General features: G+C 32.0%; 1 protein-coding gene across 1 annotated transcript; it reads left to right on the top strand.

Moving 5' to 3' along the window:
* The first annotated feature begins 14263 nt into the window (after positions 1-14263).
* On the top strand, positions 14264-44463 carry LOC134727686 (E3 ubiquitin-protein ligase CHFR-like). The gene is made up of 21 exons (XM_063592068.1): positions 14264-14363; positions 21536-21632; positions 22645-22693; positions 23329-23392; positions 24760-24873; positions 25395-25453; positions 26753-27018; positions 27468-27543; positions 29698-29776; positions 30380-30444; positions 30849-30940; positions 32172-32264; positions 33480-33559; positions 34823-34960; positions 35533-35712; positions 36522-36605; positions 37105-37175; positions 38528-38666; positions 40144-40260; positions 41956-42031; positions 43173-44463. Exons 1-21 carry the CDS (start codon positions 14264-14266, stop codon positions 43210-43212), a joined length of 2079 nt encoding a protein of 692 aa, XP_063448138.1. The 3' UTR covers positions 43213-44463.
* The last annotated feature ends 27626 nt before the right edge of the window (positions 44464-72089 follow it).

Genomic DNA, 72089 nt, shown 5'->3' with positions numbered 1-72089 from the left:
CCCAGGCATAGATTACATTAGCCGTGTTTGATACAACTTTTTGGAAATTTGCATCCCCAATGCTCTTCAACTTTGCACTTGTTTGGCTTTATAAATATTTTGATATGAGCGTCACTGATGAGTATTATGTAGACAAAACGTGCGTCTGGCATACTAAATTATAATCCTGGTATTTTTGATAACTATTTCATTAAATTTGCAAGAGACAAAACCAAGTAAGAGTACAACGAAAATGGACAGATGGAAAAACGGAATGTCAAGGGTGAAACGAAGTGCCCCTTTTGATAACGGTGGCGGCATTAAAATATGTTAATCCTTTTTATCGTCTGTGTGAGAATATTTTTGTGGATCAAATCAATCAACTTTAACATTGTGTCCCTTAAATTGTTTACATACGTTTTTCTTTAAAAAGCTGAACATGTCTTTTACATGATTTAACCATCTCTTACGTCGGGTTAAAATTGAAGGTCATATTAATACGGATAAAGTGAGGTAAAATTAGTCATGTTGTTGCCTTAAATTTGTTTTCAAATATTACATCCAAGCATAATCTAAAATTTAATTTTCTATTTTTAAAATCATTTCCAAAATATAACTTACGCCCCAGCTGTCGATTTCAAATAGTTATCGATCGACATCAGATGTTTATAATGTTGCTTGTACTCGCTATCGCGCAGATCTATTGGTAACTCTGTATCGTTTACTTTTTTCAGGACACCACGATTAGATTTTTTGATTTTCTCAATGAAATCGAATACTTTAATACGATATTCTTCCATTCCAATACTCCTGTGTAAAAAAAGATATTGAATTACTTATTATTCACAGAACGAAACATCATGAACATAAACAAATGGTTTATATGTATGCTCTGTTACATGTGTCATTTATGAGTCATTTGAAGACGAAAAGCTCGTCTGGTGTACAAAATAATTCGCATGCATATCTCTGGGGCTTTTTTAAACTGTAAGATTAAAATTAATGAAGTATCAATTTGATTATAACGCGCTATACAAATTTCCCTTTTCGTTCAGACTTTCAGAGGTCTTACCTATCAACGAAAATACCTGTTTATTGTTCACATGTGACTACTATACTTCACATAATATCTACTGGAAATGCAACAAACAGAAGTAAACGTTGATATATATGGCGGATGTATAATTGCCATCACGTTTCCTAAGAATTTACCTCGTAATTCCGGTGTTGTGCGACAATCATGTAATAAACAAAAGAAATGGTCAAAACAATATAAAGGATGGAACTCTATGAGTTAGTTTAGTCCGAATTGCATGTGATCACTTTATCCGAACTATATGGCCATTTTTTTCTAGACATTATGTTAACCTCTGATTAAAGTACGCAAAACTGGAAACTAATGAGTATGCATCTCCTACTCATCACATGCATTTATGTTTCATTAATGGCACCCGTAAAATTGTTCTTAATAAGACGACATTAACTGGCAATTCCAATTTGTAAACATACTTTGTTTCACTACCGTCTGTTTCAGAGGAACTCTGTGATGTTTTACTGACACTCCTAAAACAAGTTAAATATTGATAGCAATCGGCGTATTTATTCAATATCATGGGTTGTATCATGACATCTTTCTCAGACTTGGCGTATACATCCTTCTGTTGATATATTGCATATTCATATAATAGCAATTATACAATTTTACTCGCATTGCTCCTGGAAATGGCTAATTGCAATGTAGGAAATATGAACTAGTTTTCATTTCAATGTTATATTTAACTGTGCCATTAAAGTGCGAGGTTTGGCATGCTATAAAACCAGGTTCAACCCACCACTTTTATTCCCCTTTAAAAGTGTCCTGTACCAAGTCAGGAAGATGGCCATTGTTATAATATTGTTCGTTTCTGTGTGTGTGTTGCATTTTAACGTTGAGTCGTTTGTGTTTTCTCTTATTTTTGAGATAAGACGTGGCACGGTACTTGTCTATCCCTAATTTATATATTTAGTTTTGATGTTATATTTGTTTTGTCTGTTGCTTGGTCCGTTTCGGTGTTGTGTCGTTGTTCTCCTCTTATATTTAATGAGTTTCCCTCGGTTTTAGTTTGTTACCCCGATTTTGTTATTTGTCCATGGATTTATGAGTTTTGAACAGCGGTATACTACTGTTGCCTTTATTTATTTTTATAAATTGTTATTTGGATGGAGAATTTTCTCATTGGCACTCATACCGCATCTTCCTATATCTAGCAATAACATGAATGTGTCCATAGTACCAGGATGCCTCACTTGCACCATCATTTTCTATGTTCAGTGGACTGTGAAATTGGATCAGCATTCTACTTTAATATAAAAATAAGAAAGATCATAGCATTGGAAACATGTGTACTAGGTTTCAAGTTGATCCAACGTCATCACAAACTTCCTTGACCAGAAAATTTAGTCTGTAGCGGGACGGACAGACGAACGAATGGATCACGGAACGAACAAACGAACGGACAGACACAAAGACCAAACAAATAATGCCTCTAGGTTGTTCATAAAAATGTATGCTACATGAATTCATCCCGGAATAAAATATGATAAAATATATTGAGCATATGATAATATAATACTACTATGGAGGCGAACCGTGTTTCACATTTTATTCAGTTAAGTTGTGTAGAATTTGGTCATCAGCTATATATATTATTGAATAAAGAACGTCCTTTATTCTTCAGAAATTTCTTAGCCCAAAATACTATAATATTTTACAATTCAAAAATAACTTAACAGTTAAAATATTGTATTGGACATTGTAATACATAAAAGTTTTACTTACTCAACACTGCCAGTTAGTTTGCTTCTTGTTTCGTCTTCCTTTCGTTTTACAGTATCTTCCTTGACGTCTGATCTTAAACCAAAATACATTCAGATAGCATGCATGGGTTACATAGGGACAGACATCATAGAACATGTACATTTTCGAACGGAAACAAGTCAAATGTAGAAAGAAGTGAGTTTTCTAATCTTATATGCATTAATCACAATACCATTTTTAACATCCTAGTGGTAACGATAATTTTGCACAAAACGTGTTTTTTTAAACTTAAGTTTGCAGTAAGATTACAATTAAGTTTTTCTTTAGTTTTATATATGACGATAAATGTTTTATTGTAACTTTCTACAACTTAAATCTAATTTAAAGATTGATGAAAAATAATGATGTATATATATATATGTTAATGTAAATTTTAAAAACTTACGATTGGTTTGACGATTTCATGTGTTTATCGATGGACATAAGAACTTTATATTGTTCTTTGTATTCAGAGGTTCTCATTTCTGCAGGCAATTCAGAATCTTCTATCTTTGGCAGGATCTTACGGTTAGTCTTCTGAATATCCCAGATAAGTTCCAGTATTTTACCACAGCATTCTCCTTTTTTAATACTTCTGAACAAAGAAAAAAATATTTGCATTACTCATTTTTTATCACTATAGTAATGAATTTTAAAAATAAATACTCTGCAATGGGTAAAACATTTCAGAAGATAGAAATGTTGAGTAATCTTTTGTTGTTTTTATTTTTTCCTCCTTTTAATTAGGGGGTCAAATTGCTGGGATACATATGGGGCAATACAACTACTGAAATACTGACTACTGATCTGATGATACCCTAAGGGCCTGATATTGCAACAACAGATCGAGATATCGACCAAGTGATGTAGAAAGTGGGCAAAAAGGCGTTAATATATAAATGTCATGCCTCCTACGCGCTTTCTTGTGTTTTTCCTCATCTGAAATGCTCCAAGCCAAAGATTTATAAGAACCGAAACAATTGAAGAGCTAGAATTGACAAACAATGACTTAGAAAAAGAAATACACATCTAAGACCGATTCTCCCTGAGTAAGCTGAAACCTTCCTTTTTTTTTTTATAATTTCAAGATTTATGAACAGACAAAATATAATTAATGTGCAGGCCAGCTTCAAGACCGGTAATCGATGTACCGGTAAAAGAAATCTACCTGACAGCTTAGAAAGTAAAACACACTATGACAGGTTAAATTGATTTTTTTTTTAATTATTCATTGATTTTTTTAAGATATAAAATTGAGAATGGAAATAAGGAATGTGTCAAAAAGACAACAACCCGACAATAGAAAAAAACAACAGCAGAAGGTCACCAACAGGTCTTCATTGTAACGAGAAATTCCCGCAACCGGAGGCGTCCTTCAGCTGGCCCCTAAACAAATATATACTAGTTCAGTGATAATGAACGCCATACTAATATCCAAATTGTACACAAGAAACTTATATCAAAATAATACAAGACTAACAAAGACCAGAGGCTCCTGACTTGGGACAGGCGCAAAAATGCAGCGGGGTTTAACGTGTTTGTGAGATCTCAACCCTCTCCTATACCTCTCGCCAATGTAGAAAAGTACCCGCATAACAATACGCATATTAAAATTCAGTTCAAGAGAAGTCCGAGTCTGATGTAAGAAGATGTAACCAAAGAAAATAAACAAATGACAATAATACATAAATAACAACAAACACAATTGAGAAAGGAAATTGTGAATATGTCAAAACGACAACCACCCGACCATATTAAAAGCAGACAACAGCCCGATGGCAACCAATGGGTCTTCCATGTAGCGAGAATTCCCGCACCCGTAGGTGTCCTTCAGCTGGCCTCTAAAAATATGCATACTAGTACAGTGATAATGGACGTCATACTTAACTCCAAATTATACACAAGAAATTAAAATTAAAAATCATACAAGACTTACAAAGGCCAGAGGCTCCTGACTTGGGACAGGCGTAAAATTGCGGCGGGGTTAAACATGTTTATGAGATCTCAACCCCCCCTATACCTCTAGCCAATGTAGAAAAGTAAACGCATAACAATACGCACATTAAAATTCAGTTCAAGAGTACAATGTCAATGATAGTAACAAAAGAAAACAAATAAAATGACAATAATACATAAATAACAACGGACTACTAGCAGTTGACTGACAGGCCAGCTCCAGACCTCAATTAAACTTATTGAAAGATTATGTCTTCATCATATGAATATCAGGCACATTCCCTCCCGTTAGGGGTTTAGTATCATACTATCATACCTTATATATGAGAAGAACATAACCCGTGACATGCCAACAACTGTTTTTTTTTTAGAAATAAATGTGTTTAGTTCCGATGCAAAGACCCTATAAGTGAATCAATATTAAAGCCAAAATATGCAATCTTTAATGACCTGACAACAGTATCGTAACTATATCCCTTCTTAATAAGTCTATTCAAAGGATTTGTTAGTTTCTGAGGTGAATACTGACACCTTTGTGCTTCATTAAGAATATTTCCATAAACAATTGAATGTGAAATACCTGAACGTACATGTATAAGATGTCTGCATGTTGAGCTATATTTACACATGATGTCCTTTTACCGATGATAAAAGGAGTAGGTCCGGTAAGACTACTTTTTGGCCCCAAAATATAGTAGTTTTACAAAATTGTTCAAATGTAAATTTTTAGTTATTTATTAAACAGTTGAATGCTTCTGCTTCATAAATATGGGCTGTTGTTTGACAATAAAATGCACATATATCGGGTTGTAGCACAATTAAGTCATGCTAAATTACTGAAATCTTCAAAATTCTATCATTTTAGTTAAATTTTAGACAGTTTCCGTGTAAAACGAAAGTGGCCGCATTCGTGTTCATCCTTAATATTGAAATGTAAGTTGTATTTTATGATAATACATAACATATATAAAGATTGTGGATGAACACGGATGCAGTCATTTTTGACAAAAAAACATCTCAAAAGTGACGTTTTTTGGAATATTTGAGAGATTTTTTATATTTGAGCTTGAATCGGATCGTTTTTAATGACTAAATCAGTTAAAATCTTTCACATAAACTAATTGAATAAGTGAAATAGACACTTAAGTGTTTAAAAAGTGGTCAAAATCTTTCGTCAGATGAAACTGAAATTTGAGATGGTGACAAGGGAATAGAATGAGATCAAAATGAGTCCTTACCGGACCTTCTCCTTTAGTAAATGTTTTGACTAATTTGTGATATCGAAAACACTGGTGTAATAATTTTTCAGTAAAACATAAATTTCTCTCGTTAAATTCTAAAACATTGTTACATACACGAGCGAATCGTACAAGTTGAGATATATTATAAACACCGTAAGATGGTGACAAGGGAATAGAATGAGACCAGTTGTATTAATGCAAATGAGACATGGACCCGAAAAGCAAACACACTTACTATGATTAATGACATCAAACGCTACAAAAATGTAAAATAACAAAAATACCGAACTCCTAGGAAAATTGTAAACAGAAAGTCCTTAAGCAAAACGTTGTTTAGTAATGAGTCCAGCAAAACAATAATGTTGATCACTTACTTCAAATGTGCATTCCATTTATCTTCAATGGCTTTCGTATATTTCATTAAACGTTTGTAAGAAGCTTTGTCTTTACACGCTTCAAGTTGGTCCACGGGTATACCTGGAAACTCCTTAATTGGTTGGAGGTCTTCTAAACATTGCAAAAAGTATTTAAGTGCATGGCCGTGCAATTTCAGTAGAATAGTTTCCATGTTGTTGCTGTGAACTGACTAAGATACACAAACCATTATGAATAAAGATCAAATATCTGCAAGTATAAGTATTAAAAAGAGAGTAGAAACATATAAAGCTAATATTTATAAAAGAAACAAAATATGTTAGAACAAAACAAAATGGAGAAAGAACTTAAAGTCATTCAATGTAATGACAAACGGCGAATTAAAACGAAATTTAAAAAAAAGAGAAACGGAAGAAAAAAAAATAGCTCAACTTAATTCATTTCAAGAAACGCCACGTAATGTGTTTGAACATGTTGAAATCGAACAAATTTATTATATATTGTCCGGGGCTTTGATTTTTGTTTAAACACATTTAAGTTGTCGATTCTGTGATTTTAAGGGATGCTAAAAGAGACTGCGTGTGGATTTATACTTTGATCTACTTTCACTTATATAGATCTAACCACTGAGTAAATATGACAACAAAAAATACGCGCTCAATAAAATATCAATGTCAAATTGTTTACTTACGGACAAAGGTTGCCAAAACTATGTGCGAAAGATGTAATATGTAAGTCGCAGTTCAGTATCCTGCAATTCTGAAGTCTTTGTTTCCATATAGTAATGACAAAACATAATAAGGAGCAAAATGGAACTACTGACCGAATCATTCAATATAAAGAATGTTTATGTTGGTATATAAAAAAGAAGATGTGGTATGATTGCCAATGAGACAACTGTCCACAAGAGCCAAAAAATGACACAGACATTAACAACTATAGATCACTGTACGGCCTTCAACAATGAGCAAAGCCCATACCGCATAGTCAGCTGTAAAAGGCCCTGATAAGACAATGTAAAACAATTCAAACGAGAAAACTAACGACCTTATTTATATATAAAAAAAAAAGTGAACGTAAATGAATGTATGTATATTTAGTTTGCTTAGATATTTCCTTTACAAAGAAAGGTAACCGTTATAAAAGTGTTTGGTGTACGATGTAAATTTAAAAGACAAATGTTTGAGGATTTAGAACTACCATTCAGAAGATGATCCTGAAGATTTATGATTTGTCGCATTAGACCCTTTGGTCAACAAAATGACATAAACAAAAATTTGCAAATGTTGTTATAATTTCATTTGTGATAGAGCTAATTATATAAGTGGATTTGGAATGATTGTCAATGAGATGACTATCCATTAAAGTTCAAATGAAGTGGATGTAATTATATGACGTCTACGTATTCATCAATTTTATAGATCGGTAAAAAAGAAAAAAAAGAATATATAACGTTATGGAAATCTAGGCGATAGCAATTAACCAGAATGACATCACGGTCATCCACTGTAATAAGTACACAATTCTTTACTTTTTTTTAAATTGCAAGCGTTGAACCATTGGACCGGTCAATAGTTTCCAACAATTGGATCTCGCTGTCACTATTTGACCGCAAGCGAAATTCCGATCCCCATTGATGGCCTTCTGCCGTTGCCTGCTCTATATATGGTCAAGTTGTTGTCTCCTTGACACATTCCCTATTTCCATTCTAAATTTTACTGGACAGGAATTTTAAACCTCTATATATATTATATACAATTTGTTCTATCTAGAACCACCCATCCAGTCTGTGGTGGTGGTTTCCGGCTTTCGTTTTTGATGTACAAATTCTAGAATATATTATTGTCAATTTCTTTAATATGTACAGATGAGTGTATTTGAATTAAATATAATTTACAAACCCTGAAACATATCTTGTTTGTCAACACTGCACATTTCTTGTTAAGTTCAAAACCTGTACTTACCTACATATTCAACACTGAAATAAACTTCCGGGTTTATTGACATTGACAAATCAATAAATACATTTATCTTTGATTGATAAAATTTGAACAGACATGTCGAAGCATTTAAATACTGTTCTATGTATATATGTATGTCATGTATATAAAATGGTTTTATTTTGAGACGACACATCCACGTGGACACATCCTACATACATGTATATATATAAATACTATTAAAAGAAACATATTCCCAAGCTCATTGTTGTTGACTCTACCGTCGCGAGATTACGATTACTGACACTAGGGGAAGGGAAACTGTGATTTATCCTATCCACCCACCCCACCACTGTTTGGCCAAAACATTTATTGAAAAATATCAATAAACGAAACTAAACACTGACTAACCCTTTACTATAACATTTATAAGACTTAAAAAACACTGTTCTCTTTACATTTTTTTACTTTCCACTTTCAAGAACTGAATTGCTGTGGATGTTTCTTTTTGCATGCTGATACATATGATAGATGTTATTGTTTGACCGAAGCACATTTCATATTGAGATACCATAAGAAAAGAAGTGCCTACAATTCTTATAGTAATATGTGTATGCTAAGATCACACATTTAATACATGAACGAGTTGAATCAATCTTTTGGGTTTTTTTTTCTATATATTAGCATACATTTTTTTGTAAGTTAAACGTTGTCATTAAAGTTGAATTTATTGGAAAATAAATTGCAATAGTGTATATTTTTCATTCACAATTGTAACTTTTCTTAACATTTCCTGTACTAAGACAGGAATACGGTAGGTGTATTTAAATAGTTTGTTTCTATGCATGCTGGCGTCTGTTTTTGTGGTACTTCAGTGTTCCTGTTGTTCCTTTTAACGTGTTTAATTGTTTTCTTTTCAAACATATAAAAGTTGATGTGTTTCCCTCCATTTTAGTTTTTATCCGCCGATTTTTTTCTCTCTCAATCAATTGATAACATTTGAACAGCGGTATACTACTGTGGCTTTATTTATTTTTTTGCTTTGGAAATATTAATTGTCATCTACTGTGGATTCATTTATTTTCGTGGATAACAATTTTTGTGGTTTGAGGAAAACCTGTATATTCGTGGATATTTAATTTCGTGGTTTTGACAAAGTCTGCAAACATTCCTTCAATCTAATTAAAATATTGATCTCTGATTACGTTATACTGCATATGAGGATGCAGTATAACGTAATCAGAGATCAATATTTTAATTAGATTGACATTCCTTTAGAATATTTGTAATTCGTTGAACATTTAAATTCGTGGTTCTCTTGTACCCACGAAATCCACTAAAATTTGTATCCAACGAATATTAATGAATCCACAGTATATGTTTGTCCCATTTGAGGTCTGACTGTAGTGTGATGCAAAGGTATTTAGCAAATGTAACAGTTTATAGAACAAGATTGTGAAGAGTTAAGTTTTGTTGTAAAGGTTGAACTTCAGTTGTGACAAAGAGAACCGTTACCGTACACTTGTCTAGGTAAAATGTTATAGAATTGAGAATGAGAATGGGGAATGTGTAAAAGAGACAACCAGAATAAAGAGTAGATAACAGCCGATATGGCCACCGATTGGTCTTCAATGCAGCAAGACAATCACACACCCGGAGATGGGCCAAAGCTGGCCTCTAAATGAAAATGTGTGTGGACGTCATACAAAACCATATAAACGAACTAGAAATGAAACATACACTTTTTGTCAACCATAGGCCAGAGGCTCCTGACTTGGGACAGGCGTATAAATGTGGTTAGAAATTAAATATGTTTTGTTATTTCTTTTTATTTACTAAATATATTTTAAATGTAACAAAGCTGTCCTTTTATGTATGTATAAGCTGTTTGTTTTAATGATAGTGTCTCATAAGTCGTTTTCGGCTGGCATCCTTTTACTTAAATGTTAGGTTCTTATGACTTTATGTGTATATATATATATATATATATTGATATTGTAATGGATGGTGACACTTAAATAAAATAAAATAAATCTTAAAATCTAAATCTTGAATCGAGATCTAGCCAATGTAGAAAAAACCCCACAGAAAACGCACAGGGAAAACTCAGTTCAAATGAAGTCCGAGTCCGATGTTAGAATAAAAAAAACACAAAAAAAGAAAGAACCATAATAACAATGATATATAAAAAAGAAGATGTGGTACCGATGATGATTGCCAATGAGACACCTATCCACAAAAGGCCAAAATAATTATGTCTTCGTCATCAAATCATCAATGAAACACAATACCTCCCTTTAGGGGTTTACAGTATTATACAGTGTACCAAGGATAGTAAAATATTAGAAAAACATACACCATTTTTTTTGTCACTTTTGGTATTAGATCCTGTTTAACATATCAAGATCCAGGAAATGACAGTGTTCTTTGTTAGTATTAGATAATTCTAAAGTAAATTCGACGGAATACATCACTGAGTGAACTCGTCATTAATCATTGAGAGCCAAAATGACCATTTCAGTACAGACTGTACCAAAACTATAGACAAAATTATATCAAAATATGACAACTATATTTTTATTGGTGATTTTAATTATAACATGCTTAACTGTGATAAGAGTGGAATGATAAGAGAAATCTGTGATATTTTTAATTTAAAGAACATTATTAAGAAAGCTACATGTTTTTACAAAAATTGCTAAAGCAACCCTTTTAGATTTGATTTTAATGAATCATGACTGTGATTTTAAAAAGATATGTAATTTTGGCACTGGAATTAGCGATGTGCACAACTTTATATCTGTGCAGTTAAATTGTGATTTACCTAAAATTTTACCAAAAAAGAAGATATGCAGAAGCTTTAAGAATTTTGATGCTTCAAAAAAAATCAGCATTTTGATATATCTGAATTTGATAATGTAAATACAGCATATGATAATTTTAACAAAAGTTTCATTGAGGTAGCTGACAAACGCGCACCTTTTAAGGAAAGGAAAAATTTTCCTAATCAAGTACCATATATGAATGCAGAGCTTAAAAGTGCCATTTATAAGAAAAAAATGTTGTATAATAAATTTCAAACGTTCAGTGGTAGTAAGAACTGGGAGACATATAGGCGGCAACGCAACTATATTACAAAACTAAAAAATAAATCCATTAACCAATATTTTGTAGAGAGGTGTGCTGGAGGCCCGAAGTCGAAAGATTTCTGGCCAACAGTGAAACCTTTTCTTACAAATAAGGGAAACGTACACCAAAAGGAAACTGTCCTCTCTGAAAATAATGTTTTAATTACAAAACAGGAGGAGGTGTGTGAGATATTTATAATTAATGATTATTTTGTAAATGTTGCAAAGAATATATGAAGCAGTCAAATAAAGGTTAATGATGATCACCCGAGTATTTTGGCCATTAAAGATAATATTCCTGATCTTGATCAAAACAATTTTACCTTTTCCCCTATAGATCAAGACTTTGTTGAGAAACGTATACGTAAAATTAATGTTAAAAAAGCCACTGGTATAGATGGCATCTCACCTAAATTACTGCATTTTGCTAAACCTGCTATTGCAAAACCCGATACTGATATTGTTAATTTGTCATTATCATCATCGACCTTCCCTGACCGTCTTAAGGAAGCTCAAGTTGCACCTATTCACAAAAAGAATAGTGTTTTAGAAAAAGGAAATTATAGACCGGTAAGTGTATTACCGGCTATTTCTAAAATTTTGAAAATGCCATAGAAGTACAATTAGAACAGTACTTTGATAAAATCTTCAGTCCATTTTTGGCAGCTTTTAGATCTGGTTTTGGATGTCAGTCAACTTTAGTCAGAGTGATTGAAGATTGGAAATTAGCCTTAGATCAAAATAAATACCTTGCAGCTATCCTTATGGACTTATCCAAAGCATTTGACTGTCTACCCCATGACTTACTGCTACTGAAACTAAAAGCTTATGGTCTATCCAAATCCTCACTTGATATGTTATATAGTTATTTAACAAAAAGAAAACAATGTGTGAAAGTAAACCAAAATTTAAGTGGTATGCTTGACATATTTAAAGGGGTACCACAAGGCTCTATCCTTGGACCCATCCTATTTAATATTTTTATTAACGATTTGTTCTTTTTTGTAAAAAAATGTTCTTTATATAACTATGCTGATGACAATACTTTGTCAAAGTCTGGAAATTCCTTACAAGATGTAATTTTTGCTCTTGAGAAAGACAGCAATCATTTAATACAGTGGTTTCAATAAAATGCAGGCCAACCCAGAGAAATTTCAAGCTATCTCTCTTGGCAAAAAAACACATGATAAAAAGATTGTGTTTGACTTGAATGGTATTTCTATATCATGTGAGGATGAGGTGAAACTTCTTGGAGTTACAATTGATTTTAAATTAAACTTTAATTTACACATTTCAAATATTTGTAAAAAGGCTGCAAGGCAATTAAATGTTTTGAAAAGAATTGGGAAACATCTAAACAAACTGAGTAAGCTTACAATTTACTACTCTTTTATTATGTCTAATTTCAGTTACTGCCCTTTGACTTGGCATTTCTGTGGGGAACAAAATACCAGAAAAATAGAAAAAATACAAGAACGAGCGCTTCGATTTATTTATGAAGACCATCTGAGCTCATACGAAACACTCCTACAGATTTCGAACCTTCCATCATTAAAAACTCGCAGAATGCGCTCAATTGCCTTGAAGACCTTTGAAATAATTAATAAAAAATGTCTTTTATTTATGCAAGATTTAGTTGTAATAAAAAACAATTCCTATAATTTCAGGTATGTAAACACTGCTGAGGTACCTAGACCTAGAACCTCCAGTTATGGTAAAAGATCTTTTTGATTTGAGGCAGCACAAGTATGGAACTTACTTCCTAATGAGGCTAGACTCATGACTTCTTTTGACCAGTTTAGGAATTACATAAATTCCTGGTGTGGGGTCAAAAATGCTTCTGCAGTTCATGTCGTTTCCATCCAGTGCTGTCTCAAAGCTGAAATTTCTTTCTTTCTTTTTATAATGGCCTTTTGGTCTGCTTTTTATGCATTTTTTAAATATATATCTGCCATTAAATGCTAGTGCTTATTTTTATTTATTTATTGTTTGTATGCTTTTAGTTTGTTATATTCTATGATCGTCAAGTGATTTGTTGATTTCCCCGCTTCAATGCACATAGAGGCGCTTGCCACATGAGCTTTGACTCTGGAGGCTCACAAATCAAATTGAAGTTTGCTTTCATTATATTACATGTTTTATTTGGTTACTAAGTATTTGCATGCATGATGCTGCATGATTTTCATTGTGATAGTCGGTTAAAGAGCTCACCAGAGCTCATGTTTTCTCTGTTATAATGTATATATATGCCGACTCTAAATAAAATTTACTTACTTACTTACTTACTTACTTACTAAAATATCATCCAATATTTTAACGTGTTATAAAGTTTTTTGAATCCGAGATGTTGTTTTGATATTGCTGATTTTAGTCATATAAAATTGTAATTCATAACAAATACAGACATGCACATGTCACAAATAAGTGGTGCGGTAGCTGAGTTAATATTATATATATAATTATATATAGGACTATGTATGCCAATTGGCTGGTTTATTAATATTAATATTATTAATATTATGAGAGACATGTATTATATGTCTCTGATATTATGTTGTTTTAACATTCTGCAGATTTATTCCCTTGTCGGCTTGTTTCTTATTGCACCCTTTGTCCCCACCAAAATTAGAATAAACGCAAGGACCAATGCTAGATCACTCGTTAACACATTTTTATTTCATTTTTCATGTTTTTATTGTTTCCGGATTCCTAATCATCGTATTTCCGAACTTGATAAAGTTTACAAATAATTTGGAAACTTCCGGTTTCAGAATTGCAATTTTGTGATCATAAATAATTATTTTAGAAATGGATGCAGAAGCATGGGGACAGCTTGTCAGCTTAACGGATATCGACACGGAACCAATATTTTTAACGTCAGACTCATTTACCATCGGAAGGGCAAAAGGTTAATGTCAAATTGTTACTCTGTTGAAATTTGAAATACTCACTTCTTAAGGTTCATGTGGACCCTATGGCTAAAATGGCCGTATTTTCACCTCAACATTTTCTCTGAGTACAGGCAAACCTGTGCATCTGGAAAAGTTTTAAGGCATAGCATGCCCTAGATAAATAGAATTCAAATGCATTGTATGATTTAGAAAATTCATAACGTAACTGGATTTTGCCGTACACTTTTTTCGTCTCTGCAGAAGATGATAAAATTAACGAACAGTTGAGTTTATCTTGATATGGTCCACTCAGGTACACAGTTTAAATAACCAATTATTGTACGGTATCTATTGTCCATCTAATGTCCATGTTAATTAGAAATGCTCACTTTAATTTTTACCTGTGGGGAAGTTCTCAAACCTGTTTCCCAAGTTAGTTTATTTTGGCGCCTTCTGGAGGAATGAAAAAAAGTGCACAGCAAAATCCTGATAAGTTTTTATTTTTCTAAAACATAAAACATACTTAAAATTCATTTATCTAGGGCATGCTATACCTGATTTTTTTTACAGATGCGCAGGTTTGTCTGTACTCAGAGTAAATTTTGAGGTGAAAATACAGCCATTTTTGCCATAGGGTCCACATGAACCTTAATTACTCTTATTTTTTTGTCAACTTTCTAGGGGTTTGTATTTCATTTTTGTGTTGAATAATTTTTAATCATCATCATCATGTTTTGGTTAGTGTATTGTTATAAATTTGTTTTGCATTGTTTCTTGCAAATAACAGTGATTTCCCTAGTGTTTAAGGAATCCGGGTCTGTTCGCGCCCATTCATGTTCGCACCCACTCATGTTCGTCCCCTTTCACTTTCGCACCCTACATGTTCGCACCCAAAGTCCGTTTGCTCCCTACATTCATACATGTTCGCGCCCAATTTTAATTGGTTTTGGGTTTGATAACTTTAATTTGTATTCAAGCTTTGGCAAGTAGTACTCTTGTAAGTATAATTGTTTTCATTGTCTCAAAATAAAGTGAGACAGCATTTTTTATTGTGTTGGATAAATTGATAGACTATAGTGTATTGTTAAAACAAATACTATTCCTTTCTAATAAAGTGGGATTCTGTCAACATTTTATTTTGTGTTGAATAACTCTTCTTCATCACGGTTTTGGTTAGTGTACGTGTAATTGCTATAAATTTGTTTTATTGACTTGTTTCAAAATGAAGTGAGATTCTGGCTACATATTTTTTTTGTGTGTTGAATACATTTTATCATGTTTTGGTTATAATAGTGTATTGCTATATTTTATTGTTTTATTGTTTTAGATCAAAGGGACCAAGCTCATGAAGCTGTTAAAAAACAAATATCTTGTGTGCTTTCCATTTAAAATCTTCAATCTTTTACTCATACCAAGCTACATGTGTAAATAAATTTGGTATTAACATGAAAGCAATTAAAAACAACAATCCTGATTTTCCAATTATTAAACTGGAATTTAAACTTAAATTGGCCGCGAACCTGTAGAGTGCGAACGGACCTTGGGTGCGAACGTGTAGGGTGCGAAAGTATAGTGGGCGCGAACAGACCTGATACCGTGTTTAAGGGAAGGGACCAAGGGCCAAAGAAGTCCTATAAAATGACTTCACATTCTTACATGTATTCAATTGTAAACGTTTTTAAACTGATATTTTCATTTTTTATTTTTTGACACATTGATAGTAAAAGAAATATCTGAACAGTAAATAGAAATAGTAAATGATGCCCCCGAGGTCATATGTTATAGGACTAAGGGTCAAAGCAATAGGGAATATAAGTTCTTGAAATGTTGGATTTGCAGAAAATATATACATTGTAAGTTCACACCAGCCGCATGCAATTTGGTCCCAAAGAAAATTTGGAAAATTAAGAGAGAAAATCTGCATTCTGCATGTTCTGAGAAGGAATAAGTTATAATTGTTAAATCATGAACATTTTCAAGAGATTTTTAAACAAAATACCACATTATGACACCAACAAAACCTAACAATGATATCTATATACAATTGGGAATTTTAGAGCTGAAAATTGGGGAAAAAGAGCATCGTTTGGATAGGGGCCCATATTGGGACCCAAATGAGAGGGTTGGAAAATTCCTGAATAAAGTGTGAATCTGACAACTGAGCCAAGCTGTAAAAAACAACTATCTTTCAATTTCATGTTTTTTTTTCATTTAAAATTTTCAAAGTTTTACTCATACCAAGTTAAATACATGCAGTATTTACATCAAAGCAAATAAAAAACAACATGATTTTTAAACACTCAACAATAACTCCAAATTAGGCTGTGTAACAATGTGTAAAAATACCCAATTTGCAGTAATTTTAAACAAAATTAACATTTAATCATGTTTGTTATCAATTATCATGATCAATAGAAAAAAATATATAATAATTCCTTCAATTTTATTCAAGAAAATAGAATTAATTGGTCTATACATATAGAAAAGATTAAATATTTCAACTTAATAAAATAAGGCGCAAACGTGTAGGGTTCAAATTAAAATCAAACGGAATTCAGGGGTGAACATGCCAGGTGTGAAAGTGTATTGGGTATGAACGGACGTAATACCCTATCCCTGCTCTATTAAAAGTTTTCAGCACTTTCATAATGGTCATTCTGTAGAGTAGTATAGAAATGATATATTTTCTGTAAGTACATAATCTTGAAAACGTATCCTGCATGTATTCAAGAATTTTTTTTTTTTATGCACAGAAATCATACATTTCTATTTGTACATGGGCATGATGGAGATAACTAATCATGCAGATGATAAAGATGACCTAAAGTTTTTGAAGCAAACTCTGTTTTTATGCCCCTGCCGTTATTGGAGGGGGGCACTAAGTTTTACCCTTGTCCGTCAGTTAGTATGTATGTCCTGAAAATTGGTTTCTAATGTCTCTAACTTGAGTTTGTCTTAACCAAATGTTATGAAACTTATACACCATGCTTATTACCACAAAATACAGATTCAGTTTGAAATTTGATGGCGACGCTTTTTAAGTTCTAGAGTTTGCCCCTTTTTGTACGACCGCAAATTTTGAAAAAATTTTCGTCGTATATTGCTATCACGTTGGCGTCGTCGTCGTCGTCGGCGTCGTCGTCGTCCGAATACTTTTAGTTTTCGCACTCTAACTTTAGTAAAAGTGAATAGAAATCTATGAAATTTTAACACAAGGTTTATGACCATAAAAGGAAGGCTGGTATTGATTTTGGGAGTTTTGGTCCCAACATTTTAGGAATTAGGGGCCAAAAAGGGCCCAAATAAGCATTTTCTTGGTTTTCGCACTATAACTTTAGTTTAAGTTAATAGAAATCTATGAAATTTTGACACAAGGTTTATGACCACAAAAGAAAGGTTGGGATTGATTTTGGGAGTTTTGGTTTCAACAGTTTAGGAATTAGGGGCCAAAAAAGGGCCCAAATAAGCATTATTCTTGGTTTTCGCACAATAACTTTAGTTAAAGTAAATAGAAATCAATGAAATTTAAACACAATGTTTATGACCACAAAAGGAAGGTTGGTATTGATTTTGGGAGTTTCGATCCCAACAGTTTAGGAATTAGGGGCCAAAAAGGGACCCAAATAAGCATTTTTCTTGGTTTTTGCACCATAGCGTTAGTATAAGTAAATAGAAATCTATGAAATTTAAACACAAGGTTTATGACTATAAAAGGAAGGTTGGTATTGATTTTGGGAGTTTTGGTCCCAACAGTTAAGGAAAAAGGGGCCCAAAGGGTCCAAAATTAAACTTTGTTTGATTTCATCAAAATTGAATAATTGGGGTTCTTTAATATGCCGAATCTAACTGTGTATGTAGATTCTTAATTTTTGGTCCCGTTTTCAAATTGGTCTACATTAAGGTCCAAAGGGTCCAAAATTAAACTTAGTTTGATTTTAACAAAAATTGAAACCTTGGGGTTCTTTGATATGCTGAATCTAAAAATGTACTTAGATTTTTGATTATTGGCCCAGTTTTCAAGTTGGCCCAAATCAAGGTCCAAAATTAAACATTGTTTGATTTCATCAAAAATTGAATAATTGGGGTTCTTTGATATGCCAAATCTTACTGTGTATGTAGATTCTTAATTTTTGGTCCAGTTTTAAAATTGGTCTAAATTAAAGTGCAAAGGGTCCAAATTTAAACTAAGTTTGATTTTAACAAAAATTAAATTCTTGGGCCTCTTTGATATGCTGAATCTAAACATGTACTTAGATTTTTGATTATGGGCCCAGTTTTCAAGTTGGTCCAAATCAGGATCTAAAATTATTATATTAAGTATTGTGCAATAGCAAGTCTTTTCAATTGCACAGTATTGTGCAATGGCAAGAAATATCTAATTTCACAATATTGTGAAATAGCAAATTTTTTTTTAATTAAGAGTTATCTTTCTTTGTCCAGTATAGTAAGCAAGAAATATCTGCAAGAATTTTTTTTAATTGGAGTTATCTTTCTTTGTCCAGAATCAACTTAAATCTTTGTTATATACAATATACAATGTAAATTCACTTTTTACTACCAACTGATAAATTTAAATAATCTTTACCATTCAGTGATAACAAGCAGTTTTTTTACATCTTAATATTTTATGATGTATTTAAATGAGTAGTAATTGTTGCAAACTCCATTAGAATATTTTAATTGAAATTAGTTTTGGAATAAGGGAAAGGGGATGTGATTAAAAAATTGGGTTCAATTTTTCTCATTTGAAATTTCATAAATAAAAAGAAAATTTCTTCAAACATTTTTTTGAGAGGATTAATATTCGACAGCATAGTGAATTGCTCTAAGAGAAAACAAAAAAATTAAGTTCATTTGAATACATTCATTCTGTGTCAGAAACCTATGCTGTATCAACTATTTAATCACAATCCAAATTTAGAGCGGAATCCAGCTTGAATGTTGTGTCCAAACTTGCCCCATCCGTTCAGGATTCAGCGGTTAATCAATTAATTAACATTTCGAATGATTTTGGGAAGGCTTTAGATAGCGGTAAAGAAATAAGGGTAGTATTCTGTGATATAAGTAAAGCATTTGATCGAGTCTGGCATAAGGGACTGCTATTTAAACTTCAACAAGCGGGTATATCGGGTTCTTTACTAAGGTGGTTTGAAAATTATCTTACAAATAGAGTCCAGCGGGTGGTTATTAACGGTTCAAGTTCTGGATGGTTACCTGTAAATGCAGGCGTCCCACAAGGGTCCATTCTAGGCCCTCTCCTATTTTTGATATTTATAAACGATATTGTAGAAGATATCCAAGCTCAAATTAAGCTATTCGCAGATGACACATCATTATATATTATGGTTGACAATCCAACAGAAACAGCTAAAATTTTAAATGATGATCTAGATAAGATTTATAATTGGTCCAAAAAATGGCTTGTGAATTTTAATGCCCAAAAAACTGAAAGTATGATAATTTCAAAAAAAATAAATAGACCCTTTCATCCTCCATTAAATATGAACACCCAAGAGTTACAAACAGTAGGTAAACACAAACATCTAGGTGTCCTCTTTTCTAATAACGGATCCTGGAACGATCATATTGAATATATAGTTTCTAAATCTTACAAAAGAATAAATATTATGAGAAAAATGAAAAATGTCCTTGATAGATTTACACTTGAAAAAATTTATATATCATTTGTTCGCCCAATTCTTGAATATGCCGATGTCGTTTGGGACCCTCAAAATCAGAATTTGATTGCTAAACTTGAAAGTATTCAGCTTGACGCAGCGCGTATCGTCACGGGGGGTACTAAACTTACCAGTATAAACAATTTATATGTTGAAACTCGATGGGAAAAATTATCTGAAAGACGACGCAATCACAGACTAACTCAGTATCACAAAATTTTGAATAATAAAACTCCAGAGTATTTAAGAGACTTATTACCTGATTCAGTAGGCAGTAGGCATGATCATAATACAAGACAGAGAAATAATATTTCACAAGTCAACACACGGACCCGTTTATATTCTGAATATTTCATCCCTGCAACAACAAAACTATGGAACACTCTTAACTTAAACATAAGAAAATGTGAATCTCTATCATTATTCAAAAAACAAATTAGTACCCAAAATAGTAAGATCCCAGCGTATTATTATATAGGACATCGTTTTGGTCAAATTCTTCATGCTCGCTTAAGAATGGATTCAAGTTCATTGAATTCTCACCTTTTCCTTCGTAACTTAGTAGACTCTCCAAATTGTCGTTGTGGTGATGTAGAAACAAATTCTCACTTCCTGTTATCTTGCCCTTTATATACTAATTTAAGACAAGAACTATTAGATTCTGTTTCAGTTCTTCCTGTCCAAGTTAACACAACAACTTTGCTTTTTGGATCAACGGTACTCTCAGATGAGCAAAATAGTCTTTTATTTAGTTTGGTGCAGAAATATATTATTAAAAGTAAACGTTTTAACCCTTGATGTTAATGCTTCGTCACTCATTAGAAACCAAAGCATTTCACACTGTATACAGTACAATAATTCATGTATATTTTTATTTATTTTTTATTTTTTTCTCAATAATTTTTTTTTCTTCTTATTCTTCTTTCACCTTTTTCATATTCATATATTTATTACAGAGCATGCCAGTTATTTATTTTATGTATTGTTCAATAAGTGTATTATTTTTGTAAAGGAGACAGATTTGTAAAAGCAAATTGCTTGTTTCTGAATCCTGAATATATTTGTATTATATCGTATCATGATGAATTTATCTGAATAAATATTGTTTAAACTAACCTCTGCGGTCGTATAAAGCTACGCCCTGCGAAGCATCTGGTTCATGTTTTTAAACAATGTTAAAGGGAAAATTACAAAAATTTTAGTTTCCGTTCTCTTAATCAAGTTTTCTTTTTCTATGGTTGCATTATTAAAGTTGATAGTTAAGCAAGAATTTTTGATGAACACATACAAGTAAATCATTGTTGTCATGGTTGTTACATGCATTAAATTTGGAAATAAACACTGTGTGACAATTTTATTTTTACAATTTTTTTTAAATTTCAGCTTATTTCATGTATTTATTTGCAATTGTCTGATGCAAAACAATATCATTGTTTGATTTCATGTAAACATGGTTAACAGTAACATCAATTCTAATAATTTGACATGTAATGATGTATGTTTATATTTAGACTGTGATTTACCATACACTGACAACAAGCTAGTATCCAGTAGACATTGTTGTATACAGAGAGATGAAATTGGAACGGTCTGGCTCTGTGATTCAAGGTGCGTAAGAAACTTTGAATAAATAATTGAGTTCCAAAAAAAACCCAAACATTAGTCTTCCTCTTAGTAAGATTGTTGCTATAATGAATTTCATGTACTATGGTGGTGTAGCTCAATGTTCATTTGTAAATATTTTATGCATATATATTCACAAAGATCTTTCAAAATAATTTAAACAGATGTTCTACATGTTCTTGTTATATATAGGCAGGGTAAATAACCAACACTAGGCCTCTAGTTTTATTACCAATATATAGCTATAAATTCCATCTACTAGTACTGTTTAATTGTCAACCTTTGAAATAAAAGATTTTATGTTTGTAATACAAACTTTGGATATTCATTGAAACACCATGTGTACAGTACTTTATTTGGGTCTTTTTTCATTTTCCAACTAAACTACATGTAACAAAGGATTTGATAATGACCTTCGAAAAATATTGCAAAATCAGAACTTTGTTAAACATTATAGATTTGAGTTCAGATTTCAAAGCAGCAATTCCTAGGTAAAACACATGTAAAATATATAGAAGTATATATTTCTAAATGATTTTTTATAGAATAAAGGATGTATTGAATTGACACACATCAGACATCATAATTCAAAGATGATACCAAAGGGACACCCAAACTCATAAGTCTGATAGTGCCATGGGAAATACAAAGGAACAACAAACTAGCTATATTAAACATGTTAAACAAAACACTGAAAACTAAAGACTGAGCTATAAACAGGAAAAGAACCGCATCAAAAACCGAGGTGCTATGAAAGTGCAAGCAGATCTTGCTCCGCATGTCACATCCATCATCTTATCCTATAAATTATTGATCATGAGTAATATCGTTATGTATTGGAAAAAATGTACAGCATTTTATTAATTTGCATAAATAAATCTTGTGCTTTATTCATTTGTTTAACAGTTCAATTATGAAATACATGTACAAGCTTTTGAAAGACCTAATTATTAGATTATATTATTTTTTAACTATTTAATTTTGTGTCTATTTTTAGCACAAATGGAACTCTGCTTAATCTGAAAGTGAAAATTTCAAAAGGAAATGTAAGTATTAACATATAATATACCAATGATAATATAATGGAATGTAAAACAAATAATCTCTATTAAACAATGACAATATAAACTATCACAATAAACATGTGTGTACCAGATATTGCTGTTTACCATCTTGGCAACAAGGGAAATGTTTACTGCAACTAGAATTGCAAGACTGGAACCCAGTAAAATGTATTGTATACCATGTATACTGTGGTGGTGTGGGTTAAATAACAACTGATTGCCATGTATGTTATTATGTTGTAAGAATAATTTATGAATTGGTGCAAACTAAAAGGAATGTACACTGCATAGAAATACACAGTGACCTAGGCCTGTTTCATTAGACTATTGTCATTAGGTTTTCTTTTTGTAGCTTATCTGCATTTGTACAAGACTCTTTGTTCAAAAGTTCAAAAATGTTTAAACTTAGCCATATCAAAGTCTTAATCAATAAACTAATATTTTTGGCATGTTAGAAGTGTTAAATATTAAAGTTGAATTATGCTATTTTCTTGTTTTACTATGATTACCTTTAATTCATTGGTTGTCATGTGCTTGCAGGACTAGTGTACTCTTTATTTGAAATTTAAAGTAGTTGATCTATTGATGCTCACTGTGTAAACCTTCTTTTATTTCAGAAGAAAGAATTACAGCATGGAGATGACTTTTATATTGTGTACAAAAAAGGTGAAGAAGAAAAAAGTAAGCTGGGTTTATATTTAGAACTTTTCATATAGTGTAGGTGCTTGTACATCACCCATGACCATATGGTATCATCGTTACTTTTAAATTCATCTGTGTCGTTTTCTGTCTCATTAGAACATACCATCTATACCCTTTCCTCATTCATTTTAATTAGATATATGAAGATGTGGTTTGAGTACTGATGAGACAACTCTCCATCAAAGTCACAATTTGTAAAAGTAAACCATTATAGGTCAAATTATGGTCTTCATCAAAGAGCTTGGATCACAACTAAACAGCAATCTATAACAGGGCCCCAAAAATGACTAGCGTAAAACCATTCAAAAGGGAAAACCAATGGTCTAATCAATATATAGATATAAAAAACAAGAAACAAGAAACACTTATCAATCATATCAATGCAACAAACAGAACTACTGAACATCAGACTCCTGATTTGAGACAAGTACAAACAAATGCAGTTGGTTTAAACCTTTAATGCATACATATATATATGTTCCTCATTAACAGCTATTTTGGAAAAGTGCAAAAATCCTGCATTTTCATGATTTCAGATTTAAAACAAACAAATGAAGAAAAAAAACCAAAACAAATCAAATAATTGTTGAGGGAAATTAGTGTAGTCTTTGTTTTAAATTTATATTTATCAATTCAGAGTTATAACTAAGAAAAAAACATTTAATGGGGGGTGGGGGGGGGGGGTCACAAGATTAAATATCTGCTGCAAAAGTCACTGATGCAAAATATGCAAAAATAAAATAAAATATTAAATAAAAATAAAATATTTTTCAAACAGTATAAAAAAAAAGAGGGAGGGTGGGAACATTTTTCAACCTTATCACTCTAAAGAATTCTAATGTAATGCCTAGGAAAAATAGTTCACTTTTAAAATAATAGGTGGAGTGAACACAAATCAAAATCAGTTAAGAAAGAATACCAAATGATTAGCCAAAAAGGGAGTAACTAGAACATATTTTGCATCATAATTACTAGATTTTTTTTGATTTTTTTTTTAACTCAAACCAAATGCTGTTTAACTGAGTAATGAATTAGGTAGAGTAGGGATCAACAGAAATTAATAGAGTTTGATGGTGTATTATTGTTTTTAAAATAATTTATTGATGACTTTTCAATTCAAATTCTTAAAGATAATTCAATTTTTTAACATTTGGTTGTTAGCCATGTATATCCAGCTAGCTTATACATGTACATGTTACATTAGTTATACATGTACTACAATAATTTTACAAAAAGGTTAAGTATGAATCTTAACCATTTAAAGTATGATTTTCTAACATAGAAATAAGAAACCATATCATAAAACCAGTTGAAGTATCATGCTCAACATTTTTTTGACATTTTAGATGTTGGTTTTGTGTATCAGAGCATGGCAGAGCTTGCTAAAGAAGATTCATCAGAAGCAGAACAAACCCAGGAATATGAAACTGATGCCAATATATTGGATGCTACTGTTGCAGGTAGGTTTGACACTTTTCTTTTGTTGAGGATAGTTTCAAAGCCTACGAATTTCCTTTTTGGCAAAAAATAAATGCTGGGTTAATGTCTCATTTAGTTTTTTCCAAATCTCCAGTTCCTAGAGTTATTTTCATGGTTTTATACAAAATTTCTGATTGCTCTAGCAGTTGTTTATCAAATAATAAGTAATAAAATGTTAGTTTACTACCTATTGACACAATTGCTTGGCATATAAATAAAGTTATGACTTACCCCCTGCTTTGTATAGAGGGTTTATGGTTGTGGACATTTGTTTATTCTAAGCAAGTTAGTGAATTTAAATGTTATTTTAGAAAAGATTCAGACAAACTGGCATTTTGATTTTCTGTTTAATATTTTTAAATACTGATTTTGCATGTACTAAAGCAAAACTTATCCCTTTCTGTACATACAAATAGTGCATTAGGAGTGTTTAGCTTCTTTTTATTGTGTAGAATAACAAACTTTCTGTATTACATGTATGTCTTTTTGTATATTTTAACAGATGTTGATGTTAACTTCCTGGACGATACTGAAGAAGATACCAGTAAAAAAAGGACAAAGGTATGTCCGGATGATAGTTTTGATGCAATTTTCAAAATACAGTATCACCAATCCATATAAAAACAAACATGTGGTATGATTGCCATTTAAATGAGACAACTCTCCACAAGAGACATAAACACACAGAAATTAACACCTATAGGTCACCATGTAGTATTCAACAATGAGCAAAGCCCATACTACATAGTCAGCTATAAATTAATGAAAGAAAAACAAATATGTAACACAGCAACAAAGGACAATCACTGAATTACAAGCTCCTGGAAAAAGGACATACATACTGTGATGGGGTTTGACAGCAAATACTGACAAATTTTGTATTAACATGCTTGGTTATAAGTCAAGGAAATCTCAAATGTTGAAAAAACACCATTACACTTGAAAGTTCTATTAAACAATAGCTATTTGATTACAAAGAGACACTTATTAGTTATTATATCTGGTCACTTAAGATCACAATCAATTTGATTATTCAAATTTATATGTTATGTAGAACAGCAATTTAGAAAGGCTTTGGAGAGAAATGGAACTAAAACAATTAGTTTAGAATCCATCAAAAAGTAGATATACAATCATTGAAAAGTTATGTGGCAAATGACTTTTGGAAGTTCAAATGTAAAGTGGAATGATAAAATCAACTACTGTAAATATTTTACCAACAAGATGACCAGTATTAAGTTTTTTGTGATACATATGCATTTGATATTTTTTACTTACATTTCTGAAGAACTGCAAATATTTTTTAAAGGGTCCAGTTGAAGTCCATCTCAGGATTTGCTTGCTGTGTTGAAGACCCATTTGTGCACTTGAGGTGTTTTCTGCTCTTTTATCTGATTGTTGTCTCTCTGACAAATTTCCTGTTTCCATTCTCAATTTTTTGTAAAACTTAATAAATTAATAAATATAAATGGCATATTTTTTTATAGTGTCTATTTGATTTATTCACAACTTTTAGGAACCTGGACATGTATTGTGGAAGACTTTATGTTAAGGATTTTTTTGTCATATTTGTTGTTGGGTTGCTAGCTAATTGATGAATATCCTAAAGCACCTTTTATTTTATTTTAAAACTATACATTCTTGCCATTTTGCTAAAAATGAAAAATGTTATGTTTTTTTTTCATCCTTCTGTTTATAAAACATTTGGACTAGCATGCTATTGGCAATCATCAGTGAATCAATTAGAACTCAGTGTATATTTATAGTGCAAATATATGAAGTTAAAAAAACGTTTTTTTAAACTTAAAAGAACTTAATTCAATAAGTAGGATATGATTGTTAAAATTGTATATTTTATAGAAAGATGAAGATACAGATGACAGTGAACCTGTGAAAAAAATGAGGAAAACTTCAGAGGAAAGTAAAACAGAGAAAAGTTCTTGTAAAACTACAGAAGTGTCATCTGGTGAGAACAAAAAGAAAAGTAAAGAGGAGATAAGCAAGGAAGAAGCCTCCAAAATGAAGAGTGGGACAGTTACCACCTCTGCAGCAGTACCTGATGTTGATGAGATAGAAGAGACATTAATGTGTAGTATTTGTCAGGAAATTATGTATTACTGTATCAGGTGAGAAACTGTTTTGTAAGATATTCTATGTAGAATTTTATTCAACAAATGTGTAGGCCAGTGATGTCTTTTTGCTATTTGATTTATGAACCACATGTGAGGTTCATGACTGGAACTAATTCATGAACTTGTTTCAGTTAATGATATCATTTTATACTGCATATTCAAAAGTAATGCATGTGTTCAAAAATAAACAATCACTTACAACCAGATGAAATAGTGCAATTTAAAACAGTACTATTAGAGAGCACTAGTACTGCTCTCATAAACAAAAATACTTGTTTTTCATTTGAAGAGTTTGATATAAAAAAAGTGTGAATATTATGATAAATAAATTATGGAAAAAGTATCATACCAATAAATATCTATGAACTTATTTGTGAAATATAACATTGAATGTTAGATATGAAGGAAGCCCTGGATAAAACAATCATTAATTTTCTTTTCAGCTTACAACCTTGTATGCATTCCTATTGTGCTGGATGTTACTCTGACTGGATGCAAAAATCTAATGAATGTCCTACAGTAAGTTTTTATAGGATAGATACATAAAATAATAACTTTTATTAAGAGTTGGCATGGTATACAGAACAGTATGTACTATAACAGTCGGAAACCAGGTTGAAATAGAACAAAAGAATCGAAGCTCTTTATTAGAGAAGGCAATAAATGTTACTGTATTGTTTATAACTATAGTGACAAAATTTTTAAAAGTTAATAGAAACAAACAAAACTGCAATTTTCTTCTCAATAACGAGGTATTTTATTTTTAAAAACACCATTTGCATAAGTTTTCAATTTTTCTAGTACATAATTAAGCAGTACAATAAGTTATCAAGTCGTCAACATGGGTATCTTTCAAGTTGGATGACGAAAATGCATAATCTCCGATTTTTTTGAAAAAATTACCACTGACAGAAAACATATCAATCTATTAGTTCAGAATTTTCGTGTCTGCCCTTCCATTATGTGACTGAAGAGAAAAATCCAAAAAATAGGTAACAATTGTATCGAAAAGAGAAAATCGAGTGCACCTTTTTATGTTAGGGCGTGTTTGAGTTGAGTATTTTGTCTTGGTATCGTACAAAGTAAGAATATTTCATACATCATCTCGCTTCAGATTCTATCATTTTTATATATTAAAGCTACAGGTTGACTTAATAACACAAAAAAATAACAGTACTAAAAGATGAAATATATGGGTCAAGTGAAATACCTATCTATTGAGTCACAAATACAGAGAAGGTGTGTTCAAATAGCTATATTTTCACTGAAAGTACTTGACGACAGTCTTACAAGTCGGATGATGAAAATGCATATCTTCGAAAAATTCTAATTTTTTGTGTGTGATAACTATGGTTTATAGTCTTCAACCACTAAAAAAAAACTAGTCTGCCCTTCCACGAAATATTTAGTTAGAATTTTTTTTGTTTATGATTTTTCGAAAAATTCCACCTGACAACCGATCAGACAATAGTTTTTAGTTGAATCAATGCAGACAAGATCATTAACTGATGCTCATTAGCTAGCTGATACATTTGTCTTTTAAAATATAACTGACATATAAGGATCGTATTGGTGCAATGTGGATAAATTAATCGGTTTCCAAGAGCAAAATTGGTAGCGCATCATCCCTACAATGGCTTCCATTTCTACGATTTGGGAAAATGAACTGGCGTAATGGGGAGATAATTTTGACGAAGTAGGATCCTGACTGTATAAGCTATACTGAGCTTTTAACAGAGATTGATATTTTCTATTAAATTTGAAAAAAGAGAAGATCAACATAAGATTGAATCTAAAAAACATCTTTTTTCAAAAGTATAAACATATTATCCAATTTATTTATTTCAATTGTTGCTTAATATTCATATAAAGCTGTCTGCATGAATAATATTGAAATGTTCTGTTGGTTTTTTTTTAATACAGTAGAAACAGTCAAATATTTCATTTCTTCTCTTTTAAGAAAACCAAACAAAGTTTAGACTAGAATAACATATTTCATAAAGTTAAACTGCATTTTTAAAGTACTATATTCATAATCCAAATATAAACATTTAATCAGATCTCATTGATGTTTTACCTTACCATTACAATGCATAAGAACTGTTTCAAAAATATAGATATAAAAGTTTTTTTTAATAATTTGAAAGTAAATCCATTATTTTTTTCTAACAGAACTAAAATTTAGTTGGAGTTATTGCCCTTTAGTCATAGAACAAACTGTACAAATTAACACTTTATATTTGTATAAGTATTCTTTCAGTAAAGCATTGTTGATTATTCTTAAATGCGTCATGTTAACACCTTAGAGCAAGGCTAATACTTGCTGTAACTCTGACTGTTTTAAATGACAGTTTGTCTGTTGATAAGCAGTATGAAAATTGGCTCCTGATGATTTGTTTTTTTGAGCAATTTATTCTAAACTTTTGATCAAAAGTCCTGATTTTTTAGGGGTAGGTGGATTTCAATTTTCCAGTTTGTTGTTAGTATAGATAACATTCATAGATTACACAGAGGAAAATCTAAGATCAAAAGAAAGTATTATTGCTAGCAGTTGTTGTTTTTCTCCCCAGTTGCTGCATGCAATTATTTTATCCTGATACTTAAATGGCATCAACTAATTAATTTAATTTCACCAGACCACTTTTAAATAAAATTTGCTATTTATGATTTTAGTGTCGTATGAAAGTAAAAAGAATCAACAAAAACCATATTGTAAACAACTTGATAGAAGCTTATCTGAAAGAACATCCAGGTTTGTGTATTGCAATATATACTGAGGATTTAATCACCTCCATTGGTACCATTTTTTGTGGATTGAGTAAAATTTGTTTTTTCATGAATATTAAATTTCATGGTTTTGCCAAAGTATTTATGTAATTTAGATTTTCAAACTTAATTGTTTTATGAATGTATTTTGATAGTATTAAAATACATAAAGCAGTTAACATATGTACCTATCATATTTAGCTGCTAAAAAGAGGAAATGATCAAAAAGATGTTTTTGAGCTACATAAATCTTATTGGATAAAAGATCTAGATATTTGTTGCTTTAAAACTAGTTTTTTTATTTGCTTTGTCATAAATTTTCCCCCTTTCTTGAAAACTTGTGAGTTTAAGATCAGTTATGTGACTTGAAAAGTATATCATGTATGTATGGGAGTAGTTTTCCTCTCATGGAAATTTTAGTTATTTCATTGAAGATTGGTCACTTTTATTTTCACATAGTTGTTGATATATGACCAACAGATTTTTTTTGAAAAGGGCAAAGGACTTGTTAAATGGGGCTCAGACCATTTACTTTGATTTTCATAATAAACCTTGTTTTAAGTATGCAATTGTTTTGTTTTTATTATAGAGAAGAAGAGGCCGGAAGAAGACTTGAAAGCCCTTGATGCAAAGAACAAAATAACCAAAGATATGGTAACTTTTTATTTTTTACTCTGGCTTGATAACTTGATAAATGGAAAAACAAATTGAACTAATAGCTTAATTCAACTTTTAATTATACATTTGAAATTTTGTTACTTTATTCTTTAAAAATACAAATCTTTGAATATGCTGTAAATTTTTGAATAGCAAATAATGGAGAAGATTGAGTATCACAGTACAAAAAAACTCAAACTTTATATTTTAAAAGCATTAAATTATGCAGAAATTCCTGTCAAAATTTCATTAATGAATCTGCATTTTTGTTCATTGTTCAGTAAAAGCATTAATAGATGCACCCGATGATTTCTGAATTTGCAGTAATACATTATGACAACCATTAGATGAAATTTGCTGGTTAGGATGAATACATTTACAAATTGTTTCACTAATTTTAGATGACCCCTACAGCTAAAGAGGGCTATGACCCAGATAATGAGGAGGAAGAGGAGGACTATACTGATTCTGATGCTGAGGATGATGAGGAAAGGTAGGTTTACTTGAATGGTCAAAATATTACATTGTTCAATTCAGTTGTGGATACTAATGCTATCTTTTTTTTTACTTGGTTAAAATTGTTTTATCAGGTCAAGATCTTTCAGTCCTGAAATTTACAGATGAATCAGACAACCCGTTGCTGGGTTGCTGCCCCTGAATTGGTAATTATAAGGAAATTTTGCTGTTTTTGGATATTATCTTGAATATTAAAATAGATAGAGATAAACTGTAAACAGCAATAAAACAGCAAAGTAAGAAGTACAAATAAGTCAACATGACACAAAAAGAAATATTTCATACTTCTACACAGAATAATTAGGTATATTCAAGTATTTGCACTGATTGTGCAGGAAATATTTCATAGTTGAATTAAAACAAACATGTCCTCTCTAAAATTAAATTAATGAACCTCTGTGGATTCACTAATAATCGTGGAATACTAATACTGTGAATTGTCAGTGTAGAGGAAAATCATAGAATCTGAACAAAATACAACCTTTCATTCATTTTAGGAGAAAAAATGGTGAAACTATAAAATTATGTACCCTTAAAATATTTTTTTTCGCAATCAACCACAAATTGATACCACTGTTAATTATAATCTGTACAATGTTTGGCTGGAAATATATTATAAAGAAGGTTAACGTTGATACCTAAATATTTAAAGATTTGACCACAAGAATCTGTTAGATATACAATTCTAAATTTGAATTGTACTATTTCCAAATGTATCCTACTTTATAATTTAAGGTAGTACCCACACCTTCACTAAAATTAGTTTTGCTAGTTTAATTTTCATACAATTTTTGACAAAGTATTTACTTTGACCCTTTGGCAAAGATGTAAAAATTTCCAAAAATTTGAACCAACCATTTTATCAGAAATATTACACTGGTTATATAGCAGTTTGACAAACACTAGTTTTGATTATTGATGAGCTTAATATTCCCCAACAAAACATAATTAAAACGTTTAACTAATTTTACAGAGTTATCTCCCTGTAGTGTTAGGTACCATCTGAAAATTAAAGGTATGGTTATTTTGAGTGTTACAGCAATTACTTTTTTGTGCATATGTAACAGATTTGTATAAAATTTGCTTCCAATCCATATAACTCACAGAAAAAAATATTATGTGATGTGCAATGCTCCAGTATATTTTTTTCCTTTAACTATTCTTATAATTAATATTGTCTGACATTAAGATTGATTTTTCTGTTGCAGAACAGTTCAACCTGCTGTAGGGTTCAACCCACCTGTATTTCAACCTGCACAACCCATGCTTTTTGGAATTGGTACTCCATTTTTTGGAGCAAGGTATAATTATTTTTCAGTTTACAACAGAAAACTATTTTTTTCCCTTGATATTAAAGAATTTTATGATGTCATTGATCACTGCATGCTTAGAATAATATTAATTTGAAATCAAGCTTTCATCAAGCTAAAAATATTTTTTCTCTGAAAGGTTGTTGGTGTAATGCAGCCATATGCATGTTAAGGGCATACGATACAGTTTTGATCCTGTATTTACAGTTTGATGAAAATTTCCATATAGGCTATTTTTTGCCTGATTAAATCAAATATGTTAGAAAAAATATACCTCCATGTGCTACTTTTTGAGTTAAAAGAGGTCGAAACTTTGTATATTTGCTCAAAATTCAGATTTGTATTTTTGCTTTTGAAAAGAAAGACAACTTTTTTGTTTTAAAAGATAAACACAAATTGTTTTTTGTTAAATAATTTGTAATTTCTGTTTTTTATCAGTGTCCTTAAAATTTATGCAATTTCAGAAATAACTCATATTTATCAAATGGTCATGAATTGAGAAAAAAACATCATTTTTTGCTGTAAATTTATCAAGATTAAAAAAATTGCACTATTTACAGTTTTATAAAAATTGGTCCACATAATCTCCCCTGAAAATGAAACAAAATATCGTTTTAAAAAATAGGGGTCCATGCATTTGTTTTCAAATTAAATCAGTTTGAATGATAAAAATCAGTCGAAAAATGCATCTTTTCCCGATATGTCACAGTTTGACGTTGCAAACATAACATTTTACGTTAGAAACGTCATTACCTCCCCTGTAACTGGATCGTATGCCCTTAAAGTCAAGAGCTTCCCTTAAGGGAAAACTTTGTATATGCAGCTTAAAGCTTGTTCTCAAGAATGAATATATGATCCCTAGTAGCGATGGATGTTTTCTACCTTTTATTTTTAACACTGTCAATTTGTTTAAGTTATTCATTTAAGTTTTCTGCTTTGAGGGTGTGGGTTTATTTTATTGGCTGACAAGCATTTCAAAACCCCTTCATTAAAAAAATATAAACATTGAAAAAAAAATCTCATTAAAAATTATATCATGCGGATTTAAAAAAGCGGGTAAAATTGAAAAGCAATGCATATATGTATGTTTTACATTAAAATGTCAATTAACTATAAGAATATTTTAAGGAAACTGTTTGTATTATGATATGCTACCTTTGATTTTATGTTTGAAACTGATTTTGCATCTTTAAATTTGTTTTTCAGACCAGCAGCCACAAAATGTCGCCAGTGTCCGGGTTATGTTGCTCCACCCATTGCTCCACCAACAGGCATATTTCAGACAGGTGTGAAATTTTAGTTTCCCCATCTTTTCACTTCTTCAATTTTGCCGAAACAGGAATTAACAAAATATTGGACAGTACAATAAACACACCAACCTCAACACCATTTTCTTTAAGATAAGAAATACTAGCATGCACAAAAATTCAAACATGGTGAACAAAACTTGTTCCAGAGAAAGAACACATCATAGTTTTTTTATAGAAATTTTGTCATGTATATTCATCTTTGATTTTGGAGCTCTGTAATGTTATATAATTTTGCAATGTTTGATTTGCATTTTGATTCTGGTAAAATTATATTTATGCACAAATTTAAGTTTGGTATATAGATACCAATTTTGGAAGATAACATGTTCTTGAGAAAGAACATGTTATAACATTTTGTTTTGTTTTTGAAATGTTGTCCTGTTTATACATGTTATATTAGCAAGGCATCATTGTTTATGGACTACTGTAATGTTCAATTCTGCAATGTATGATTTGCTTATAGATTCTGGTCAAATTATGCACAAAATTTAAGCAAGGTATTTAAAAAATAAAATTTAACAGCTAAAATATCTGGCAAAAAAGGGGGCACAAAACTTCAACACAATTTTTCTCTGCACCTTCTGTCTTAACTAGATAGACAGGCCACATGATAATGCAATGTAAGAATGGATATAAAACAGTATAGCTCTCATCAAAATTCCTAGAACAAAGAAAACTTGTATTATAAGTTAATATGGAGGTAGATCATTGTACCTTGATCTCGACTACATAGATGTCTTTACTTTCATCAATAGTGGACACATCACTTTAAGCAATAAATTATGCATCATACCACAAGTTGTATACAGGCAATTTTTGTTGTTATATGAAAGATTATTATCATCTGTTTTGAGTTTCAGATTTATAAAAGAAGATGTGGTGTGATTGCCAATGAAACAACTATTCACGAGAGACCAAATGACACAGAAATTAACATCTGTACTGCAGTCTCCAAGCTTAACCACAAGTCCTACAGCATTGGCTTGTTAAACTGCTTTTGGGCTTGTAAACTCTTTTCTACAAGTCAACAGAATCCAACTTCGATTTCCAAAAAAGTAGCCTCTGCCTTTTGGACTCAAAAGTTAAGACTGAAGGCTGTTAGTATAGGCCACTGTACAGCCTTAAACAATCAGCAAATCCAAACCACATAGCCAGCTATAAGAGAGTTTGTTTCAATAAATCACTGGTTGTGGGTAGAAATCACCATGGATCTTACAAAATTAAATTCTATTATTTCAGCTATAAATGCTGTAGGCACTGCTTTAGGATTGAATCAGGAAGGTAACCAGATTACAGGCACAGCCAATGAAAAGAAGGAGGAAGAGGAGTCGGAAGCTACCCAATCTCTTGGTGATGGGGTCGGACCTTCTACCTCTGGTAAGAAAAATAGAAAATAAAGGATATTTTACAGCTTTACATAGGAATATTCCATTAAAATGGATGTGGGTGTGACTCCACAAGTCCCTGTACAATAAGTGTGATTCTTTTAATTAATTTTAAACTCATCAAATTGATACATCCTGGATCTTTCAATCGACTTGAAGTCCAGAGGAAAGGGGTAATTGTGAAATAAGTTGGTTTAGAGTATTTTTATTTTATGATCATGTTAAATGAAAGATCTAAACCATTGGTAGTTAGCCTGAATCTCAGATATAATTTACAAACATGCTGCTGAACAGTTTTTCATTGAATTTTTTTATTGTATGAAAAGTTTAAATTTTGTGAAAGAAATAGAAAAAAACCAATTGCAGACAACTTTGAATATATATACCTTTGTTCATAAAGAGTTTGGGAATTTCAGTTTCATTCTTTACAAATGACAAAAATGACAATTTGTAAAAATGGCATTATTATAAATTAGAACAGCAGCTTTTCTCAAAGTCTCCAGCGAAAAATTTATAGACGCAGTAAGTGTTCTGTTATAGTAAAAGTAAGATTCTCAATTGTAGATGGCAAAACAAACAAAATGGCTGACCCAGACCTAAAAGATGAGAAGACTATGCCAGAAGCTCCACCCTATAACTGCCTACCTGTTCAGAATCATGTTTTATGTCAGTGTTGTCTACAACCCATGCCAGATAGAAGGGCAGAGGCAATAAACCCTGCTAATAATATACCACCCCTGCAATGTGAGTATTTTGTATCTATCGCTATGTAGATTAAAGTCTATGTAAGGTATACTGTATATTTAGAAATTATTGTGATTTTGTCATTGCAGACTAAAATGCTATTTTAATTTTTGCGATATTGAGAAAAATTGTAAGAAATTACTCTTAATTAGGATAAAATGGCTTACATTTACAAATATGTACAAAAAATATTTGTTTAATTCATATAAAAAATTTCAACTGGGATTTTAAATTATTGCTATAATTATAACCTTGTCACATTTTTCGCAATAGTTTCTGAATTACAGTACACATATATATATATGCATGCTCATGGAAATGACTAAAAAAATCTTTCCTAACTATGTCAGTTTATCATCAGGACAGCAAGACTGATTCCCTGTCCTGTGTGACTTTATAACAGTATGGTATGAGGCAACTATCCATTAAGGGTTCAAAAGAAATGGATGTTAACAATTAAAGGCTAACATATACAGCCTTCAGAAAGGAAAAAACAACATGCCTTAATTATTGTCAGCTATAAAAAAAAATGACATGAAAAATGAGAAACATTTCTAACAACTTGAAGATTGAAACATTTTGTTTAATTTGATTTCATGTATCAAGAAGGAAAAAAGAAGGAGATTTGCTATATGTATAGAATAAAGGAAAATATATGCCGTTACTAACTAAACAATAGCGCCTGATGATAATAAGCCTGACCGGTTTCTAGAGCTTTGCTATATGTTTATCATTGTTACAACAATTGAACAACACAGATAACTTGAAAATATATTAAATGTAGTCAAAAAGTGTCACTATATTTACAGGTCAGATTTGTTATAGAAATTATTGCCATGCCTACTGGGGATGCACCAAGAATGAATGTACAGGTTGTATTGGAAAGTTTAAAGGTAAATAAAAGACAATAAATTGGGTAAATATATTGATTTACCAGGTACTAAGATTATTAACATTAAAGATGCAGTTTTTTACTTTACAATATTTAAATTTTTTAAAAGTTCACAATTGAACATCCGATAAGTATGAATTAAGATTTATAAACATTTGGTTCATTTATTTTGAGTGGATACAAAGAGTGGATACAAATATTTCGTGGCAAAAGGGAAATTCATATCTTCATAGATGTTGTCTAAGCCTGCAATACAAGCCTATAAAAAAATATACTTAGTTGAATATTTAAATTTAAATTTCATGTTTATACCACATAATCCAAGAAAATTGGTATCTCAAAAATGATAATAATTCCACAATATGCTTTAATATCTAGCAATTATCAGAAAGATGTGATTCATAATACATCTCATAGATATAAAAATTATCAATGAGGATAGCAAACGTATATATATAAGTATAAGGAAGCTCATATAATGAATAATGGTTTTATTGTAGATTTAAATTTTGGAAAGAAATGCTTGAATAACCTCATATTAGAAAATGTCTATGAGTCAGAGATATTTAAGGTAAGACTTAAGCTTGTATTATAACTTAGATAAAAACTGTTGAAAGTTAGAATTAAACCATAATTTGGAGAATATAATCATGATAATTAAGACAAAACTTTGTTAGATACTTGGAAAAAACAGCACTATAAACTCAGAAATTATTGGAAGGTTTAAATTTTGTCAATATAACAACTGGATGATAATTGCAAGAATAAGAACTCGCATTGTGATATTTGGTACAACCTTACTCGAATTTAAAATACTGAACCTATATTTCCATCAAACTTTGAGTGAATATTCCTTAAGGTATATATTGGAGTAAGTTTGTTATAATTAAAAAATCCAGTTAGTCAACAAAAATGTCCTACATGTAACTGCTTATATAGAAAAAAGGGAAACAGGTATTTATAGTCTTGTATCTTGAAAACCAAAACCTGACTAGAGCACAAATACTTAAAGACAGGAAATTATTTGATTCTGGAATAATTTTGAATTCTGGAAAATTGATTAGAATTTTTTTGATGAAAACTTAACCAACTAAAAAGGATTAGCCATGCACGCATGGCTAAGGTTAATTTTTCTTTCACTATCATTTCAGTATGAACTCCTTAGCCATGTGTGCATGGCTAACCCTATTTAGTTGAGTTAGTTTTCATAGTAAATTTCTCATCAATTTTCCAGAATTCAAAATTATTCCAGATTTAAATAATTCCTTGTTTAAAATGTCATAATCTACATATTACCTCTATATATTCATTATAAGTATCAGAAACTGAAAGAAGTAATTGGACTTCTAAAAGAACAGTTTTTTTTATCAACTATGGACTCATTTTTGTCATGAAATTTTGTCTATAATCATGATAATTTTGGATTGTGGCAATTGTTGAAGAAGCATCAAGATCCAAGGGAGTGACTTGGTCTCATTCAGTCTATTTTAACAAAATTTTTGGAAGAATTTTTTTTCGAAAGCTTTATACTGAACTTTGTATATAGTTGAAAAGGTTTTAAATCCATTATATAATTATTTGAAATAAATAAAAAAAAGTTTTAAATGGATTTCTATTTTTGATTGTTTCTTGATATAATGAAGAGTTACAGCCAACTTCAATGATTGTGTAGCTAAAGGTAACATCTTTGGTTAGCTTGCTTGCTAGTGAAGTCATTGTTATGTTTGGTAAACTACCCTTCTTTAAGAGTAGACTAGTCTTGACTGATAATCAATTCATCGGTTGGTAGGACTAGGCTACTTCGAAAGGAGGGTAGTATACCTTAACTTATAATGACTACGGTTCAGCTAGCAAGCAAGTAACAAAAGATATAATCTTTAGCTACACATTAATAATAATATCTTTTTCAATGCCTTTCTTTAGAATTATGTAGAAGCTAATGGTATGTCAGTGAAGCAAGTTTTAAGAGAATCCCTAGTGAAGTTAGACACTGGACAATACACTTGTCCTGGTAAGTTTTGGATTAAGAAAATGACAATGGAGAATTTGTCAAAGAGACAACAACATGACCATAGAACAAACAACAGCAGAATGTCACCAATAGGTTTTCAATGCTTCAATGCAGCAAGAAATTTCTGCACCCAGAAGTGTCCTTCAGCTGGCCCCTAAACAAATATATATACTAGTTCAGTGATAATGGACGTCCTACTAAACTCCAAATTAAACACAAGAAACTAAAATTAAAAATAATACAAGACTAAAAACAGCCAGGGGCTCCTGACTTGGGACATGCGCAAAATGCGGCCGGGTTAAACATGTTGGATGTTGGATTGTAATACATACAAGATAGCAAGATTCTTATACTGTATATATTTGTGTTAGGTCTATAACCAGACAGCATCTAAGAAAGGGCAATCATATCTTTAACAATGATTTGACGTGTTTGCATTAGGATCAATTAATTTTAAATGCCTATTGCAAATATACTGAAAATTAGGCTCACAAAACATTTCCTTATACGTACATATGGCATTATTTACAATAAATAAACCATTTTTATTATATCCCCGCTTTAAAAAAGGGGGGGTATACTGTTTTACCTCTGTCTGTCCATCAGTCTGTCTGTTTGTCCGTCCGTCCCATGAATATTTTTCGTCGCATTTTTCTCAGTAACTACAATACAAGGATTTCTGAAATTTGGTTTCAGGGTTTATCTAAGTCAGCTATACCGTGTGATGCCTTTTCAGATTGATCACTTGACAACTTCCTGTTTACCGAACACTTGTATGATTTTACACATGATAGCCAAGTTGAAAATTTTCGTCACATTTTTCTCAGGAACTACAATACAAGGATTTCTGAAATTTGGTTTCAGGATTTATATAAGTCAGCTATATGGTGTGATGCGTTTTCAGATTCATCACTCGACAACTTCCTGTTTACCGAACACTTGTATGATTTTACACATGATAGCCAAGTTGAAAATTTTCGTCACATTTTTCTCAGGAACTACAATACAAGGATTTCTGAAATTTGGTTTCAGGATTTTATAAGTCAGCTTTACCGTGTGATGCGTTTTCAGATTCATCACTTGACAACTTCCTGTTTACCGAGCACTAGCATATTTTTACACTATTAATATTATCCACTTGTGGAGGGGGTATCATCAGTGAGCAGTAGCTCGCAGTTTCACTTGTTTTGATATGCGTCAAATGAAACTATTTTAACCATGCTTTAATTTGATATAACAGATTAAAAACAGAAAAAAAATTAGCTGCATTCATTATATAGAATAAGATACATGTAAGAGTTGGAAGCTCAATATATTGTCCAACAAAACTGGAAAGGACACACACTTTACTTTATCGTATACAATTATACATATACACTGTATATGTCAAGCGAAACATATTTTGTCATAAACTTTTGATTGATTTAAATTGAACTGTAAATGTTGAAAATTCTGAGAAATGACTTCACTCTAAAGCACTGCTTTTATGTTTAATATGAAGTTATAGAGCTGAATTTTTATTTTGAAGATCAGTCAAGATTTGCGATAAATTCCAACACTGCCTTATGCTATACCTGTGGGCTGAGAAACTTTAAAGAACTTGCATACCAGTACAGGAAAGATATTCCAAGAGACGACCTTCCTGGTATGTAAGAAATAAACAAATATTTTATTATGCTTGCAAACAGCCTTGGTTGTCTCGCAATAGCATGCTTATTTGGAATGCAGTAGATTAAAAGTTTGTTTTAGCAAAAGACTTAAAATTATGTAAGTGAAATTAAAAAAATCTATTTTTCAAAGAGGCTAAAAATATTGATTGTTTAGGGAACTCCTTTTCAAGATATTAAATGTTAAGAAAATGGCAGGCAAAGGCTATCTTGGACTTTTACCTTATATTTGCATTTGGGTCTCAATTTGAAAGAAAAGAAATCCAAAATCTGCTAAAATTTTGGCAAATTATCTTCTGTGAGCTATTGAAGTCTTATATGAAAAGAAAAAAGGGGTGTTATGGGGCAAGTTATTTGAACCTGTCTTTTAGGGGGGAAAAAACCAAAAGAGCTCAAACATTTACTTTTCCAACAAGCATGCCATATCTAGTAGTAAGATCAGAAACTGGTTGGCTCAGATAATTGTGTCTTGGTAGGGTGATATGTCTTCTGACTGTTTCTTTTTAAGCTAGAATCCAACTGAAATATCCATCTTATATTGAAGGTCGAAAACATGCTAGGTTATCATTTGTCAAATCACAATAACATGTTGTCATCCTAAATATACATGTTATATTTGCTGCTGGGTGTTAAACAGCCATCAACTAATCAAGCAATCATATTTTCTAAATACACTTTATTTAAGGAATGACTGTAATACTTTTTCTGTCTATGAAGAAATAACATAAAAAATTTGGTGCATACTGAAAAACGCGCTTTGTTTAATTTTTATACGACCGCAAAAATGGTGTGCACCACGTTTTTTATGTTATTTTGAATAGACAGAAAAAACATTACAGTCATTTCTTATAATTTAATTCTAAATTCCATTTTAAACCATAGAAAACCATGAAAAAACAATGATAACGACATGGTCACATGACTAAATTATATCTATGGGCTGATAACAAAATAACGTCAACCAATCAGAAGACACGTAACATTCAAAATTAAATTATCAATAAATAGATGGATCTATCACTCAATCATGATCAGTTGATGTATATGCCAAAAGAGTTTTTAATGGAATTGAATTAAACGCTTAGCCTCTTTTTATTTTGAAAATTTGTGAACATGATGCTGTTCTCCTCATATGAAAAGTTGATTTAATTACCCTTTTTGTAAGAGTTACTTCTGTATAAATTTATTTTTGAAAAAAGCATATTTTTACTTTATGAGGGTTTAACCTGACCTTTATATACAATGTTGGACTATTACTTGGAATCTGTTGGTGTTGTTTGTTGTCTAGTTCAGTATATGTTTTATAAGTGATTTAAAATCAATCAGTTAAGGTGGTACCTAACACTACAGGGAGATAACTCTGTAAAATCAGAAGAACGTTTTAATGACGTTGTGTTCATAAGGGAATATTAAAGCTTCTCGATGATCAAAATAAGTGTTTGTCAAACTGCTATATAACCAGTGTAATTTTTCTGATTAAACGGTTGGTTCAAATTTTTTGAATTTTTTACATTTTTGTCAAAGGGTCAAAGTAAATACTTTGTAAAAAATTTATGAAAATTAAACAAGCCACATTAATTTTAGTCAAAGTGTTAGGTACCTCCTTAATATCAATGAGTTTACTAGAATGAATAACACAATGTTTATTTACTGTATTCATTATTTCATTACAGAGGATGCTCAAAAGAGACAGGATTGTTACTGGGGTAAAAATTGCAGAACACAGAGAACAAGACCTCATCATGCAAAGTATGTGTGAAGCTTTAAATTAAGAATATGATCAAAATGGGCAGAATAGAAAAAGTTTTGGGAATCTTTTCACCAATCTCATAGTACAATAAGTTTTGATACACTCTTAATTATTCTGTCTTTAGTGATCAGGTGCCTGTAGTTCAGTGGTGGTCTTTGATTGCTGTCTGTCACATTTATGTTTTATTTATTGTTTGTCATAAAGAAAGCCATTTGTTATATCCCCGCTTTCAAAAAAGGGGGGTATACTGTTTTACCTCTGTCTGTCAGTCCGTCCGTCCGTCCGTCAGTCAGTCAGTCAGTCGGTCCGTCCCATGAAACTTTCGTCGCATTTTTCTCAGGAACTACAATACAAGGATTTCTGAAATTTGGTTTCAGGGTTTATCTAAGTCAGCTATACCGTGTGATGCGTTTTCAGATTGATCACTTGACAACTTCCTGTTTACCCAACACTTGTATAATTTTACACATGATAGCCAAGTTGAAAATTTTCGTCACATTTTTCTCAGGAACTACAATACAAGGATTTCTGTAATTTGGTTTTAGGATTTATATAAGTCAACTATACTGTGTGATGCATTTTCAGATTCATCACTCGACAACTTACTGTTTACCGAACACTTGCATATTTTTACACTATTTATATTATCCACTTGCGGCGGGGGTATCATCAGTGAGCAGTAGCTCGCAGTTTCACTTGTTTTTTCTTTGGTATTGTTTCACAATTTATCACGCCTTTTATTGGCTAGTTGTTAAAGGCTTTCTTTTTCTTATATTGGCTTAAATTTTCATCATTTGGACTCTGCTGGACAGGAAATTCCTATGCATATATACATCATTCTTATAATAAAATTTAACTGAAAAAAATGTTGATAGGTTTATATCTACACTAACCAATACTAAACTAGTACCACACTCAGAATATCTTTAATTTATCTCGATTTAAGACAAGTCATGCATATTCAGTAGATGAGTTTCAAGAACCCATAATCAACAGTTTTACATATATTTATAATAGTTGATATTTGAAGCTTAAAGGTATCACTCTAAAAAGTCTATTCTATTTTATAAGATAGTTCAGGAAATATTCATAATGACTATTGATTAAGCTCTTACTAAAATATGATTTCCATCTTTTCAGGAATTTCAGCCATATCTGTGATCAGATTAGAACTACATAGAACCAAGAAAACAGATGATGTCTTTGTTCAGGCTAAACCTATATAGAACCAAGAGGACCAAGAACCTAAAAGAAACCTGTGATAAAACAATGTAGCCATTCTATATTTGTGTCCAGAAACAGAAAATTTGTACAACATTACAGATTATAAATTAATGATAGCTTTTTTTGTTAAAGTATTAAGTTTTGTTACCAGTATTTATTCTTTTGTAAAAAAAAAAACACCAATAAAGGTTATATTCGTTAACCAGTGAGCATTTAGAACAAGACTAATGCCTATTTAGGATGTTTTTGTGTAGAAAATACTTGTATTTGAACTGAACCTTGGTTGAATAAAAACCTAGATGTACAGTCATAGGAGAGGCTGTGTACAATATTGTATTGGTAGTGAACTTCTGTGGTTAAAACATGCTGCCAACATTTTTTGTTTAATTTTTTGTTTTTTTAATTCAATATTTTTAAAAATACAATCTCTGTGTGTATTTGGTGATCTAGCATTATTACATGCATAGAAACATGGCTACAAAAAAATCAGATGGTCAGATAATAGATTTGTTAAATTTAAAACTTTTAATTCACGCACTATATTGGTGTTGCCAAAATTAAGAAATGCAATTATTTCTTTTTGCAAAACCTATCCTGTCACAATTTTGACAATGATAATTAATATGCAAAATTCGTGGGTTGTGTTACCTTCTTTTTCTTTAAGTGGAATTACAACTAGATAGGTTTTGGAAATGTGAAAACTGGTATTTTAAATGGTGCATTATTTTCTGAACTCACAATTAATTACCTCTCAACTTTGTCCATTGATCCCACTAGGTACCATTAATGTTTTATTGGAACAGCATTTACTATAAAAAAAAAATACTATATTGATAAATTCATGAATTTTAATTGTGAAAAAGATTTCCATTTTTTTAGCAATTGTTACATTTTTCTGTTTGTTAAATATGTTTCGTTATGTTTTATGAGGTATATTGTTTCCACTAATATGACATTTTTTGTTTGTTTTCAGAATGAAAAATGTTCAGACAGTTTAATGTTTGTTAGATTTTTTTTTACTTGTTGAAGAAAACATTATAATTAATATTGATGAAAATTATAGAATGTTCAGATTTTTTCTGATAATAAAGAAATGATTTTCACATTGTTTATAACCCTTTGTTGACCATTAAAATACTTTTTGTATGTCTGATAACCATATACCCATATCTTACATCTGGTTAACTTACCTGTTGTTCAATAGAGCCATTCTAGTGGACCTATAGTCGCTGTCACGTAAAATTGGCACCCTGTTTTTTGTCAAAATTTTATTAAATATCGACTGCTTTTACTAAGATTATGTTTTTCAATTAGTGGAAGAAAAATCCTGTCCAAATATTCACTATTGTCCTACCTTTTATTGTGTTTTGCTGTATAATCCTGACCTTCACATAATCCAAGATTATTTTGTATGGTGGAATCCGCCATTATTATTACCGAAAGTGTTGCTGTGTAGTTCCACATGCTCTCCATTTTCTTGTGTCTCTCGGAGCTTTTCATAATTTTTATGTAAAAAGTGCGTGAAATTGTATCATCAATGACAATGATATTACCAAAGAGTAACGAATGTTATGGCATAAGGGATCCTCATAGAAACCAAGATGACAGTTTTACAATGTAGATAATCTTGAAAAATGTGAAGGTAAGGATTGTACAGTGCAAACACAATAAAAGGTAGGACAGTAGTGGATATTTGGAAAGGATTTTATTTCCGCTAAGTGAAAAACACCATCTTGCGTAAACTCGGCTGATAATTATTTTTTTTTTGAGAAAAAACATGATGCCAATTTTATGTGATGGCGACAATAGTTAGATTGTAGGACACTGCAAAAAGTTCTGTGCAACAGGTAGCATGACAAATAGGAAAAAAAGCACTGTTTTTATGTCCCATTTATAGGTATTATTTTTTCTGGTCTGTGCGTCTGTTCATATGTTCCTTTGTCTGTCTGTCTGCTTCAGGCTTAAGTTTTAGGTAGTTTTTTTATGAAGTCGAGGTCCAATCAACTTGAAACGTAGTAAACATGCTCCAAATAATATGATCTTTCTAATTTGAATGCCCAACTAGAGATTGTACCCAATTTCATGGTCCACTGAACATATAAAATGATAGTTAAAGAGGGGCATCCATGTATTATGTTATAGATAATGCATATTTTAAGGTTTTTATTGTCGTAGAACACACCGAGGGGTGTCAGGATTGATCAAATGAAAGAACGACCGGAGGGAGGTCCGTCTTTGAACAATCCTGACATCCCAAGGTGTGTTCTACGACAAGAAAAACCTTAAAATATGCATTATCTGACTTATATATCGTCAAAAAATATTAATATTATAAAGATTTGTAAAATTTAGTATCCTATTTTACGGACAACACTAAAGTGGGATATTCCTTTCTAATACGTTCAGGTTTTAATACACCCTGTGGCTCATTTAAAATGTAAAATAAAACTCACTTAATAATTTAGATATAAACCTTTTAAAAATTGTTATCCATACACAATAAAAATATTACTGTAACTGCATGAAGTTAGAACTAGAGGCTCTAAAGAGCCTGTGTCGCTCACCTTGGTCTATGTGCATATTAAACAAAGGACACAAATGGATTCATGACAAAATTGTATTTTGGTGATGGTGATGTGTTTGAAGTTCTTACTTTACTGAACGATTTTGCTTCTTACAATTATATCTATCATGAACTTTGCCCATTAGTAACAGAGAACTATATTTGGTAAAAATTTACATAAATTTACCAAATTAATGAAAATTGTTAAAAATTTACTATAAAGGGCAATAACTCCTTAAGGGGTCAATTGACCATTTAGGTCATGTTGACTTATTTGTAGATCTTACTTTGCTGAACATTATTGCTGTTTACAGTTTATCGCTATCTATAATAGTATTCAAGATAACCAAAAACGGCAAAATTTCTTTAAAAATTACCAATTGGAGGGCAGCAACCCAACAACCAGTTGTCCAATTCATCTGAAAAATTCAGGGCAGATAGATATTGACTTGATTAACAATTTAACTTCTTGTCAGATTTGCTCTAGATGCTTTGGTTTCATAGTTATAAGCAAAAAACTGCATTTTACCCCTATGTTCTATTTTTAGCCGTGGCGGCCATCTTGGTTGAATGGCCAGGTCATCGGACACATTTTTGGAAAATGACGCAGTCATTGTTCCATAACTGCCGACCTGATTTCTCTGCCTACCGTGCTTGGTTTCGTATTTACTAATTTCAATACAAACTGGAATGTGCTTGTGTTATCATTATGCATGAGCATTGTGTAGTAATCAGCCAGGAACCAGTTTACAAACTAACTGGTTTCTGTTTGTATTCCACTACATTCGAACAAAGTGTTGTAGTTTGACAGGAACCAGTCCAGAATTTTGTAAACTACAAAACGTAATCGGTTATTATCATTCCGTTTTGTTGTTTCATACCGACTTATATGGTTTGAATAAGCTTAAGACCCTTCAAACATTAATGTGATAGGTATATTAAAGACTGTTTTACAAAAGGATGAAACTGTTTTGCTTTAAAAGTCGTACTAAAGTGATATATGTTATGTACGGATTTCCACTCTCACCGGTTAATTTCTTCTTTTACACGTGCTTTTGAAACTTCCTGTTTAAACATCGCAAGTTTTAAAATTGTTTTTTGAGTGAATTAAACTTATTTTAACAATCACGAAGCGATCGGGAATCATTTCAAGCAGTTTCTTCTTCTCTTTGATGATGGAAAATAGGTTTTCTCAAGAAAATACCGCAAACGATCGCAGAGGAATTGAAACGTACAAGTCAAGTCGGCACCTGGTTAAATTGGCATCTAGTCAAATCTGGGAACAGTATATCTAATCGGCACCTATTTGACGTCAATTCGGCTTCCAATAATATTTATTATAATATTTTCTATTCAATTAATTAATAACTGTTACCAAGTACATAGTGAATATTAGGTAAACAACGAAACCAAAGTGAATATGTTGTTGTGTATAAAAGTAAACAACGAAGCTATTGTTTTAACCATTAGACAATTATTAAAATTAAATGGAAAACTATGAGTCCCTTTCAATAAATCAAACTTTCATGCCAAATAATTAGCAAATTTAAGGTGTTTTTTTTCAGTAATGTTTAAACAGCATTAAACAAACAATCCTGTAAAAGACTCAACTGGTTAAATAATGCATAAAAATATCCAATATCTCATGTATTAGTCCAAATAATAATGACGTCTGACAAGGCTATTTTATTTTTTTCTGGGACGCCTTCCTAAGACGTTCGTAGGAAGGCTTCCTAAGAAGGCGTCCCAGAAAAAAATTAACATAGCCTTGTGGTCAAAGGAAGGTGTCCCAGAATAAAATTTAAAAAGCCTTGCCAGACGTAATAATTATTTGGACTACTCATATATATCATTAAAAATACACCAAAAAATTCATGTAGTTGAGAAAAATAAATACATACAAAATGTACATGAACATCCAAAAAAGTGAAAGTTAGTATTAACTCTTTTTGCTTTAAAAATTTACAACTGCATTTAAGTATTGAATGCTTTTTTTTTTGTAAATTCATTGAGGTGTAAAAGCGTTGACCGAAGTACTTTTTGTATGAAGCGTGTAATAGGACGTCATAAAGCCATAGGAACTAACATTTTAAACTGATTTTTCATATTTCAATATAAAAATAGATCTTTTCTAGTGGAAAGACTTCAATTGTTCTCTGAACAATTTGTTTTTAATTTACTTCATATTTTGTGGGAGAAGGGGGTTCAGACTATGTGGTATCAGGTCTGTTTGCGCCCAATACACTTTCGCACCTCGCACGTTCACACCCAAGGTCCGTTCGCACTCTACTCATTGGCGCCCAATTTTAATTCAAATTCAAGTTGAATAATTGGAAAATCATGATTGTTGTTTTAAATTGCTTTGGTGTAAATTCTGAATGTATTTATAGCTTGGTATGAGTAAAACATTGAAGATTTTAAAGGAAAAACACAAAAGATAATTGTTTTTAAGCCCTTTGATCTGAAACAACGAAACAATAAAATATAGGAACCAAAATATAGCAATCCACTATTATAACCAAAACATGATAAAATTTATTCAACACACAGAAAAATAAATAGTCAGAATCTCACTTCATTATGAAAGAGGTCAATGAAACAAAGTATAGCAATACACTAACCAAAACATGATTAAGAGTTATTCAACGCTAAATAAAACGTTGACAAAATACCACTTTATTTAGAAGGGATTATTATTATCTTTAACAATACGCTATCCAAAACATGATTAAGATTTATTCAACACAAAAAAAAAAATGCTGTCTCATTTGAAAATGCCTGTACCAAGTCAGGAATATGACAGTTCTTGTCCATTCGTTTTTGATGCGTTTTGTTTTTTGATTTTGCCATGTGATTATGGACTTTCCAAATTGATTTTCCTCTGAGTTCAGTATTTTTGTGATTTTACTTTTCACTTTATTTTGAGACAATGACAACAATTATACTTATAAGAAAACACTTGCTTACAGAGTTATTAAACACAAAACCAATTAAGATTAGTTGCGAACATGTAGGGTGTGAAAGTGAAAGGGGGCGAACATGAGTTGTCGCAAACGTGAATGGGCGCGAACGGACCCGGATTCAGCCTATGTACCAGTGAGAAATATAGAAGCCTTTCTACGGTATTTATTTGTACAATTCAGGTAGTCTTGACCTATTCATTTGTCTTAAAAAAAAACAGCCAGTTGGCACCTTCACTTCACACACACACATATACGAATATCAATTATATGCTTACGAGACATGTTGCATTGTTAAACTAATTACGGTATGTGAAAATCAAGACTTGCATAAAAACTATCCCAATATTAGAGACAGTGGCGTCATTTTTCCTCAGAGCTTTCAGCTCTTTGATTCAAACTAGATACCCCAAAGATGATTGTGGCCTAGTAGTTTCAGTGGAAATTTTGTAAAAGATTACTTAGATTTATGAAAAATGATTAAAGATTGACTATAAAGGGCAATAACTCCTAAACGGCTCAACTGACCATTTTGGTCATGTTGACTTATTTGTAGATCTTACTTTGCTGAACATTATTGCTGTTTACAATTTATCTCTATCTATAATAATATTCAAGATAATAACCAAAAACAGCAAAATTTCCTCAAAATTACCAATTCAGGGGCAGCAACCCAACAACCGATTGACCGATTCATCTGAAAATTTCAGGGCAGATAGTTCTTGACCTGATAAACATTTTTATCCCATGTCAGATTTCCTCAAAATGCTTTGGTTTTTGAGTTATAAGCCAAAAACTGCATTTTACCCCTATGTTCTATTTTTAGCGGTGGCGGCCATCTTGGTTGGTTGACCAGGTCACGCCACACATTTTTTAAACTAGATACCCCAAAGATGATTGTGGCCAAGTTTGGATTAATTTGGCCAAGTAGTTTCAGAGGAGAAGATTTTTGTAAAAAAATTACTTTAATTTACGAAAAATGGTTAAAAATTGACTATAAAGGGCAATAACTCCTAAACGGGTCAACTGACCATTTTGGTCATGTTGACTTATTTGTAGATCTTACTTTGCTGAACATTATTGCTGTTTACAGTTTATCTCTATCTATAATAATATTCAAGATAATAACCAAAAACAGCAAAATTTCCTCAAAATTACCAATTCAGGGGCAGCAACCCAACAACCGATTGACCGATTCATCTGAAAATTTTAGGGCAGATAGATCTTGACCTGATAAACATTTTTATCCCATGTCAGATTTCCTCAAAATGCTTTGGTTTTTGAGTTATAAGCCAAAAACTGCATTTTACCCTTTTGTTCTATTTTTAGACGTGGCGGCCATCTTGGTTGGTTGACCAGGTCACGCCACACATTTTTTAAACTAGATACCCCAAAGATGATTGTGGCCAAGTTTGGATTAATTTGGCCAAGTAGTTTCAGAGGAGAAGATTTTTGTAAAAGATTACTTTAATTAACGAAAAATGGTTAAAAATTGACTATAAAGGGCAATAACTCCTAAACGGGTCAACTGACCATTTTGGTCATGTTGGTTTATTTGTAGATCTTACTTTGCTGAACATTATTGCTGTTTACAGTTTATCTCTAACTATAATAATATTCAAGATAATAACCAAAAACAGCAAAATTTCTTCAAAATTACCAATTCAGGGGCAGCAACCCAACAACCGATTGACCGATTCATCTGAAAATTTCAGGGCAGATAGATCTTGACCTGATAAACATTTTTACCCCTGTCAGATTTGCTCTAAATGCTTTGGTTTTTGAGTTATAAGCCAACAACTGCATTTTACCCCTATGTTCTATTTTTAGCCGTGGCGGCCATCTTGGTTGGTTGACCGGGTCACGCCACACATTTTTTAAACTAGATACCCCAATGATGATTGTGGCCAAGTTTGGTTTGATTTGGCCCAGAGGTTTCAGAGGAGAAGATTTTTGTAAAAGTTAACGACGACGGACGACGACGACGGACGACGACGGACGACGACGGACGACGGACGCCAAGTAATGAGAAAAGCTCACTTGGCCCTTCGGGCCAGGTGAGCTAAAAAATATATTGTTACCATTCGATAACGGTGTATGACAAATAAAAGACACAATGTAAGTTATTTATTGTACCACTTAGCTAAAGGAAAAGGGGGAGGGGGTATGGTTTTTTTTCTATTTATTATGTTATTTCTATCGCGGAAAAGTGGTTTTTTTTAACATTTTACTTGAATCGAATGAAAAATTCAGAAAGATTGTCTTTTGAATAGCAATACATTTTATTAAGAGATAATCAGGACATAATTATATACCCTCCGCAATCGACCCTTTCGTGAGTTACATTAATGTTATTCAATAGAATATAAGATTATCTTATTAGTTGATCATTTGATAGAGAAAAAGGTATACATAAATTTCAAAAAGTTAAAAACTGACACGAAGACGAATATAAATACATGTCACAGTATGATTTCCTTTCAGTGTATATCGTTCTGAACATGCATGAAATATTTGCCACTGGACGTAAAGCAAGTAACCAAAAATCAATCAACCTATTCAGTTTGACTCAATAAGATTTTCAAAATCCTACACACGAATACGTTAAATCTGGATTTATTTTATGAAAGTCTACATTAAAATTCATCTGACATATATGATAATGTTTCTTTATTGAAGCGATAAATCAAAAAAACTTCACGTTATTTAAAAAAAAAATTAAAATGCGGGACTACAATGACGATTTCTTTTACACCAATTATTTGAACTTTAAAAATATAAATTTCCAAATCAGCAACAAAAAACTATTAGACGAATAAAGTTTTGAAGTAAATCATAGATTGCATATTTATCAAGGAAAATAATGAACTTACGCAGGTCATTATTTTATGCCTTGGAACATATATCATTGAAACATGGTATCGCTGGGTTGATTCTGAAAAAGAATGACCTGACGTTCTGAAAGAAAATAATCCATATAGGTATACAAGGACACATTCTTATTTTGCCTTGTGTTTATATGTTTCTTATTTGTAGGATTTTGTGACAGGAATTAATGCTCCCTATCCTATTTAAACTTACTCAGTCATATGGGCATTATGAGCTATTGACATCAATTAGCCTCCTGTGTCACCATCATTGACCAGGGTTAAAAGCATCTTAAAAGGCAAAATATCTTGAAAACCATTATAGTTAGAAAAAAATCTTACAAGGCAAAAATGCCCAGAATTTTAAAATCAAACTTCTATCTCATTTCTATGAAATTATTACTAAAACTATAAAAGATGATCACGGCCTTGGACATTTCTTCGGTATGTCAAGTCAGAGCATTTGCTGGCTGACTCATATCAAGCAGAACTTATACAGAACCATTTCAAAGAATAAAGAACATCTTGCTTACTTCTTTAATTTCTTATTCATATATAATGATGATGTATTGTCAATCAATTACATATCACATTTCATTGAGCTCCCATATCTTACCTCCCCCCACCCAGTGAACTTGAGATAAAGATACCTCCGAAACTCAACGTACTTCTTACTTTCTGGACGTTTTCCTATATATACTAACTAGCAGTAACACTTTATGGACTTCATTTACAGGGATGTGTTCCCAACACAAAAATGTATGAGGAAGGAGCCCTGAAATCTGCAAACGAAATAATTCATTTGAAGCCATAGACTGCTGAAAATATACTCATGGTCAGGGCCGATGTAATCATTAATTTTATCCCTTGTTAATGCTCAGGATAAAATTCGAATATCACGGCCAAGGCATATCGATATTTTTTGTATTATTTTATTTGATACAACATATAGGTTGTTTCCAGCTCGTTATTGTATTTATAAATCTGTTGCAGATGCTAACTACTAAATTCTGTTAGAACATTGACTTGGATAAATAATTCATTTGAAGCCATAGACTGCTGAAAATATACTCATGGTCAGGGCCGATGTAATCATTAATTTTATCCCTTGTTAATGCTCAGGATAAAATTCGAATATCACGGCCAAGGCATATCGATATTTTTTGTATTATTTTATTTGATACAACATATAGGTTATTTCCAGCTCGTTATTGTATTTATAAATCTGTTGCAGATGCTAACTACTAAATTCTGTTAGAACATTGACTTGGATACTGATATAAATCTGGTTACTTTTTGTATCCATTATCAACACCTAAATATATATCCTTATGGTATAAAATTGAAGGACACTAAAAATTCTTTTTTTTGCTGTAGGTCGGGCAATTTTTTATTAGCCAATTAGCGATTTGATTATGTGTTTAGTATTGCACACTTTAAGAACAAGTTGTTTGCCTTTTTCAATTATTTGGGGGGAAAATGGACTACTGTCCATCTAAATAAAAAAAAAAAGATACATATGAGTAATGACCAATTCCTCACATCCCACAATTATGGCAGCTTATAATTCTTATAAATATGTAAGTTCTTGTGTTACCAACATATGTTGGGACTTCTCTGTAATCTGCAAATTGCAGCAGACGCTCAACGCCTCTCCCAAAAAAACAAATCCGAGCAAAATAGAGATCAACACCTTGTTTTTTTACCTATTTAATGTAAAGACATTGATATGGAAACAGATTTTTCTTTAGTATTTCATTTGGTACAAAATATACTTTTTAATCTAGTTATTGTATGTAAATACTTGTTAGAGATGACACTAAAAAAGATGAAAACTATGTAAAGCATGGACATATATTTGTTTTGTATTGTGTTATTTGGTACAAAATAATAAGTGGTTTTCAACTCTTAATTGTAGTTATGCATCTGTTACAGAGAAAAATACTATAAGAAAAAAACAGCGTTATTTAAACTTTGACATAGAAACTGAAATTTAATACAAAGTCTATTGGTTCATTTGGTATACGATCAGTAATTTTAAGCATGCAAATCCGTTCAATCCATCGTTTTAAACTATTTTGTTTTAAATTTCCTTTGAAATTACTACGACAACTGTTACCAGACTACCTGAACATGACTGCTTTTGTTAATCATAGGAGTAGAATGTAGTGTTTGTCTTATATCTGAAAAATCTATGGATTGGAGGAAATCTGAAATACACAAAAATGTTCAAACGTTTAAGGTTTATGTCCTCTTGAATTACCACCGGTCAAGGGTTAACTCCCTTGAATTATCAGATATATTGGAGAACATATACTAGAGTATTAAGTCCCTGAAATTTTATTTGTTTCAAGTAATAAACATTGTACCTTTGATAAATACATGTATTGTTAGCCTATTTCACAATTTGTAACTATTATCTACTATAAAAGACATAGAAAACTAATAACAGTATAATTTATTTAAAAATCAAATAGGTCAGCTTGACAGAAACCGCCCCTTAACGTTACCCCTTATAAGAGTTATTGCCTTTAAATGATGAATTTTACCATTTTTGCCATAAAAAAAAATGAATAAAAGAATAAATGATAAAGAATCTTACTAAGGTAAAAGTGTTTGAAAAAATATGAACTACAAATAACCAACACGAACGAATCATCAGTTATGTCTCTCATGATTTCAATAACTCGTTTTCAAATCCTATCCCAGCACCTCAATACTATAGATTACAAGCTAAAGGTGTTTTGCACATTAATTTAGACCAATAAGATATTAATTGACCAAAGTCATTCCCATTGTCAGGAGCCAAAGCCAACGCATGGTGACACTTAGACTTAAAACACTGTATTTTCGACACTTCTGCCATTTGCTGGATGTATGATATACTTTTTAAAGACTACAATTAACTACACTATGCTATTAAGTTACTAAATCATACAATTGTTAACGCTATCATTGTCTGCCTGCACTCTACAACCTATTATATTGCTCGTTAAGTGTATGTAGGTCATGTTTTGATTTTAATATAATGTCACGTCCTTTGTCATCACTACTTTTCCTGTATGTCACTGTAAAATAGAGTCAAAAGATACCAAAGAGGCATTTTAACTCATAAGTAAAAAAAAAAAACTGACTGCACAAAGGCTAAAAAAGAAAAAAAAAGACCAACAGACAATTAATAGTACACAAATAACAACATAGAAAATTTAAGACCGAGCAACACGAACCCTAACAAAAACTCGGGGCGATTGTAAGTGCTACAGAATGGTAGGCAGATCTTTGTCTCACATGAAACACCCGTTGTGTTGCTTATGCTATTACAAATCCGGTAATAAGTTTTATTCGGTAGGTCACATTCGGGAAAAAGCGGACGGGATTTAAGTTAAGACATAAGGAACGTATCTGCTATTATCTGTGAACCTTGTATTTCATAAACTATATAACTAGCTAGTACTATGCCTTTAGTTGTTTATTTCTGAGTCATTTGGTCTCCTGTGGATAGTGGTCTCATTGTCAATCATACCACTTCTTCTATTTTATATAACTCGTGATGCCGTCCGTAAAATTTATGAAGGTATGATTTAAACTTCATCACTTGGAACTATTGTTTTAATAGCTTCCTTGTGAGCAACAACCCTCTATCTAGGAAATCATGATAGGAAATACAAGCTCTGGAATATCGTATCAAGTGTGAGAAACTCCGTATGCGGCGCTGCTACTGGAATGTTGCTACATAGAAATGAAAAATTCACAATTGAGAAGATGGAGTCATCCCTTTGGTGGTAAAGCTTTGTTTTCAACCGATCGCCATTGTCAATTTCTAGATGTAAGTTTAGAAGACAAGAAGAGAAACAGCCACATCGTATAGGCTAACCAATTTGTAATGGTGGCCGTTAAATTTATTAAGGTCTTATTCTATAAGTTCTTTCTCGTCAATTCCTTTTAAATAGTAATAACTATGCAATAGTTTTGCAATGTTACCGATTTATAAAGCAATTGCTTTCCTGCTATGGGTTATGGCCATCTCAATTAAACAAAGAGTTCCAAATGGTGAGGTTGAAATCATCCCTTTGTAAATTTTACGGTCGCCATCACGAGTTGATTGACCGTTATGGAATAACCGTTTCACAGATGATATCGAATATGTTCTTTTTGTCGTAACTAATCTACCCTTCATTTTTCACGAATATGACCGAATTAGAATATTTTCCAGGTTTGTAATAACATGAGCAACACGACGGGTGGAACATGTGGAGCAGGATCTGCTTACCCTTCCGGAGCTCCTGAAATCACCCTAAGTTTTTTGGTGGGTTTTGTGTTGCTTAGTCTTTAGTTTTCTTTGTTGTGTATTATGTTCTTATATTTGTTTGTTAGTTTTTTTTTTTTTAGCCATGGCCTTTTCAGTTTATTTTCGATCTATGAGTTTGGTATATTTCTTCCCTTATTTGTGACCAGGTCGATTTTTTTTAGCCCATTCCTGGTCTGTCATTTCTAAACACCTAATTTTTTAACACCTGTATTTTAATGAAAACAAAAGTAGATTTGAGAATTTTCAACATATCTTCTTGTACTTTGTATTTAAGGGGGCAACTGTTAGACTATCCAACAACATCAAAGTCAGAGAGAAAAAAGTGCTTTACGTATCTATTGCAGATTTTGTAAAAATAACAAGATGCGGTATGATTGCAAATTCTCCACCAGAGACCAAATGACGCATAAGTTGAATAAATATAAGTCCCAATACGACTTTAATAAATAAGTAAAACATATATTTTCTCGTAAAAAGTTTATGAGGAGCTTGATTGAATGTAGAACTGTTCCTTGAAACACTCCCATATATAACTAAGAAGTGGGAAATATTGGAGAAGAATTAGTTGATCAAGTTTATGTTTTGATGTATTTTATACGGTTTTACTGTCGGGTTAGCTTTTCTGTAATTCATGTCGCATCGTGTCAAACTACATTTTTTAACACTTAATTAAGATGGCTACTTGTCTTGGTTCTCGATAGCACTTGCCAATTCGTGAATGAAATTTACAAGTTGAGTTACGAAGGTAAATGTATGTGTCTGTTGTTGAGAATGTTGTTGTTTTTGAAATGTTGAATCAAAATTGAGCGAATGATATGTTCTAGTAGTTTTGTTTACATTTGCATGTGTGTAAGACATGACTATTAAGTCTTTGCATGAGGTTATCGACTTTTTTTTCGGATGCTAAAAAAACTACTGTAATTTCTACACTGCTTATCAATTTTGATCATTGCCATGAAACCAGCACTGTACAAATTAACATGTTTGGGTGCATATTTGGTTTAAAGTGATTATTCTTGTTTTATGAATAAGTTATATCCGGGTATAAGTGATCGGTTTCTTATGTATAACTTAAGCTTGATTTGATGTCATAATTGCAAAGCTTTATATCTTTACCTATATTAACGCCCATCAATTTACTATTTTAATCTATTAACATCTTGCATTTACCTTTTCCCAAAAAAAAACGATCCTTTAAATGAATCAATTTAAGTAAAGGCAACAGTAGTAGAACGCTGTTCAAATTATAAATCGATTGAGGAAAAACCAAATCCGGGTTACAAACTAAAACTGAGGGAAACACTTGCATCAAATATAAGAGCAGAAACACAACACTTACATGCAACACACACAGAAACGAACTATAATATAACCATTGCCATTTTCCTGACTTGGTACAGGAAATTTAAAGCATAAATGGTGGGTTGAACCTGGTTTTGTGGCTAGTCAAACCTCCCGCTTTTTGGCAATGTTAAATATAACATTCAAATGACAACATTTCATGACAGCTGGACAACAATACACATAAATGGGAGAACATACAGGACAGAGAAACACACAAATAATAGCTATCAAAAGGTACCAGGCTTATAATCTAATACACCAGACGCGCGTTAAGTATACACAAGACTCATCAGTGACGCTCAGATAAAAAAAGTTTGAAAGCCAAAAAAAGTATAAAGCCAAAGAGCACCGAGGACCAAAAGTTCCAAAATGTTGTGCCAACATGGCTAAGTTCATCTCCTTGGGATAAGAAAATCCTTAGTATTTAGAATAATTAATACTTTTGCAAACAGTAAAAAGAGTATATAATAGATATGCATGTTAAAACACCGAAGTGTTAACTAACTACAGAATAAAAACGAATACGAAAAATAACCTAAATCAGTACATAAAAAAGGCACAGCCGAACAACGTCTTATATGTTAACCGAAGAGATCAACGCACTAAAGTAGCGTCACATTTGAACTTCTAATTTTTTCCCAAAACATAGAGTTCAAGATAAGGTTTGTGATACTGATATAATATGTATTAATAACAATGAAAATTACAATATTTCAATATAAAATATGTTATTTAAATAAATAAATAACGTTATTGATCATTTTTCAGGTACCCAAGGCACCGTTTTTGTTGAGCCTGCAACTTTTGTTGCAGAAAGCTCGACATAGGGATAGTGATCCGGCGGCGGTGTTAGCTCACTTCTTAAAAGCTTTATATTTTAGAAGGTAGAAGACCTGGATGCTTCATACCTTGTATATAGATGCCTCATGTTACGAACTTTCCGTCAGTCACATGTCCAATGTCCTTGACCTCATTTTCATGGTTCAGTGACTACTTGAAAAAAAAGTTAAGATTTTTTGTAATGTTAAATTCTCTCTTATTATAAGTAATTGGATAACTATATTTGGTATGTGCGTACCTTGCATGGTCCTCATGCCTGTCAGACAGTTTTCACTTGACCTCGACCTCATTTCATGGATCAGTGAACAAGGTTAAGTTTTCGTGGTCAAGTCCATATTTCAGATACTATAAGCAATAGGTCTAGTATATTCGATGTATGGAAGGACTGTAAGGTGTACATGTCCAACTGGTAGGTGTCACCTGACCTTGACCTCATTTTCATGGTTCAGTGGTTATAGTTAAGTTTTTGTGTTTTGGTCTGTTTTTCTTATACTATATGCAATAGGTCTACTATAATTGGTGTATGGAATGATTGTCACGTGTACATGTCTAGCTGATAGGTGTCATCTGACCTTGACCTCATTTTCATGGTTCAGTGGTCCAAGTTAAGTTTTTTAGTTTTGGTCTATTTTTCTAATACTTTATGCATTAGGTCAACTATATTTGGTATACAGAAACATTTTATGATCTATATGTTGGTTACGCAGGTTTCATTTGACCTTGACCTCATTTTCACAGTCCATTGCTAAGTTTTAAGTGTTTGTGTTTTGGTCTGTTTTTCATTATTTATAAGCAATAAGTCAACTATATTTGTAATATTGAAGAATTGTTAGCTGTACATGTCTGCCTGGCATGGTTCATCAGACCTTGACCTCATTTTCATGGTTCATTGATCAATGTTTCATTTTCTTGGTTAATGTTGAGTTTATGTGACAGTTGTAATAAAGCTTTATATTTAGGTCTATCAAGATAGTATCAAGGATAAGTAAAGAAGGCGATACATTTCAGTGTGTGCACTCTTGTTCTAGGAAAAGTCTAATTAAAAGGCATGCATTGTCTTCCATCTATAATACTAAAATAATGAGGTCCAATTTGTCAGCCATCATCAGGTAAAAACGGCAAATCAAAGAATTCAACTTTATATATAGCTAATATAGGACATTGGTGTTGATTAAAAATTACACCACTCCAGACCCTTTTGTTGTCCACATAACTAATATTGCCAATAATTAACAAGTTCCGGGTCGAAACCGATCCCGATACCAATAGTATATCACCTGTTACCTATTACCTTATATGTACTTCCGAATTTAACAGGCGCACCACCATACGGTGTATTTAGGATTTTGCTATATACACGGGTCATAACCACAGGGTTGACACTATTAAATTCAACCATTGTCACATTGTTCCCTATTGTAGTATTTTAATAAGTATGACTTTCTAAAAGAGGGACGAAAGATACCAAAGGGACAATCAAACTCTTAAATCTAAAACAAACTGACAACGCCATGTCTAAAAATGAAAAAGACAAACAGAAAAACAATAGTGCACATGACACAACATAGAAAACTAAAGAATAAACAACACTAACCCCACCAAAAACTAGGGGTGATCTCAGGTGCTCCGGAAGGGTAAGCAGATCCTGCTCCACATGCGGCACCCGTCGTGTTGCTTATGTGATTACAAATCCGGTAAATAGTCTAATTCGGTAGGTCAAATTCATGAAAGGGAAGGGGATTGTAGTTACGACGTAAGGAACATATCCGATATCATTTGTGAAACGGTTATTCCATAACAGTCAACCAACTCGTGATGGCGTCCGTAAAATTTACGAAGGGATGATTTCAACTTCACCATTTGGAACTCTTGGTTTAATAGCTTCCTTGTAAGCAGTAACCCTCTATTAAGAAAATCATGATAGGAAATGCAAGCACGGGAATATCGTATCAATTGGGAGATATATACTCCGTATGCAGGTGCTGCTGGAATGTTGCTACTTAGAAATTTAAAAGTTCACAATTGAAAAGCTGAAATCATCTCTTTTGTCGTAAAGTTTTGTTTTCAACCGACCCTCGTTGTCAATTTCTAGATGTAAGTCAAGATATGAGGCCGACTTTACTGTATATGTAGTATCCTTTATCTCCAATTCGATGGGATGATGCGATCCACATCGTCACCAAATATTGAATTGTTTAGTGAAAGAACGTCATCTATATAGCGGAAAGTAGAGTTAAAGGATATTGCTAACTTCTTATCTTTCTTCTTAAGAAGTTCCTGCATGAAGTCAGCCTCATAATAATAAAGAAACAAGTCAGCAAGTAGAGGGGCACAGTTTGTTCCCATTGGGATGCCGACAGTCTTGAAAAACACGACCTCCGAACGTAACAAATATGTTGTCAATCAAGAAATCAAGCATCGTGATAATATCGGTTTCAGAGAATTTTTTGTTTGAATCAGAATGATTCTTTACAAAGTAGGATTTATCCCTCCCTAAGACAAGATACTTGTATCTACGTTGGCCATTCTTTTTTATGAAGCAAAGTAACACCAACTCTTTACAAAGTAGGATTTATCCCTCCCTAAGACAAGATACTTGTATCTACGTTGACCATTCTTTTTTATGAAGCAAAGTAATACCAACTCTTTACAAAGTAGGATTTATCGCTCCCTAAGACAAGATACTTGTATCTACGTTGGCCATTCTTTTTTATGAAGCAAAGTAATACCAACTCTTTACAAAGTAGGATTTATCCCTCCCTAAGACAAGATACTTGTATCTACGTTGGCCATTCTTTTTTATGAAGCAAAGTAATACCAACTCTTTACAAAGTAGGATCTACGTTGGCCATTCTTTTTTAAGAAGCAAAGTAATAGAGCATTTGCATTATTCACGTATCAGGATACGGACACGGATCGACGTATACGTATCGGGTAGATTTGCTTACAATAATGATTTTACCCCGATCTCAATAAAATTTTAAGGCATTATGAAATATTTTCATCGGGACCAGCTAGCCTTAATTTATCCTTTCCTCATATACGTGTTATACGATACGTCGATACGGATACGCCAGCAAATACTTGATTAATGCAAATGCTCTATTACCAACTCTTTACAAAGTAGGATCAACGTTGGCCATTCTTTTTTATGAAGCAAAGTAATACCAACTCTTTACAAAGTAGGATCTACGTATAAGATGACAATACCGTTACGAAAACTAAAAAATCTGGACTTAAATTAGGGCGTATAGGTACAGTTTTCAATTTGTTAGCCGGCATGACGTAAAACAGCGAATCAAAGAATTCAACTGTATATATAGTTAATATAGGACATTGGTGGTGATTAAAAATTACACCGCTCCAGACCCTTTTGTTGTCCACATAATTAATATTGCCAATAATTATCAAGTTCCGGGTCGAATCCGATACCGATACCAATAGTATATTCACCTGTTACCTATTACCTTATATGTACTTCCGCATTTAACAGACACACCACCATACGGTGTATTTCGGATTTTGCTATATACATGGTTCATAACCACTGGGTTGACACTACTAAATTCAACCATTGTCACATTGTTCCCTTTTGTAGTATTTTAATAAGTATGACTTTCTAAGATGACAATACCGTTACGAATACTAAAAATCTGGACTTAAATTAAGGCGACCTCCGAGCGTAACAAATATGTTGTCAATCAAGAAATCAAGCATCTTGATAATATCGGTTTCAGAGAATTTTTTTGTTTGAATCAGAATGATTCTTTACAAACTTTAAGTAGGATGTATCGCTCCCTAAGACAAGATACTTGTATCTACGTTGGCCATTCTTTTTTATGAAGCAAAGTAATACCAAATCTTTTAATTTGTCTTTTAGTTTGGAATGTGGAATACTTGTGTAAAGAGTAGAAAAGTCAAAGGTTTTAATACTGTTACAAGATGAAAGAGAGTTAGATTGTATGTACTCTAAAAGATCTTTGGAATTTTTAAGTATCCACATCTGATTCACGCCACCTCTAGAAAAGGCAGTTTCACAATAACTTTGAAGCCCGTCTTTGATTGCTGATAAAATGGATGTTAATAATTTAGAAAGGGGTTTCGTGGAGCACTTGAAAGACCCAGCACTTATGTAGTTTAGGTATCCAATACAGTGATGGAAGATCTAGTTCTTCATCTTTGGTTGAAATACCAAAGGAACAAAGAACAGACCTTTGATTATCCAGGATTTCCTCTTTGGTAAGTGTCGTGAGGGTATATGTTGGGTTTCCAAGTGAATTGTCTATACATAATTCGTTTGTCAAGCAATTAATGTAATGACTTTTACAGACAAAAACGATGTTATTTGGGGCTTTGTCTGCGGGGACAACAACACATTTATCATGGAGGTCAGATAGGTGTTTTTCAACATTTAGATCTTTGAAGATTGACGTAGCATGGGCATTGATGGACCCATTCAGTTTCTTAATTCTGATTTGTATTAACGACCTCACTGCCTTAATCCATTTGGATAGAGTGTCTACGTCTTCCTTCTCGCGCTTATCCTATTGCCTGGCATAATCATCGACTGAATCCATCAAAATTTTAAAAGTTGTATTTCCAATTGATGGATTTAGGCTCACGATATTTCGGACCTTTCGATAACACGTTTCGTAGAGAAGTGTTATTTACAATGTTAAGGTCACCGGTAATAACGTGGTCAGCAGGATTATATGTGAATTGGGAACTAGCACAAGTGCAATCAGGAGGTTTAGACTTGAAGTCGTTAATATAGAGATCCTGCAAAACGCGTTTGTAATTGAAAAGTTTAGTTGCAATAGGTTTGGTATAGGTATAAGAAATTATTGGTACAGACTGGTCTTTGAAATAAGGAGGTATTTTCGATTGAACTAATTTATGATGAAGGAGATTGCCTAGGTTGACGCCATCGAGACCTTTATTGGCAAAGGAAAGATTTAGAAAAGATCTTTTCTCTTTTTCATCTTTTCCAATGCGAACTGGCTTGCAAAGTCTGTGACTAGCAATATCCGAAATTATAGCTTGTAGTTTGTATTGGTTTGAATGAGGGTTCGTAACAGTGGATTCCAAACATAAATTGAACAGAGAATGAAGTTTTGAAAGGGTAAATGAATAAAGTTTCGTGCGAATGTGATGAATACCTAACGGTTTTTGTATGCATGTCAGCAAGTCATTAATAGAGACATCATGCAGAGAGGGTGATGTATAATGACGATGGCCATGACTACGTCTACGTCGAGGAGTCGAGTTGAAAATATTCATCACATTCACCGAGTTACACGAAGGACTAGATATAATACCTATACCATCAATTTTGTCATCGCAGCCATACGGTGTTGCAGTTCCAAATTGTCTAATCCAGTAGTCTTCTTTATGTCTACGGAGAGTCATTGAAAGATTAGGATTGTTCGAGCTATGGTATATTTTTTCGATAATTCGAACTGTCATAGAAACGATGGAATGATCGGGCTGATTGAAATGCTGGTATAGAATGTCGTTAGCATTGAGGTTAATGTCTGATCTATGACCGCACATACGTTTGTTAAGCCTTCCTTTCGTTTCACCGACGTATACCAATCCGCAAAGGTGGCACTCTAATCCGTAGACGACATTTATCGATTTACAATTCAGATCATCGTAACTTCTGGCTAATATGACTTCTTCGTCAAATTGCTAGTGAATTCAGCATCTGTAATTTAAATAGCACAAGTTTTGCAGCCTTTGGTCTCACATTTTGAAATGCGATGTGTTGTACTGTGTACTGTGTCATCAAAAACCAAAATGTCTTTAAGGAGAACTGAACAAGGCTGTATATGTGTAATATTGCTGTTGTCACTAGGACGATGATCTGAATGAGCCGTGTTTGGGATATTTGTCATGTCTGGTGATGAGGGGACACATGCCGTATCAGACGACACCGTGTCCATGGTGACCTCTGTTTTGGACCTTTTTATACTGGGCGACGTCCGAGCCAGTTTCCTGCTAGTTCTTCGTGGGTTCATGCAATTGTAGTTTTGCTACTGGGCGGATGATGTCCTCGGGGACAAAATGTCCACCAGCAGAGACATCGACCCAGTGGTAATAAAAGAGGGACGAAAGATACCAAAGGGACAATCAAACTCGTAAATCTAAAACAAACTGACAACGCCATGGCTAAAAATGAAAAAGACAAACAGAAAAACAGAAAAACAATAGTACACATGACACAACATAGAAAACTAAAGAATAAACACACGAACCCCACCAAAAACTAGGGGTGATCTCAGGTGCTCCGGAAGGGTAGGCAGATCCTGCTCCACATGCGGCACCCGTCGTGTTGCTTATGTGATTACAAATCCGGTAAATAGTCTAATTCGGTAGGTCAAATTCATGAAAGGGAAGGGGATTGTAGTTACGACGTAAGGAACATATCCGATATCATTTGTGAAACGGTTATTCCATAACGGTCAACCAACTCGTGATGGCGTCCGTAAAATTTACGAAGGGATGATTTCAACTTCACCATTTGGAACTCTTGGTTTAAAGCTTCCTTGTAAGCAGTAACCCTCTATCAAGAAAATCATGATAGGAAATGCAAGCACGGGAATATCGAATATGCGATCCACATAGTCACCAAATATTGAATTGTTTAGTGAAAGAACGTCATCTATATAGCGGAAAGTAGAGTTAAATGATATTGCTTCTTATTCTTTCTTCCTTAGAAGTTCCTGCATGAAGTCAGCCTCATAATAATAAAAAAACAAGTCAGCAAGTAGAGGGGCACAGTTTGTTCCCATTGGGATGCCGACAGTCTGTTGAAAAACACGACCTCCGAACGTATCAAATATGTTGTCAATCAAGAAATCAAGCATCGTGATAATATCGGTTTCAGAGAATTTTTTGTTTGAATCAGAATGATTCTTTACAAAGTAGGATTTATCCCTCCCTAAGACAAGATACTTGTATCTACGTTGGCCATTCTTTTTTATGAAGCAAAGTAATACCAACTCTTTACAAAGTAGGATTTATCCCTCCCTAAGACAAGATACTTGTATCTACGTTGGCCACAGGCATTTTCTAATGTAGAAAATGGTGGATTGAACCTGGTTTTATAGCTAGCTAAACCTCTCACTTGTATGACAGTCGCATCAAATTCCATTACATTGTCAACGATGTATGAACAAAACAAACATACTCAAAGAGTACAAATGTCAAAAATAGGGGTACAGCAGTCAATATTGTGTTATCATCTTAATATCACTATAAAAACAACAAATGTAACGAAGAAGCACAAAAAGGCATACATCAAATTTAACATACTCATTTTGCTTTTCTTAGACCACTTAATTTATCTATATAAAGTCTACCCGTAAAGGATAGAAGGTTTTTATTGCTGGTGTAAAATTGCGCGTTTGAAATTTGCACAGGTAGACATAAAAATAATTTTGTCGTTCAAAGTATGAGGACATACATACATGCATCACTATATAAACAACAAGTGTAACGAAGAAGCACAAAAAGGCACACATCAAATTTAACATACTCATTTTGCTTTTTTTATATCACTTAATTTATCTATATGAGGTCTACCCGTACAGGATAGAAGGTGCTCATTGTTGGTGTAAAATTGCGCGTTTGAAATTCGTTCAGGTAGACATAAAAATAATTTTGTCGTTCAAAGTATGAAGGCATACATACATGCATAGTCACGTAAAGTTGATATAAAAAAACAACAGATTCAACAGTAAATGTAATAGTAATAAATAAAATAATGTGTGGTTCAACGTATGACGAGATACATATACGTACAGTTTCACGTCAAATGTATAACATAAAAAACAGACTTAACAGAAAAAGTATTATGATTGAATAAAATAATTTTGTCATTCATAGTATGTCTAGGTCCATAAATGAACAACATCAGTGATTTAAGGGGCATCGTCACTTCCGTTCCTATGTAGAGCTTTTGGTTGAAGAATGATAATGATAGTGCACGAATTATTCGGCAAATTAAATTTTTATAATTGATATTCAGCACTACTATCATTACAGAAATGTGATTAAGTACCAACGGAACAACTATCATTTATAGTTTATCCTGCATGATGACGATTACAAAGACGCTAGATTAACTTTAATAGAATAGGGATATAGGCGATTGCCTCTTTATGTAAATGGCGTCATAAAGGTGAACAAGTTTGACGTTTTTTTTCGGTGATGGACATAACTCTAAAGTGGTTAATTTTTTAATATAAATCTGTCCGTCTACTCTACCAATTGTGACATAATTGTTGTGTATATCTATGATTTCTTTGCCAAAATAGTTAATAATACATAACAATAAATATACACGTCCGTCTATATCAAGAAATGTTTTAACATGATAATGTTTGACATTTCAACAAATTGATGCTGCAACTCCAGAAGAATGGCTTGAATAATATTTTTCCTAATGAAGATCATCGGAAAATGCCATGACCTTGTCTATCTTCATTCCGTTTGAACTTCACACATTATAAATGATGGTCTGAAAGTATAGGGTTTAGGTACTCGTGTTGTTTATCATCTCAATTAAGTGTTAAAGTGTTCTTTGAATTTATCCTTGTATACTTCAAACTTTTACTGTATAGTCCATTTTTTGTATTATGCTGAAGGCATGCCTCTGTATTTATACAATTCGCCATTTCGTTGCTGTGTTATGGTAATTTTTGTAGTTTTGTCTTTCAATTTTGCGTACGTACTTTGTCTGTAGAATGTGTATATGCCATTTTGTTTTTATTTGTTGAAATTATTATTTGATTTTAAAGTGATTACGATTATACTATGATGCCCTGTATTACCTTAATATTTTCCATTTTTACCTATTATGTCTGCTTGTTTTCTTATAACATTGTTCATGTTGTTGTCAATATAATGGAATTATATGCGACTGTTATACAAGTGAGATGTTTGACTAGCTATAAAACTAGTATTTAGCCACCGTGTTCTATATAAGGAAATGTCTGTATCACGTCAGGATTATGACATTTGTTGTTTTTTGTTTGAAACTCAATGCTTGGTGTATTTGAGATTTTGATTTTGCCTTTCCGTTTCAAACTTTCCATGAGTTTGGTATTTTGTTACTTTATTTTTTTCCATTCTCGTTTTTTTGCTACAACTGTTCTTTTTCAGTTGAACAATTCGTCTCTTGTAAGCATAAACTACCAATTTTCTGTCTTTTACACCATACTCAAGTTGAATTTCAGTTTTGTTTTTATTATCTCCCATTTCATTCACGTTAAGTGATACTATATAATTAGACAATAAACGTAAATAAATTAAAATGCTATACACTTTTTTTGTAGATTAATAAATTTAAATAACAAGTTAATACGATGAGGGTTTTTTTTACTATCAAAAATATATTGTTCTACCAATCAATTATTTGGACAATAATATAAATGGAAATAACAGTCCATTTAGTGTGATTTCTGAACTTTCAATTGTTTTTTTTAACCTAGTGTAAAAGTGTAGCTTCTGTTGCGTCTTTTCGTTCGTTGAGTTTGATTTGATGAACGCATATGTTCTAGCATAATATTGTTCCTCATTTGCTGTGCACCATCTGTGCTGATATACACACCCGTTTCATTGTTGCTTAATGTGGGTATTCATTATGTACACATATATCAATAAGTCTATGTAAATAAGAAAGGGAGTTCTGTTACAACTTTTGCGTAGGAAATTATTAACGCCAGATGTCATTTTATTTAACGTTTGAATGTTAAGCATTTGTCATATTTCACACTGTAATGTTAGCATTTGTAAATATCATATTGTTTATCAGTAGAACTAAATATGTCACCATCTTTTGGTTGCTGTTTCATATTAAGAGACGTCATGTGTTTTTAAACACAACACTTTTTTTTAAACACTTTTTCACTATGTAATCTTCTGTTTTTGTTAGTAAAACGCAAATCGCTTCAGCTGTAGAACCAGAATTTGACAAATTGTGAGCTGTTGGATTGTTAATCTGAAATCTACGACAATACCAATAATTACACACTCATTAATTTTATATTTAATTCGTATCATCGTTTGACGTATTGTTTGTTCGTTTGAAGTGATTTTCAAACCAAAATGTTTACACATGTTATACTTAATCTAATGAAACTAATCAAATGATAGATTGTAGGATGAATAAAGTTCACCAATAACCAAGGTTGAAGTTTTAGTTTGTAATCTGGACTTGTTTTTTTCTCAATCGATTTATGACTTTTTACAGAGGTATACTACTGTTGCCTTTATTCAAAACAGAAGTAGACGCTTTGGTAATATCTCGTTTGCTGAGTAGATAATGATCTTCAAATATCTCTTCCGAATACATGTAATAAAAATATAGATCTCGACTTTGTATTAAAGTTATTTCTCGTATGTTGATTTTAATTTAAAATTAAATAAGTTGATCTTCATTGCAAAACCCGTTTGCTTGTCAACGATTGTCTGTGCATTCAAATTTAAAATATTACTGTTCATGCTGAATAACCCTAGCCTGGTTATCAAAATGATTTAAGACCTTGTCTACAACTTTTTCTTGAGCTACAAAGCCGACACCAGCACCAAGTACTAAACCTGCATAGCCTTTTATAATATATCCCATTGATCCACCAATGACTGCACCAATCGCAGATTTCAGAAAGCAGAAAATCGAAGAAGAGTTTGTACTGGCAAATCTATAACAATGCCACTTCCATGACATGCGTGCAAATGTAAATGTTTTTGTACCATCAGGTGTGATTTTTATTATCATAACGTTTTCGTCGCTTTTCAAAATGCACTGAAAGACCGACGGCACTTTGACGTCTTCAGATTCATATATACACATATCGATTCGAACATTATCTATACCATTCAGATCATCGTAAATGTCCATCACCATGCTATTCAATGTGCCACTAATTCTTGGTTGCAACTGTATATTGTTGTTTTTGTAATGCACAAGTGTACAAACTATGAATTCATGGGGATGCTGTACTTCAAAAACAGTTACATTCTAAAAAATAGGTAAATTAAAAGCTTATATAACCTATTATAAAGCTTATATCACCTATCATAAAGCTTATATAACCTATTATATAAAAATATCAAAATAAAAATGAGATGCCGTAAAATTGGTATCTAATTATCAGGGACTTCCTCTAAAATCCCAAGGTAATGATAGATGCACGATTGCACGATATGCATCGTTCGCACGTACATTTATGCTGAGTTCACGCGTAATTCGAAATCGATTCGCATTCGATAACTTTGACGTCCTAATGTCAATTATAAATCGATTCGCATTCGAAACGTTTGACGTCCTAACGTCAATTCTAATTCGAATTGCAATGCGCGTCAAATTCGCTTTACTGTCCACACGACGTTAACTTTTAATTCGTATTAACAAAAGCATATTTTTAATGGGAATTGGATAACTCGAATTAGCCAATTCGAATCAATTCAAATTAAAAAAAAAAGAGTGTGTGAACGCGATTTGCGAATTCGATTCGCATTCGATTCGAATTCAATTCGAATTAAATCTACGTCTGAACGAGGCATTATATAATAATTGTCATTATCGATACAGGTATTGCGCAACTATTGGTTAGCTACGATAGTCAATTAGAGAATGGTTCATAGTAAGAAATTATACCTTTTCTTCGCTTTTAGCAATGAAATATTTCGGCTTCTAATGTTTCTATATAATGGCGAGACATATGGTCAATTGATATTAAATTTTATATGTTTTGAATTGAATGCAGAGTGATAAATACAATAAATCATAAGCTAAACTTTTACTATGCCTTTTCCTGACCCATTGTTCAGAAAAACAATTAAAGAGTGTTGCTCGTGATAGTAAATATAAAAAAGAAGATGTGGTATGATTGCCAATGAGACAACTCTCAAAAATGATACAGCAATAAACAAATAAAATTTACCATACGGCCTCTCAACAATAAGCAAAGCCATACCACATAGGAAGTTATAAAGGGCCCCGAAATGACAAACATAAAACAAAGGTTTGTTTGCCCTAATTACACATCTTTTTATTAGAGTTAAAATATACTTCCTGTTTAAAATATTCCTTTGAGTGTCAGGATACAGCTTATTTTTCGCCGATTTCAAAACCACAGAGTTTCTTGTCTACGGACCATGGATCTCAAATCAGAAGATCGTAGGGATTGATATTATACGGTTTACAAGTCATAATAACAGTGAACATTTTTCGAATATATTTAGGGAAATGACTTTCACAATGAGTGTACAGGTTGCTTTGGTCAAACAAAAAATGACTAGCAAATTTAAGAAACAAACATTGCCGTTTTTCATTTAGTTAGTGAAGACGTATTAAAAACAAGACAGTGTTTAGCAAGATATCATACGCAAAATCGACTGATCAAAAGTCACATTACAGCGCCCAAAAAAGGGACAGAAGAAAAAAATATTTTATGAAAAAAGGAAAATGAATTTATGTTTCCTGTGTACAATAAGAAATTTTCGATTACAAATATTATATAGCTATAAGAAGATATGATATTAGTGCCATTAAGACAACTCTACATCCAAGTCATACATTGAAAAAGTAAACCATAATAGGTCAAAGTACGGTCTTCAATATGTCGGCGCTTAAACTTATATATCGCAGCTACACCATTATTCAACAAACGATTAAAAAAACCTCGACATATTAGTAAGGTATTTTGGAGAAGCGATTACACGCAAAAGAACTGCATAATTCTTATCTAAATCCTCGTTGCAAATAATTAGCAATAATTCATTTCACTTTGCGAACACTCTCATCAAACAGCAGGAAATTAGTGGATTTATAACTGATTTTTAAAAGATCTTCTGGTATATGATAATCATACAGTTTGACACGTCCTATCTAAACATGCTAAAGAAAAGATTCGAATGAGATCAGAATTGAAAGATCTTTTAAGGAAAAATAAACGGTATTGCTGATAAGGCATCAAATGTGATCAAATATGTATGTGTTTTAGGAATACTGTAGATTCATTTATTCTCGTAGGTACCAATTTTCGTGAATTATGGAAAACTTGTATGTTCGTTGATACTTAATTTTTTGGTTTGACTAAAGTCAGCATACAAGCCTATAGAAAATTTGTCATTCGTTGAAGATTTGTTTTCGTGGTTCACCTGTACCCACGAAATACACGATAATTTAATTTATGAAGTCATATGCATTGTTAACATAGAAACGCTATCGTCAGGTAACGTTTTTTCATATCAAGGAATTATTAAAAATGAAATCGGTATTGCGTTCCTTTCTATTTTATACTAGACTGATAAATATATATTTTACTCAAAGTTTCATACAAACGAGACCGGAAAAAGGAAGTGCATTGTAGATTTCTGCGCAGATGCAGGAATTCAAAACACGACAAAAATAAGTTTGAACGATTTTGAGTTCATTACTACAATGAAAATTTTGGGAAATGATTGATTTGTCTCCTGTTATTGGGGACTAATAGTTTATTATATATATATATATTGTCTATTGTGTGTTTTCTTTGTTAATAAGTGACACGTACTACATTTTTTTAAAATTTTTATTTTAAATAGTTTTTACAACATTGTTGCAAACGAAAGGGCACAAATAATTAATACATTTATACACAGTTCAATTAATTGTTTTTTCCTGTTGTGGTGCTCCGAAAAACGTCTGTATACCTCTAAATATTTGCCTAACGTATTCTACAAAAGATCCGTCTTCTGGAAATTTCTTTTCCTTATTGCTAACAACATTTTTTATAGTTTTTTTTGTTGTGGTGCTCCCAAAAAACGTCTGTATACCTCTAAATATTTGCCTAATGTATTCTACAATAGATCGTTCTTCTGGAAATTTATTTTCCTTATTGTTAACAACATATTTTATGGTTATAGTACCATCAAACATTTCATTTACAATGAATTTAT

Source organism: Mytilus trossulus, chromosome 8 (genome assembly GCF_036588685.1).
Source record: "Mytilus trossulus isolate FHL-02 chromosome 8, PNRI_Mtr1.1.1.hap1, whole genome shotgun sequence".
Classification (NCBI taxonomy): domain Eukaryota; kingdom Metazoa; phylum Mollusca; class Bivalvia; order Mytilida; family Mytilidae; genus Mytilus; species Mytilus trossulus.
This window is presented reverse-complemented; position numbering and strand designations above follow the sequence as displayed.

Coding starts and splice junctions, on each gene's coding strand:
- LOC134727686 (XM_063592068.1), top strand. CDS start 14,264: ATGGATGCAGAAGCATGGGGACAGCTTGTCAGCTTAACGGATATCGAC. Junction 25,454..26,752: donor CCAGTAAAAAAAGGACAAAG/GTATGTCCGGAT, acceptor TATATTTTATAG/AAAGATGAAGATACAGATGA. Junction 35,713..36,521: donor TAATATACCACCCCTGCAAT/GTGAGTATTTTG, acceptor CTATATTTACAG/GTCAGATTTGTTATAGAAAT.